The sequence below is a fragment of the Thalia democratica genome, chromosome 2, assembly GCF_965202585.1.
Source record: "Thalia democratica chromosome 2, ktThaDemo2.hap1.1, whole genome shotgun sequence".
Taxonomy (NCBI): domain Eukaryota; kingdom Metazoa; phylum Chordata; class Thaliacea; order Salpida; family Salpidae; genus Thalia; species Thalia democratica.
The window spans coordinates 78,797,502-78,869,590 of record NC_139166.1 but is presented as its reverse complement, the minus strand read 5'-3'; the positions used below and the strand labels follow the sequence as shown (position 1 = coordinate 78,869,590).

Sequence of the window (72,089 nt, the reverse complement as noted above, 5' to 3'; positions counted from 1 at the left end):
GTGGCTAAGAATTTTCCATAGTGAAACTGTAATACATACACAAAAGTTTTCTTGCATTTCTTTATTTATTTGATATCTCTCATGCAGCCTTTTTCGCCAGTGTACTCAGCCTGTTGTTGCCTTTATGCTTGAGGAAATTTCGTGCTTGGTAATTAAATTGATGTCCATCATTGTGAAAGGCGTGATAGCTACGAACCTTAGCCTAAACCAGTTATTCAAGATTAAATTGAATGATAAAGTTTCCCTAAAACTTGATCTTGGTTGTGCTACAACTAATTTGCTTGCAAATTTGAGGAAAAAAACCTAGTTAGGGAACAAAAGGTCTTAAGTTTCAACAAAGAATGTAGAGTTATAGAAGAATGTTATAAAAGCGGTTGAAAATCTCCCAATCAAAACGGTCATTGAAAGTACACTCGTAAAAAATTATGTCATGCCTAAATTCGTACAGCCTTGTAAAATTAGGAGTCACAATTGTTGTTAAGCGGTTTAATAACATTGTGCATTCCTTAACAAAATAAAAAATGTACTACAACTCTTAAAGGTGATACTAGCATTGAACAATGTAGAACTTTGATAAGTTGTCCAATGAATGCATTATTGTTCAAGAGCTTCAAGCAAAAGGAAGATTGTTTGGACCAGTTCTATTTTAAAACATTTAAATTTTTTGCCAAATATTCTCTCGGAAAGTTGTTTAAACCATTAATTGTGTTGCACAATGACCAGGTTAAAGTCGAACTAGATTAAGTATTAACAAATCTCTGCTTGAAAACAGTATGATTGGAGAAACTATTACATTTAAAAGAAGAGTTTAAGATTATATGTATGCATACAAACTAGAACTGTATCAAGTTAAAAATATAAATACTTTGCTATTAGAACTGTTTTTTTCAAAAACATCAATAATACAAAGATGGTTCAAGTGATGAAATGGAAGCTAGATGATTGAATTCATCATAAAAAACTGTTGTTTTGATATGTATTACAATAAGATTGAACGCTTTATATGGTTTCAAGTGTTTGATTATGGTTTTTAGAATAAGTTTCCATTAAGAACTTAAATTTAGAATAGTAAAGAAAATTTTTAGTAAAAAGTCTGAAAGTTTTTCTCAACTATAGTTTTAACACGTTTTTGAGTATGTTAAGAGTTCTGTCACATTTTTTTCAATTTTAACTGAAGTATAAGAACTCGACTGAAAAAAAGGAAAAAAATATAAAAAAAATTTTTAAATATTAGGAAAATTAATGTGAGGATTTCTTTAAATCTGCTTTATAGTATTTCAAAACCAATTCAAACTTTATTCTTAATCTAGTCTCGACTTTGAGAATTCACATTCAAACATGTTTATTTTAAGAATTCAAGCAGTAATCAGACGTAAACTAATTTCAAACAATGTTTTTTGTCCATCTTACGAATATACTTGTTTCTTTCTTGTATTAAATATTCTAAAGATATTTTTACTAATGCATTCATTAACTATAAAACTAACTACTTTAAATAACTAAATTTAGTTTGTAACAGGAGCTAGTTTTTAAACCTTCTAAAATACTTGTCGTGAAAGTTACAAACTAGCTACTAATATCAGTTTTATACTTGTTTAAAATGTAATACTCTGGCTTCAACAGTAAAAATATTTTTGATATGTTGTTTTATAAACGAAATAAAAGTTTTTACTTACTTTACAAGCAGTAATAGCTTGAAAGCGAAGGCTGAAAAAGCCACAGCGTTGCAATATTATGAACATTAATAAGAATTAACTGATAAACTATCTAATCGCTACTAATTAAAAAACAATAATGGCAGTTTTTAAAAGCTTACACTTGTTTAACTTACGGAGAAGAATTTAACTTTTGTGTTTTTAAGTCTATGGTGATGGAATAAACACGTTCGGAGAAAAAAATTAATATTAAATTTATCAATAACATTTACGATAAAACTACCAAGTAATAATAAACTAAATGCTCAAAACTATAAAAAAAAATTTTTGGCTTCGAGAAGTGATGACTATCCGAAACTTTAATAATAAATTCCTAACTCACAATTATTAAAGTAAACAAAAAAAATATCATATTAAGTGAGTAAGTTAACTTCGACCCTCACTAGTTTTCGGTGTGTAGCTCAATAACCAAAACTCAACGTAATATGTACTCTAACAAATTTATTTCCTGTTGAATTGTTTACTTTAATTAAGCTGGTATGAAGCTCAAGCAAAGCCACATACTTTCCTAAAAGATAGTTTGAAAGGGAGCGGGTCAGAATGACACAGCGACAAAATGACACGGTCGTAAAACAGACACGGTGCGTCACTTTGGCACAGCGACAAAATGACACGGTGCGTCAGTTTGGCACAGAGGGTCACTTTGGCACGGCGACAAAATGACACGGTGCGTCTATTTGACACAGCGACAAAATGACACGTTGGGTCACTCTGGCACGGTGCGTCACTTTGGCATAGAGGGTCACTTTGGCACGGCGACAAAATGACACGGTGCGTCACTTTGGCACAGAGGGTCACTTTGGCACAGCGACAAAATGACACGGTCCGTCACTTTGACACGGAGGGTCACTTTGGCACAGCGACAAAACGACACGGTGCGTCACTTTGGCACGGAGGGTCACTTAGGCACAGCGACATAATGACACGGTGCGTCACTTTGGCACGGAGGGTCACTTTGACACAGCGACAAAACGACACGGTCCGTCACTTTGGCACGGAGGGTCACTTTAGCACAGCGACAAAATGACACGGTGGTTAATAAGGTAGGGAACGATTTGTTGTGAAACTGTAATCTTCATTAGTTTGGACAACGATTTTATTTTTCTAGGAAACTTTTCGGTTTCCTGTCTTCTAACCGGTTTTGTAGAATCAGCAACAATCACATTGAATAACTTTAAAAGCAAAGACCGCAGGAATTTTTGATTGTTACTTCATAAAATAAAGTGAAACACGGAATGTTTATACCTTCTATTGTCCATCGTCGTACTTATAAACACATAGTCATTTTTAAGCAGTAGCAAGGTGTTAGGTGTGCTTAAAAGCTGTGCTTAAGAAGCGACAAATAATTATTTGTATCAAACAACGTTCACAAAGATGCAAAAGCAGCAACTTTTTTAACAAAATACGACTGCCAAAATTAAAGGGAATTTATTTTTGATTTCTTTCGAATGGAAAAACTTAAACACAGTTTTATACTAGAACTTGAAACGAGTAATAGAAATTAGAAAATGACTTGCCATTTCATGAATAGAAAGATAAAAACTCATATAAACATATTTCTTAAACTTTAGCAACATTCTAATTTAAAAAATACAATCTACATTTTAGATCAATCATTTAGCACATCAAAACAATAAAGTAGTAGATGTAAACAAAGAGGAAAACTTGTTATATAAACTAAACTCAGACGTTATCAAAAACAACTTTTCTGCTATTGTAATTCTAAATTCTAATGCGATTCTTATTTTACGTTTTTATGCTTAAAAAAAGTAATACTTGCGCTCTTTTGGCGACTTAATAGGTTGCAATTTTGAACTAAAATACTGCGTTCCCTGACGATTTATGTTAGTAGCCACATCTTCAAAAAATCATTGTGCATTGTGCACTTGACTTAAAAGATCGAAATTTTGCGCCTCTATGCGACTTATGTTAGTTGCAACATATATCGTGCACATAGAAGTAGGAATATAATGCTCTTTTGCAAAAAAAATTGTGCAACAAAGCACTTAAAATGCATAGATAAAAGTATAAGTACAAATAACTGCAAACAAATTAGTTTTTTTTAGCAAAACCTTCCCTACATCAAGAATCTCTATAAATAAAACTCAATAAACCACTACTACACACTTGTAATACAACTGTAGACTTGCTTTAACAAAATACAATTTTTTGGTTAATGCCAGACAAATGCTACTTGTCTGGCATTAACCCCTATGATATTCAGATTGTAATGAGCCCCAATGAATATTTTCTACAACAGTTCTACCCTCTAGCTCATATTAATTTCATAAAGTTTTTCCTAATTTTTTCTTAACATAACAACTAGACTTACCAGAAAGGATTAACAATAGAATACAAAAGTAAGTTATAAAACAGTGTATTTCTATTTTGTAATTTTTTTTTCAATATTAGTATAGGATTTTTTTTAATATAAGAAACTTAAATTGCTATTACAACTAATTTTCAATTTTGTTTTTATAAAACTATGGTGTTATATTCATAAAATAATCGTTTTTTGTTCAAAATTACCTAAATTAATAAACTTATTTTAAATAACCACTGGATTGTACTTAATGCTATATTATAGAAACTAGGCTTTATAATGAGTGAATGGTACATTTTAATTTACAAAATATTTTGAATGTTTTAAAACCCTTAAAACACAGTTTAATACTCAGAGAAAGCTATTTTAGAATATATATATTTAAAGGTGTTCTACTACTTAGAAATAAAATCAAAAGATACTTAAAAGTAGTAATGAGTGATTAAAAAAGACTTAGAATAAATCAATAAACAAGTACAATTTCAAAAACATGTTGATTCTAGGCTGCAGCAGCAATGTTGTATGTATAACCTCAAGTGCTTAATTTTCTTATAAGTGATAAATATATAAATGCGCATGGATGGTTGCATCAGACTCTTAATTTTCATTCAACTGTTCATAATACTATTTTAACTTTTTCATAAATTTAGGCTCCAGGACCGTTTATTTTAATTATTTGCTTTTAGACTAATTTATTATACAAATTTCAATACAGAGTTTTAAGTAAACATCCTAACTTATTAACTTTTTTTGAATATTTTTTTTGTATGTTTTTGAAAATTTAGGACTTTACATTAAAAAAATTTATTTTTAACTGCTCGTAATAGATTGTTAAAGCATGTGATTTACAACTCGATAACAGAAATGTTCTTTGGTATAACTTTTCGAGCGATAACCTTTTGTCGTTTAAAAAACAGTAATGAAAAAACTTTTATGTTTAAACAAACTACTAGGTTAATATATTAAACATATTTAATATAACTGGCTAGTTACTAAAAAAGCAGCTTAACTCTGTATTTTAAAAACTAGAGTTAAAACACGCATGACTTATTCTTACAACAAAATAACTCTGTATTTAATTAAATCTTAGTTATTTTTTATCACAATTCCTGATAATAATTAATAAAACATTTAACAAAAAGTACTCAATTTTATTCATTACATAAATATAAAAGTCATGAAACGTAAAAAAAAAACTTAAGATTATTTTTGTTTTTATACAATGACTTAAATTTTAAAGCATTGTATCATCTATAGTTTCAAATGTATCAAGCTACTATAGTTTGGAAAAAATATAATATATCCTTTGTTAAACTAATTACTATCAAAATTTTACAAGTAAAAGTTATACTAATCAAGAAGTTTAATTTTGCTTATAAGTTTGTTAATCCATGCTATAGTGACGCACCGTGTCGTTTTGTCGCTGTGTCAAAGTGACGTATCGTGTCATTTTGTCGCTGTGCTAAAGTGACCCTCCGTGGCAAGTTACGCACCGTGTCGTTTTGTCGCTGTGCCAAAGAGACCCTCCGTGCCAAAGTGACGCACCATGCCAAGGTGACGCACCGTGTCATTTTGTCGCTGTGCTAAAGTGACCCTCCGTGCCAAAGTGACGCATCGTGTCGTTTTGTCGCTGTGCAAAAGTGACGCACCGTGTCATTTTGTCGCTGTGCTAAAGTGACCCTCCGTGCCAAAGTGACGCATCGTGTCGTTTTGTCGCTGTGCTAAAGTGACGCACCGTGTCATTTTGTCGCTGTGCCAAAGTGACCCTCTGTGCCAAAGTGACGCACCGTGTCATTTTGTCGCTGTGCAAAAGAGACCCTCCGTGCCAAAGTGACGCACCATGCCAAGGTGACGCACCGTGTCATTTTGTCGCTGTGTCAAAGTGAAGCACCGTGCCATTTTGTCACCGTGCTAAAGTGACCCTCTGTGCCAAAGTGACGCACCGTGTCATTTTGTCGCCGTGCCAAAGTGACCCTCCGTGTCAAAGTGACCCTCCTTGCCAAAGTGACGCACCGTGTCATTTTGTCGCTGTGCAAAAGAGACCCTCCGTGCCAAAGTGACGCACCATGCCAAGGTGACGCACCGTGTCATTTTGTCGCTGTGTCAAAGTGAAGCACCGTGTCATTTTGTCACCGTGCTAAAGTGACCCTCTGTGCCAAAGTGACGCACCGTGTCATTTTGTCGCCGTGCCAAAGTGACCCTCCGTGTCAAAGTGACCCTCCTTGCCAAAGTGACGCACCGTGTCATTTTGTCGCTGTGTCATTCTGACACCCACCCAGTTTGAAACGCCATACTTGTAGTAAAAGCTGCACAACCAAAAAGTACTATTTGTTGGCCTTTATTAGCTATGATGTATAAGTTTATCTCGAACCAAACTAACCTGCAATTAAAAAATTTACAAATAAAAGATACAATACTAAAATTATGGTGAAACTTAGATTGTTAAAAGTATGTTAAATTAAATGATAAATGAGTCATTTGTGGTTGTTGTAACTATTTAACAGTTTACATTGAATAAAATTGTATTCAAAACTAAAATCTTAATATTTATCAGTATACTTTGCAACATTTTAGCTCTTACTAAATATAATTTTACATCAGACGTAATTTTATTTTAGCAAGTTTTATTACTAAGTTGTTATGTTAACTTATTTTGCATGATAGACTAGATTACAATGGTAACTAACAAAACTTTAGCTTTTTGTAATATTAGTTACCAAATTTGTATAAAACTATTAATGGGTAGTAACTTGCCAACTAAAAGCATGTAAAATGTATAGTAGTAATATTTTTATTTAGATAGAATCAAAATTTTAGAGAAGCTAAAATAACTTTTAGTGACATTTAGTGAGATTAAATTTTTTCCGAGATTCAAAACTTTTTCCTAACAATAATCTACCAATTAAGTCCTCCTTTTATGTGATAAGAAAAATACACTTTTAGTGCGAATTTGATTGATAGAGGATATTTTTAGTTTTTGTTTCGAAAAATCATGTGACGAGATAGGCAGAGCGTTGATGAGCTTCTTGTGAAAACAACAATTAATTTTAGATTTAACTTGTGTTAAGATTTGAAACATAGCTTTTTTTTTATTTTTTTCACTTAAACAGGGTTTGCAAGCTAGCAAGGGCTAATAAAGTTTTAGTCAAAGTTTTTTTTATGTTTTATTTGTGATGCTTTTAACTAGTAACTCATCTAAAAGTAAGTGTTAGTAACATTTTAAATTTTCTAGTAAAAACAAGATAGATAAACAGGTATTAAACTGTAAAAAGATATTAGAAAAATGTATTTGAAAAATTTGCTTTTAAGCATTTTATTTGGCTGAAGAAAGTTTGTAGTACAAAATTTTAAGGAAAAATAAAACGAGAGAATCACTTACTGTAGAAGTTGCTATAAACTTTTAGTGTTATTTTACTGCAAATTAGGCACAAATTATTGTTTGAAAGCTTTTTTAGTTTTGCAATACTTTAGTCTTATTTGAATTTTCTAACAAGTTTTGTTTAGTTTATTAGTCCGACTAGTTTTTTACAGCATAAAACTTTAAGGTGATTATTTAAATCTTAATCAAAATCTAGAAGATTTCATATAAGTTTAGTTATTTGATAAGTATTCTTAGCTATAAATTATAAAAAATAAAAAAAGTTTAAAGAATATTAAATAAGTGCCGTGATAGTTTAAAGAAGTTTTTTTTTGAGTAACAGTTATGTTGTTTACTTTAGGTAAAATCTTTTTAGTCAAATACAATTACATTGAACTTGTTGAGAAAAACTACATTTTATAAAACTGTTTATGTTTTAAATTTCATGTGTATGTAAAATTTAATGTCTAAAACTTTTAAATGTAACACTTATCTAAAATATCATTGCTAGATAGAATTTTTGTATTTAAAGCACTATGTAAAAAATAGCAAGCTTACTTGTTGTTAGTATTAACAAATTTGTAATTATAAAAAGTAATTTGATTTAATTTTCTGATTAAACATAGTATGAAGTACTTATTCGTCACTTTGTTGGTTTTCTCCATTGCAGCAGTAAGTGAATGTTAAATTTTTCAAGTGAATAAGCTGTTTTACTACGTAAACTGAAATTGAAAAATATTTTTTTTTGTTTTAAGCTTTTTATACTTTATAACCACACTTTTAGCATGATTCTCTGTTTACGTCTTTATTTTAGTACATAGTATTTTGTTTGCAATTACTGTTTTTAGATTTTATGATTTTAAAAAGTAGATTTATTTATGTTAAAGTACACTTTTTTTTGATCTTAAAGAGACTAAAACATATAAGACTTTTAAAACTTATTTTTGTTTAATCATTTTTGAATATGATTCAGTAGTACAATAAACAGTTTGATTTTAGGTTTAAAGACTTATCTTAGTAATACCAAGTTTTGACATAACTTTTTTAAAGTTTAAATATTAGATACGGTTGATTATAAAAAAAAATTCAGCACAAAAAACAATTCAATTAAAACAAACTCTCATCAAATAGCTAAATTAACTTTAAGTTTAATTTTAAAAGTAACAATTTATGTATCATAAAAACTATAAACAAGTTAATAAATATAATATATGACATGTTTAAAAATAAAAAGGTTGTTTTACAACATTTATATTATTATTTCTTTTAACTTTGCAAACAATTTATAGTTTTGAATTAATATTTAAAATGTAAAGCCATAAATCAATAGAGCTTTTGTTTTAATTTTATAAAGCGTCCTTCAGTATGAAGCTCTCTAGCAATTTATTGTTTAAACCTCAATATTAATGTTTAAAATGTGTAATTTTATTTCCTTGTTATCAAATTAAACATATAAAAAACTTGAAATGAAGCAAATTTGATTTGACGTAAAAACTCATTTATTTTTCAGACCTCAATAGCTGCAAGAGACCCAAGTAAGCTTTTTAATTTTTAGTTTGATTTTACTTTTATAAAACTAATCTTATTTTATATGTTGGACTTTTAGCTCATAAATTTTTCAGCTCTTTTTCAAATCTTTCTTAATTTGTTAAAACATAATGATTTTTATTGAATGATTAAACTTATTAGTATTTATAAGTCGTTAAATGCACTTCTATAAACGTTTACCAGCTATGCAGATTTAATCAGTCAAAATAAATTAAAGTAATTAAAACATCTTAAACTTTTCAAGTGCTAACTTTTTGTTGATAGCTTTTTTATTTTTATTTTCAAGCCTAGTCAAAATAGAATTGCAGTACATTTAAAATCAAATATTTTTAGGATGTCCAAAATTTGCGGATTTCTTTTATGATGATTACGCACGCAGATGCGTTGTGTATCTACAAATCGAGGATTCAAGTTAGTTATACGTCTGTTGTTTGTTATTTTACACTTTTTGAAAAAAAAACTTTAAACATCTATTCAAAAAACAAACTAAACAAAATTCTGAGAAGATTTTAAACTTTTTTTTTTTGTTTCAGTCAACTTTTGAAAACAAAAAAAAAAAAAGCTTGCCTTCTGTTAGTGTTTATATTTATAATTACTTATATACTAAACTTAAAAGCACAAAAATGTTTCGCCGTTTGTTTCTCTGAATACTTTTATAAATTCTTACTCTGAATAGAAAACCTCATTGATAGCTTACACAAAAAATAACATAACTTTACTTTTAAAACTTAATTCTATTTTAAACCTTTACTCATATTTTTACCTTTTACTCTTTATGACGTAATTATTTTCAGATAGATACTTAATAATACAATACATAACTAAAACATATGTTTTATATTTCATCAGTTTTTAGTAACTGTATTCTGACGATGTGCTAAACGAAACTAATTAACAAGCCCTCCGAACTTTTAAAATGAGTGATTAGTATATAAAAATTTTAATAAAAAATCACAAATAGTTCATTTTGATTGCAGATTGTACCGGATTGGGGAAGTCCCAAAAATGCTTCGCAACTATCTTGAGGAATGAAGAATCTCACCACAAGGTTGAGCCAAAGCATTGCGAGGAGACGAGTGAGTTTATTTTAACCAACAACGAACTACCATTGTTTGTACCAGGCTTGGCTTATAAACGCTGGCTTGTTTTTTTATATTTGTTAAAAAAACTAGGAGCTTTTATATTATTCGTTCTTTTTTTGGTAAGGCGTAGAACTGCCGTTCTAATATCTTTTTATAGTTTTAAGTTTAACTACAATCGAGATCATAACAACGATTACTTTTGACCCAATTGCAAGTAGAAATTGATAAAAAGTCAAGGTTTATACAAGCTCACTGTTCGTTATATGATTTAGACGAGCCATGCGAGTACGATGAACTGGGAGAGAAGACTTACCTGTGCTCAATTCGGTTAAACTTCAACAATAACTCCCACCTTCTAGCAGCGAAGATCTGTTACCCTTCGAATCATGTGTTTGCCGACCCTTGTCAAGGTTTTTATGTTTTTTTTAACTGTTTACTAAACTTTGCTAGTGTACTTTTCAGGTTTGATTCATTATTCTATTTTGAATATAACAGCCAACAAAAAAAAACATTTTTAATCCATTAAAAATTAAAAACTAAATTGTTTTTGAAAAGTTTTTTTAAAGAAGGGTTTGTCTAATGACAATTTTTTATCGTTTATGATCATAGCTTAAAATAATATTAGTATAAAACTACTGATTATTTATCCTAAATAAAATTTTATTAAATTTTAAACGGCTGCAAAATGAACCTCTTAAGTACAAAATATTTTAAAAATACCCTTAAAATACACTAAAATATATTTTAAGAAAGAAGTTTAAAACTTTTCAGTTTTTAATTCATAGAAGTATTTAAGTTAAGTTCGAAAACATACTTCTAACATAACTTATTTTGTTGATTATTACATAAACATTATATACATACTAATAGAAAAATAAAGAAATATGTAGATTTATGTAATTAATACTAAGTTTGAAAATAATTTATAAAGTACACAAACGTTTTTACAAGTTTTTTTTTATTTTCGACACGGTTTTTTAAGCATTTATTTCACATTTATAAGCTTTATTTAAACAAAATTAAATGTGTACACCATATGTAAAGGTAGTTTTTTTAAGTATACATAAAAGTTTAAACACTTTAAAGAAATAAACTCTTCATTTTATAACTCTATTTTAACTACAATTGGAATCTAAAAAACCTTGATATACTTAGTCACGTGAGAAGTGATTTATAAACTTATATATTAAAACATTTAAACAAATGCACAGATTATTAAATTGTCGATAATTTAAATATTTATTCTATTTAGTAGTAGAGAGGTTTGTTTTTTATATTCTGTAAGAAATCATTCTAAAACGAAACTTGTTTTTGATGTTTGCCACTTACAAACAAAAACATTTCTATAATAACATTAGTAAAATTTCGTAGTTGAAATTTCGATTTTAATTTTATCTTTTAAAAAACTAAAACTTAGTTCAAGTCAGAAAAGTACTTAATATTCTAACTGATTTCATTTCAGCAACAACTGACTAATAATTTTTAGTGTATAGGTAGGTGTGTTAAACACATTTACCTCTATTAGTGTGATTCATATTAAACATAAATAGTTTAACTACTTTAACAAACTTAAATCGATTTAGATCTAGTTGTTCGAATAATATTGTAAAGAAAAGCTCTCGTAAAAACGTTACTTAAATTAAAAAGGTTGTTTGCTTCTTTTAATTTATTTCTAGTAAAGTTTTATACATATGTTTTGTATATTTTGCTTTTTAACTAGATTTTATAATCATAGAAATTAAAACTAAATACTAATATTGTAGAATTTTACTTTTAATTAAAAGTATAAAATATAGTTAAGTTAAAACTGTTATACTAGAAGTATGTTTTAGTAGAACTAATTGTATTAAACTTAATTTCATTAGAACATTTTTAACAACAAATCATTTTTCAAAATAGATCAAAACAAAATACTACTTAATAAGACCAATAAATTCTATATTTCGGTTCATATTATCCTAAACATCATATGATATAGGTTACAATGAGGACATTGGATGCGTATTTATTGTTTAATTGCTTTTGTATTAATTGCTTTTATTTTATAATAACATTGAAAAGTCATAGGTTTTTTTTAATGTTTATAAGCCATTGAAGTATTTTTAAAAAAAAGTTGTGATAAAATCGTTGGACACTAGAAAAAACATACAAATTATTATAAAATGCATGACTTTTTATATAAAAAAATAAATGAAAAACATTCTAAATAAAATAGTTTGAAAAACTAAGAAAAACTTTGTTGAAAACTTTTTATACACTCTTTTAATAACATATTCTAAAAGATATCTAAGTATTTTGTTTAATAATCCTTGATTTAGTACTAAAATAAATAAACTGGTAAATGTTGCTTAAATATAAATTTTAAAAACAGATTGCAGAGTTTTGTTTCCATTAGTTGCTGTACACCTATTTATTTATGTTAATTTTAGTTTGTTTTGTACTTATTTAAAGTATATTTAAAACATATTTACAAACAATTTGATATTTTAAGTTTCTTTGAAAGTTTTACAAAAAAATTATTAGAATATTTTGTATAACTTAAGATTGTTAAAGTAAACAATACTTGTTCTTTTTAATAAGCTTTTACATTTTTGGTGTAAAGTATACTTATAATTAGATTGTAATTTTTTCAGTTTTACTAACTAAAATTATTTTTTTATTTACCCTAAAGTATGGCACATTTTTGTCTTTAAAATGCGACAAGTAACATTAGATGTTTATTTAATTTTTATATAAGTATTTCCATCAATGTCTGATGTTTTATGTACTAATTAATTACAGTAACCTCTCGCATCTTTACGCACTCGTGCCGTTACGCACTCTCGTTTAGTTACGCATTTTAGAATTCTAAAAAATTAAAAAAAACTAAAGTTCTATTTTTTTTTAATATTGCCCAACTAGGTTTATTGTATGTTTTTAAATGCTAACTCACCTCTCTATATCTTTAGACTTTGTAAACTTATATACCTTTACTAATTGATAAACATTTAGTTATACCTCAGTATATCAGAAATATTGTTAACAATAAAAGATTAAATTAAAACTCTGAAAGATTTATGATTGTGTTAAATAATTAAAGTATAATAAAATAATGAGGGTTTAAAACACAAACAAATGATACAGCACTCTTGCCCTATATATAATAAACACCATTTTATAATTGTAAAAAAATGCTTAATTATAAATCTAATTTGCTAAGTAAAATAGAATATGAGTTGTTAAGTATCAAGTAAGTCACATATAAACAAAGATAAAATATACTTATTATTAAAATTAGTAAAATTTTTCTACTCGTATCATAATTTTATATAAATTAATTTTTTTTTTTAATACATGTATAGTTTTATTTTTTGTTTTCATGTTTATAAATAAAGTAAACAAATTGTTAAAAGTGGGAAAGTCCTTAGTCTGCTTTAACTAGAAGTAATATTAAAAAACAGCCATTATAGTTAGTATATTTGGTACCTCTCGTATCTTTACGATATCTCGTATCTTTACGCATTTTTTCTGTGGACACAATGTTTGTAAATAAGCGAAAGGTTACTGTACAACAATTAAAATTTATATTAATAATTTTTTGGAAAAAATAGCTTAAATTTAAGATTGTATGTTAATAATCATTAAAGTAGTTTTAAAACTATGTAAGTTACAATGTTTATTTGTAGTGCGAACAAACTTAGATCTATATTAAAAAATTTTATCGTAAAATTTTTACGTTGTGACGTAACAAATATGCTCACAAGCGACGCGTTAAACTAAATTTCCGATTCGAAAACATTGATTTGTGTGAAGTTATAAGAAAAAAATTTATAGGTTTATCGTTTAGAAATCGTGTTTATTTCAACAGCTTCAAATTTGGAATAAAAATGTTAGAAAATTGTAGCAGAAATAAAAATAAAAAAATTTAATTGGCCAATTTGAAATATTGTAGAGTTTGGTATCGTTTAAAATATAATATAAATTATGTTATTCTACATTTTTTTGTATTATACATTTGGAACATAAATGTTACATTTCAATGTATTTTCTTTGGAAAAATTATTAACATGATGAGCCAAAAAAAAAACTTTTTAATTGTTCATGTTTTTGTTTTTTATACGTGTAAAATAAAATTGAATATCATATGACTTTTTCTTATGTTCTGTAAGCATTTAACTTTTTTTGACATTTTCGTATTTAGTTTCAAAAATGTACACAATGTTTTGTTGTATGTGTAAACTAAAAACATAGAAAACTTTATTTAAACATATGTTGTTATGTTTATATGAAATTAAGTTGATACATGCATTAGACTTCTACTTTTATTAGTGTTTATGTCATTTCTAACTTTAGACTTAAATTAAGAAATTTTACAGTGCACTTACTCAGGTTTTACAAGTTTTACTACTTTATTGCTTAGAAACAGATTGAGCTTAATTTACAAAGACAACAAAAATAAATAAACCTGAAAGACAAGTTATGTTAAACTTTACAAAGTTTTACGATTTCTGACCTTTAAACAGAAACGACAGCACCAGCAAACAATAACAAGGTGACTAAGGAGGAAGCAATCAAGCATGTCATCAACCTTATGACATATTATAGCGGTGAGTTGGAGTTTGAGCAGTCCAAGTTCGACGTGTTAAGCAGCATACTACAGGAAATAATAATGCAATCAAACAACTAGCTGGTGATTTATCGATTGTGCCTACCTAGAATTTCTGTTTCTTGTAAATAAATCTAAATAAAAATTACTTGCTGCCCTCTTTTATGATGAAAATCTTAAGTAAAAAGTATTTGAACATAACTAACTTTAAGTGATATAAAGTTAAATAATTAAATAGTAACATACTTTTGAATTACAAACATACTTATGTAGTTCAGTCATTGATTTCGTTTTTAAGTTAATGAATTGTAATAACTTTAAATTTAACCAGAGCTGCATATATATTTTGTATAAAATAACATTTGTATAAAATGTAAAGTTTACTTTGATTAAAGACACTGGACTAATATGAGTTTTTGACATAATTGGAATAAGCCAAGACTGAATGATGTCTTCTGGGTTGTTTATAAAAAAAATTGCTGAATAAAATATTATGTTTTGAAATTAAAAATTTTAAAATGTCTTTGTTATACACGAAAAATGTTCCAAGGTGTTATCAGAAACTTTTTAATATGCTAATAAAATAAAAAAATATTCAAACCAATAACTCTTTAAGTTCAAAGTAATATAAAGTGCCTCTTATAAATAATTATATGAGCTTATTTAAAAAATTAACGCTTTACCGCGTGTATACTGCATTTTTAGAACTCAGTAAAACAAAATTTTGTGAACTTATTCTGATGTTAATCTAGGTCATATGCTTATAGCACCACATGATGTTTTTAAAATACAGTAAAATAATTTTATAAAGTTAACTGTTAGTCACGTTTAGTTACATTATACAAAAAAAAACTTACTCATCAACTCTAAATTATCAGATGCTTTTTTTCACTTATTTTTTAGAAGTTGAGTTCAATTAATACCTGTTTTTATATTGAAACCAGACGACTACAAGTTATAGTGGAAACATTATTAGATTCAGTTACAAGCTTAAATTAAAGGATTTTTTTTTGATACAAATAAATAAAATACTGTTAATGTCAACTATTTTAAAAAGATCGGCTACAAAATATAATATTATTTTCTAAAAAAAAGTAGTAATTAAACAAAACTTTTTTGAAATTCTTAGATACTAGCTTTGCTTTTAAAAGTATATACAGTATATTAGAGACAAATTGTTCTTATATATGTAACACAATAATAGTTAAATTTTTCAGAATCTTTTTGATAAAAAAGATTCTGTCAAAAAGGATCTATTGTGTTTTGCAGTTACATTGCTAAATTTATTAACTTTATTTTAAATAACAAATGTCTAATAATATATAAAGAGGTCTATTTTTTGTGTATACGAAAAAAAGCTAAGGACTTTTTATAATTTATATCAACTTTAAAAAACTAATGCGTTCTATACTACGAAAGCTTTTAACTTAGACTTATTTTCTATAAGAACCAGCATTTCCAATAATAAAATAACTGCAAAAACATTGGATTGCTTTGTTTTTCAGTTACTTAGAAATATTTTTTCTCTCTTAAGAACTTACGTCTGTGTTCAAACCTAAAACAATTTTCGTTTGTATTATTATTTACTTTTTGTAATTTTCTAGTGACTATAGAAGCTAAGTAGCGTTAAATTTGAAACTAAACGTTGCTTTACAGTTAAAGTCATTTGAAAACAATAAATTATATTGCTCTTTATTTCATGTTTACATAAAGAACTTTAGATAGGTAAGTATTATTTTTTCTTTAAACTAAGTACATATATTTATCAACCAAGTTATAAAATGGTAGTATTTTTTAATAAATTAAAATCAGTTACTATTTATCTGATCTGTATGTTGTATAAAAGTGTTTCTAATAACTTTAACTTTAATTTTTTACAAATAGGGATTGCATCTCAGGGACGTGTTTAGACTTTTTTCAGTGGGTTTTCATATTTTTTTGTTAAATAAAAGAGTGTTTTGTGTGAAGCTTTTAATAATAATCTCTAGGAAAAGAGACAATTGTCTACTACATAACTGTGTTAAATTTTTCAGGTAAATTAAAAGATTCAACTTTAAAATTTTTAAACTTCAGTAAAACAGAATGCATAATTCCAATAAGTATACCTGTTCTTTAACTTTTAGTAAAATAGTTTAAACTTAAACTTAAGTCCTTAGACTTTATTAAAAAAGTGAAAATTTGATATACTTTCAATTATCACTCGCACAACTCCCACCCACGAACATTTTCCGCCTTTTTTATTTATTTAATTTGTTTCTATTTTTTGCTATCTCTGTTACCCCTAACCCTTACCCTTGCTCGGTAGGCAGTTCTCAAATTTGATTGTATGGGAACTGTGGGAGGGTTGCAATTGTTGGCGGGTAGGAAAAAAGCGGTTATTAAAATGTTTTTCTTATATCGTGAACCTAGCATAATTAACGAAGTACTTTATACATTAGAAACTAAAAACGAAGTACTAATAAAAACTTGTAATTAACTTGTTATAAAAATAGAAATACATATTCGATGAAATGTAAACAAGTTATTTAATTAAACAGTTTAAATTAAAAGTTGTTAGCTAAACTTAAATTTATAGTTTATTTTACGACAAAAGCGCTCAAATTATTTGGTCCTAGGAAATAGTGCACAAAAAACCTTACGGTTATTGAGTCGCACACCACGGGTACCTTTTAACGTGTTTTCAAGGACAATTTAAACTATAAAAATTTCTAAATTCTCATTATTAAAAAAAATCCAAGACAACTAAGTTCAAATTTTAATCAAATACAAAACGTAGTTTTAAAGATCTAATAGCAAACGTGAACATTTATTTTAAAACTTGACTAAAAAAAGAAATTGTAAATTTATGGTTTCTCTAATGTCGTAAAGTAAAAACAATACGTGATTTGGTAATAAGTTTGCAAATTAAATAAAAACTATTTGACTTGTAAAACCATTTAAATTAGTTTTTTAAACCACTTTAGATTGTGTACTTTTAACTTTATATATTACAATAAAAGTGCTCGACTTAATGATAAGGAGAATAATCAATTCAAGTTTTAAATTTTTGTTAATAAAACACTGTTTTACAGGTTTGATCTCAATCAAACGAGATCATCAATTAAATAAAACATGTAAAAAAATTTATATAAACATGCAAAAAGACATTAGGCTTAGCATAAAATAAAACTAAAACTGGCATTTATGTGTAAAAAAAATTAATAGTTTAATGCTATCAATTTAAGAAATCATAATATTACCAGGTTAGTTTATGTTTAAGTTAGAAAAACTTAAGCTACTTAACAGCATTATAAATTTTTAAACTTAAACAAACTAACATACTTTATATTTTATTCTATGAACTAAACAATCCTTAAAATCGGAAATTTAGTTTATTAAGCTATGTTTAAATAAAACTATATTTAATTTCTTATTTTATTACGTTTATTAAAGTTTTTTAGAGGTTGCACAGAATACAGGAAACCGCTCAAAGCACGCAACTGTTGAATCTTAAATACTGTTGTATAAAATAAATTTAATTCTTATGTAGTTACCTGTCAAGTAGAAAAAAAAGTTTTTGATAACAGTCATAAACTACAGGTTAAGTTATGTATAAAACACTTAAATTAAATTTACTTAGTTTGTGAAAAAAATAAAAACTTCTTGCGCATTTGTGGATGAACAATGTTCAAGATTTTCATCAATGGTATCCTCTTTTCTTTGTTTATTTACTTCTTTTAGTGATACGTATATCTACTGGTAGTATGACCTTTATTTAAAGTAAAGCAATTTGAAAAACTAAAACATTAAAACAAAATAGTTTTGTACACATTCTTTAAGAAAGTCTTGTTTTGGTTCAAAACAGCATGTATGTACATTTTTATAATTTTTATCCTGTTTACAAAGTTTTGCCCAACAAACATTAGGGCTAAATATTTGGTCAACTATATAAAAAACACAGTTTTTTACATAAGTTACATATATGAAATATTTCTTTGACATATAATCCTTAACTAAATCTTTTGTTTATTTGAAAGTTTTTAGAACTTTAGAACTTTACAAATATTATATTTCATGATTTAGATTTACATCATAAAGTTAACTCTTTAACACTGAGCTAAGACTAAATATACACTAATTTTCGTTTATTTATTATATTGTAGAACTTATGCATTTTAAAAAGCTTTTTTCTAGTAATTGCTATAAAAAATTTGTAAAATAAGAAAAGGGAAAAAATATTTGTAAAATGTGTTAAACTTTTTGTGTGCGCGGCTTAATTTTACTTTAATTTAGTTAATTAGGTTTACTTTTGCTAAAACATAATTTTTGATAATGGGTGTTGATAATTATTGATAATGCGTTTTGCCTTGAAATTTTCTTGCTTAGAGATTTAGTCTTATCTGTTTTATTTGTTCGGATTTGTTCTAAGTTACGAAGTATATATCTAAATTTGGAAATAAGTTTTGATTTTGTTCCGTTAATATTTCTAATTTTTTTCTAAATTCTATAGTTTTGTGTTTTGAATTCAAAATATAGCTGGCCGGTTCTGATGTATGACTTTTGTTATTTTTGTTAAATGAAGATTTATTGTTTCTTTATCTTTGTTTAACTCGTTTCTTTGGATCCTACAAACTGCTTGGTTGATTTATTTGATGATACTGAAACCAATTTTCTTGCTCTTCAGGTCACAAACCTACTTTGAAAGCTTAGTTTAGTTTTTAAAAACATTACCTGCAAAAGATTTTATATAATTAGTATATCTGAATCTTAACTGAGTTGAGCATAAACCGATGTAGAAATTGAAAAACAAACAAACTTGTAATCTAAAGCGCAAAAACATTAGTTTTAGAATAACTTGAAAGGTAATTAAAGGACCACAGTCTATAGCCAATGGTAAAAATTCGATGTGTAGACTGAGGTAAGAAAAATTAAGTGCCATTATGTACATGTTGAAACAAGAAGGTTGCTTAAACAAGAAAAGAGAATTGATAGTTTCTTGCTGGCATATAAAAAAACTTTTTTTAAATTAAATACGGTTTTAAGTATTTAAATTTATTGTCGCTTATTTGTAGCATTGTAAGTTTTAGTTGTTTTTTTAAAAGAAAGTTTTATTTTTTCTTTAAAATTTGTATTTTACGAAGTTTCAAAGTTTTGTCATAGTGTTTTTTTACCATTTTGTTTGCGAGTTTTTGTAGTTATACTAATTATTTCTAATCTAAAAAGCTGAATGTTATAGCAATCACCTATATGTAACAATCGATAGCTTTTAACGTTATATTTTGTAACCAACTATTAAAGCCCTTTAAGTGGGATCAGTGAAAATTGACTGAGCTAATTTTTTTTCTATTACAAATATATACTTATATAAATACTTTTTTATAAAACGTAACGTTCAAAATAAACAGTACAATTTTTTTATATAGCTTTTTGTTATAATCTTAAGATGTTTAAATTGAACTTAGTCATGAATATATATTTAATTGTATATTACTATATATATCTATATAATTAAATATTACTATATATATCAACATTTCAAACCCTACCAACTAAAGATTAAAAAAATCAGGTTTATGAAAAATAAGTTTTGTTTTTTATTTTATCTAGTTTTGTTAATAAATTATTTAAAGGCTCTTCAAATGGGCTATGTGGAAAGTGTTAAAGTTTATTTAATCACATTGTTTTCTATGTATACATATATTTTTTTATTTATAAAACACAACATTATATTCCCGAAACAATTGTTTTATTGTTCTCTCGGACAGAAAAAGTACGCTCTCAGTTTATTAATAATACATTGAATTTGTTTTTTTAATTAAGTTTTTTTTATGTATAAACTGACTGATAAATTGTTTTGTTTAACTTGTTTATTTATAGAACGAAATTTAACTAATAAAGCATTTCACTATTTCACTGAGCCTACTTAATAAAAAAAATTGTTTTAAAGTTTAAATTAACAAATTTTAGTTATGTTTCATGCAAACCAATGAAAATATATGCTGTTTTTTTTACATTCAAGTTTAAAAAACTAATTGTTATCTATGAGTATGTGCGTAAAACATTTTTTCTTCCTATTTTTAATTTTATAAATGTTGTAAACCGCTTTATCTCTACTAGAAGTTACACAATTTAAAAAAATATATACCAAACAATATAACTAGCAAAGCACATTTAAGATTTAAAAGACAATTTTGTTACTTAAAGAAAAATTTTGAAACAAAGAAAGTTCAACACTAAATTTTGTTGCAGACTTTGTAACTTAAAACAATTCCAAATAAATAGAACAGATAAGACTAAATCACTCAACAAGAAAAGCTAAAAGCAAAATACGGGTATCCACTATAATTTTTTTTTTAATAAATTTAACCCAAAAAACTAAAACGAAAGATTAAAATGCGTACATGAATATTTTAATATACATTATTTTCACATTTTACTTAACACTTTTTACATTTTTTACTAAAACTAAATTTTTCAAAATAAAAAAAGTATTAAACTAACAATGTAATTTAAATACGGAACATACTTAAACTGAACTGACTAGACAAATTTTTAAACACCAGAACTATTATTACTTCGTAATATCTAAAACATATCTAAAGTTTAAAATTCAATTTTTTGCTGTTTTTATTATAAAAAAAGCTTTCTAATAATAAACTCAAGGTAAAAAACTAAAAATATTAAAAATATTAAATAATTGTGTTTATTATTTAAATAAGAACAAGTATATATAAGCTGTTTTTATATGGATATGACATTGTAAATTTGAAAAAAAGGCGTTCGAAATCACATAGTTTTAATATTTCATAACCAACAAAAATAGAATAAATGAATAAGTTTGATAAATTGCAATAAAGTAACTGTAGAACTTTTTGTTAAAAACACAATTTTAAACAAAACATAAGATGACAAAAAAAGTATTTTATTTTCAAATTACGTAACTTCAAGCAAACTATTTTGAACGAATTTTTAATAAATACATTTCGTAGCGTTGAAATCAGTTTATTATTTTTGTCATAAAACTACTATTAGTTTGAAAACAAACTTTTTTGTTTTGCTTAGACTAGTTTTTAACTATTTTATAAATAAAGCTTGAATATTTAGCTAAAGCGAGTTTTAAACTCGCCTAAGCTTTACAAAAAACTTTAGTCAATAGAATAAACAAAGTCATGAACAAACAAAAAGGATTCACAGTAAAATTTCCAAAATTATTTATATAAATACTTCTTTGCTGAAATATAAGATGATCGCCAATTTGTAAGTTATTGCCTATTTTGCCTGTTTGTAACCCATTTAATTTTTGTACCGCCTAATTGAATAATTCCCCCTGATAGCTAAAAGTACCCAACAGTGACGATATCGCCCATTTATGACAACCCTAATTAGATTAACTAATTTAAAATATTTATGAAACAAGACATCGAGCTCTGTATTGCAACAACTAACTAGTTCATAAAGGTAAACCGACTAAAGCTAAAAAAAAATTCACTGATAGGTATCAGTACTGAGTTTGCAACAAACAGCTTCGTTTGTCTCTTGATCGTATAACTTTAAAAGGTTAAAAAAATTGAACTTTAACTTTTGAACTGTATTTATTCGCCGGGAATGTTAGTATGTAATTCAAATAAGTCGTTTAAAAAACTATGGCACACGCAAAACTATTAAAATGGTTGTTTATATATACTTTTTTTAATATCTATTTTAATGCTTGAGGAAATTTAACTGTATCAACTATGTTTTACAACTATGGTTGGACGTATGTGATGATTTACAAAAGTAGGATTAAGGTGTTTAAGTTTAATAAAGATATAGAACCTAGAATTCATCTTGTATTTATGAAATTTAAAAACAACCCTTATAAATTAACTTAGATTTTCTTAAAAACTTAAATAAAAAAATAATTTATGTTTTAAAGTCTGAATCATAGAGCTCTAAGCAATACAATTTACTTAATGAAACTAACGTTTAATTAAAATCGTTTTGTGCGAAAAAAAAAGAGTTTCAAAGTCTAGTATACATAAAAATCTTTAACATGCATACATAAATATACCTAAAATCTACAATGATACTAAGCTATTATTGACAGCTTTTTAACCTTTGTGCACTATTATTGAAAACTAAGATTAAACTTCTAGCATATTTGAAATTTTTCTAATAAACACATAACTTAGATTTTTACAGAACTGGTTTTTAATCTAAAAACACGTCTCTTAAAAACATTTGTTAACAGATCCCGCTTCAATCCTACATATTTATTCCACCTCGATAATTAGATTGAATTGGAAAAACTTTTAAATATTCACGATTTTGTAGTTTCATGATTATAAGTTCAATATATTAAACTATAGAACAGAAGTGGTTGCGGTTAGAATCGAGCCACATTAAAACTGTTAACATAAAAAACTTTACTAAACAAAGAAAAAAAAGCTTAAAGTTTAATAAAACTTAGTTGAGAGAAAACTGTAATTAAAATGTTTAAGTTATATTGCTATAATTTGCTTCAAAACCTAAAAAAAGCGAAGCGGTTCGCAAAATTCTATGCTAAATAAATAAAACTAATAACGTATTAAAGGCTGGCAAATCTGAATAATCCACCAAAGAAAATGCCTAACTTTATTATAAAATAAAAAGAAATATACTAAGACAAACAGATCTAGGAATAAAAAAACATAATTAACTATTATAGTAGCGTCATATAAAGACAAAGAAGCGAAATCAAAACAAATATTTAGATTTTTGCAATATCAATACAATGTTTTTAAAAGTAAAACTAAGTGATTGGCTTTCCATTAAACGTTTTTGTGATTTATAAAAAAAAACCTATAAATATTTGTCAACTTATATTTAATATTAAAGGGGATTTAAAATATCCTTATAATTTTTTCTCCTGAAAAAACTAACATTTTGATTAAAAAAGTATTTTTCAGGTTACATGTTTTTGCTTTGTCAACCCATGGTTTAGATTTTAGTATACTTTTAAGTAGTGGCGGGTAACGTTTTATTGTGAGAAACAATAATCTTTGGCAAGCAGCATTATTTAAATTTCATTTATTTCATTTAAAAAAGTTAACTTCTCAGTTAACTATTTTTTTACAAAATAATTATTGTATTTGATCTATTTTTGTAACAGTCGAATTAAGTTTTAAAATTTCACCTCAATTTAACCTAACAGCTTGTTTTATTTTGCTTTCATTTTAAAACCGAGAGAATCGGGTTTAATTTTAAATTTGGTTTAGTGTACATACTCACGGGTTACACATTAAAACTTGCGGGCCTATTTCCTAAAAAGTTTTGTAAAAATTTGCAGTCCGGTAATTTTAACAACGCGTACCTCATCCGCGGCCGTATGTTGTCCATCCCTACTTAAACGTAATATTTTTGTTGCTAAAAGATATACAGGGATTTTTTATCCGTTTTTTTGAAAAAAAGAAATAACAGTTAAATTGAAATGTCTACTGAATTGTTAAATTATAGAAAAGTTTTTAATAGAAAATTAACTCTGATAAAAAGTTTTTGTTTACAGATTTTAGATAAGGTACAAAAATTCAGGTACTTTCCCATGGTACTGTAATTGGTGGTATTGTTTACTTGAAGGATTTTCAGAAACATAATAAAACTACTGATCTAACCTTATTAAGGGCATAGGGGAAGTCTGACATTTTTTTTTACTAAAAATAACATTGGATCTTATATGCAAGCTTAAGGTACAAACTGCAAGCCAGTTTGAATAGTATTAAAAAATATTATTTAATTTTTGAGATAATGTGCTTTTTATAAAAAGTTTCCCATACAAATGTATGGAATGCAAGTTTTTTGAGGTCAATTTTCTCGTAAATTTAAAAAATTGCTAAAAACTTATCATCTCCTTCATTTTTTGAGGTAGAGACCTCAAATTTTCAGGAAACTTTCCTTTTATAGTTTAAAATACTTTGAATGCTGAAATTTTAAAAATATTAAAAAATAAAAATATTAGATAAAAAAACAAAAAAAATAGGTGGTTTTATTTTAATAAAAATTATATTTTATAAAATTAAAAAAATCCCTGCATTCAATCTTTTTAAAATTTAATAATACTCTTTCTGTGAAAACTTGAAGAAGATTGCTTATAAAATGAAGGAGTAGATAGATTTTTAGTGAAATGGTTTTTTTTTTCATTTTTAGTTTGCGCCTTCCATAAAGAACCTATTGAAGTCACCAACTTTGATTGCTAATATGTCAAAAAATACTTCGAATTTTTTCAAGAGGTTATAAATGTCTGATAGCTCAGATAAAACTCTATAAAATAAGATCAACTTGTAAAAATCAAGGTGGACCCCCCTCCCCTATGCCCTTAATGGGAACTGCTCAAAAACTGCATCCTTTAGCACAGAATTTGTTTTGCATTTTTTTTCTATGCTTAAATAACATTTGTACTATTATGTTTAATAATCTTAAAACTAACACACCACATGTAAGCTAAAATTTAATAAACTTTAAATGATTTACAATTTTAAGCTTACTCAAATTTAAAGCAAAAGTAACTTTACAAACTTTATTAACTAATTTTACTATAATAATTTAAATGATAATAGTTAGATATTTTTTACTTTAAATGATTTTATGTACCAATTTATTGCTAACAATAAAATATTTTTCATTAAATAGTTTATTGAGCAATGCTTTCAAAATTTAACTAATTTCTTTTTCAAAACAAAATAAATTCACAAAAATTAATTAAGGGCATAGGGAAGGGGGGTCCACCTTGATTTTTACAAGTTGATCTTATTTTATAGAGTTTTATCTGAGCTATCAGACATTTATAACCTCTTGAAAAAATTCGAAGTATTTTTTGACATATTAGCGATCAAAGTTGGTGACTAGTCAAATAAAGCCTCAAGTCACCTTCTTTACAAATATCTAGATTAGATATTTTGCTCAAGATGTTCATAACTAAACTAAAAGCTTTCTCAACAACATAGCTAGAAGGATTAACTATACACAACAATCTAAATTCCTCCCAAATGATTGGATACTTTTGCCTTAGTTTTTGTTGAGTCCAAAAGCTTTCATATCGTTCTTTGGAAAAAATTACTTTAAGTTCAAGGCCAGTTTGTAAGTCTGAGAAGGTTTTCTGTGAGTCGTTTACTTCAAAAAGATCTGCCACGAAAAGGAACTATATTTTTATCTACATGATAGCTTTTTTGTGTCAAATCGAAATTTTACTACTTAATATGTTGAAATTCTTAAAAATTCCAGATTTTTAGATTTTTTTTTGCTTAAATTGTCAAATTCCAGGTTTCTAGGTAAATTGGCAACCCTGTATATTTTTATTTCTTAGTCTAACTTAATGACTTTTCAAAAAACAATTGGAAGTATCATGAGGTTTAGTTTATATAGAAAACATAGATTTTTACAAACCATTTATGATCCTAAATAACATATATTTTAGGTTAAAAAATAGGGAGAGGAATTCCAATCGTCTATGATCTATGTAATTGTTGAATAAGAAAATATATGTAATTAACATGAAAGTAGGAGCCACAAGTACTTGATTTTTTTCTCTATATTTTACATAAACACAATAAACTTTTTTGTTTAATTTTAACCTCAGGGTCAAGTATTTAATAGCAAGTTAAAATTAGTTAAATAGCAAGATATAAAATAAAAATTTTTTTGACAACCCAAAATTTTAAAATCGCCCCCTTTTCGCCCCCTTACTAGTTATTGCCCACCCTTTCGCCCCCTTATAATAATCGCCCCCCGAATTACTAAAATCGCCCCCAGGGGGCGATATCGCCCACTTTGGGAAACCCTGAACTAAACCCTTCTCACTCAATTGAAACTTTGTAATTTCTGAGTTAAAAAGTTATGATTTTGAACCGTAGAGGTTTATGACATTATATAATAAAATAATAAATTTACAGGGTTTATGCGCAATCAAGCTAAATCAGTTTTTTGGAAAAATTTGAAAAACATCAGGCTAAATCAGATTTTTATTTAAAAATTTGAGAATCTCAGCTTTTCTCAGTTCAAATGCTTGAAATTTTTTATTTAAAAAAATTATAAATTATAAGATCAAATTAATATGTAAATTTATTTCTAAATATAAGTTTAGTTTTAAGGGTGGGGGTAAACACCTTTTTACTAAGCTACAAGATGCTTTTTACAGATTTTAAAAATTCAAAATAATTTTTGAGATATAGCCAGTCAAAGTTGGAGGCACCAATAGGATCATAATGGGAGATGCAAATTAAAACGGCAAAAATAGACTTTTTCACTAAAAATCTATTTCATTCTACGTTTTTTGGCAATAACTACATAAATTTTCTGGAAATGTTCATTGCATTATTTAGAAAACTCTGTGGAAGAAAATTGAAAAAAAATTAAAAGTATAAGTTTTATAACAAAAAAAAAACAAGAAAAAACTGTTTTTAAATAATTTATCACTTTGTTTTTGTGAAGCTTCTGACACCATTAAAATGTCAAGATTTCAGAAAAAAAGGTTTGTAAAATATTTTGTTAGGTATTTTTATTTTAGCAAAAAGCAGTTCAAAATTTCATGCAATAACTTTATTTTTAATACACTTGACAAAGATAACTTAAATTAAACATAGGGGGGGGTAAAACACTTCATTAAATTAACTTTGGCTTTTATATGAAAGCTTAAAGTACAAACTACAAGCCAGTTTTTTTAGAATTAAAAAATATCATTTAACTTTTGAGATATTTTGTTTTTTGTAAAAACTTTCCAAAACCAAATTGCAAATTTTTTAACGTCAATTTTCTTGGAAATTTTAAAATTCACTAAAATTCCATGTTGTCCTTTAATTTTCAAGCAATCTTCTTCAAATTTTCAAGGAAATGTTCCTTATATAAAAAGAAAGAAATTACTAATAGAATTTAATAATTAAAAAAATAAAAATTTTATCACAGAATTTAAAAAAGTCTTTTTTTTTTCAAAAAAATATATTTAAAAAACACTTATAAAAGTCCAAAGTAATGTTTTTTGTTTATGTATAAAAGTTATTCTGTAAAAGTTTGAAGAAGATTGCTTGAAAAATGTAGGAGGAGAAAAATAAAATAGTATTTTTTTTTGCTGTTTTAGTTTTCCCTTTCCATAGGGAACCTGTTATGCGGGCCCAACTTTAACTGGTCATATCTCAAAAAATTATTCAAATTTTTTAAAACGATAAAAGTCACCTTTAAGCTTAAAAAAAACTCTACTAAATAAGATCAATCTGTAAAAACATCTCAAATCCCCTATAGCAGGGGTCGGCGCCCGTGGGCCAAATGCAGCCCCTTAAGTCAAAATCTGCAGCTCGTGAACTCCTTATTAGCCAGAAATATACATTTTAAAAAAAATAAATATCGAATATTTTGTAATAAAAGCTTGCAGATAGGCTCAAATTCAATAAATACTCTTCATTAGTGCTCTAATATTGCTTAATTTGTCATATGATTGATCTTAAATAATACTTTTTTACTAACTACTTGAACTTTTTTAAATAATTGTTGCCCTCAAAGGTTTTATTAGTGTGGCCTGCAAGCAATTTTTCTAAGAAGAGTTTGCCCGCGAGCTACATAAGGCTGCCGACCCCTGCCTTATAGCTTTGATTCATATAATATGTTTGCAACAAGTAAATAAATAAAATAAGTATTAAGTTCAACTTAATTATTAAAAATTGAAGCATAAATTCTAAAATTGACTTGCTGTAATTATTGCCCTTATATTTTTCAAAGCTCAAATTTTAATCATCAAATATATTCAAACCTAATAACATTTATTTAGTTTAAAGATAAATATAAAATTATTATTTTTTAAGTATTCCACGAGACCAGCAACGCTTGATCTTTGGTTGGAAACTATTGGAATATGGAAGAACCTTATCTCACTACAACAACCAGAAAGAGTCCACTCTTCATTTGTTGTTGAAACTAAGTGGTGGAATGAAAATATTTATAAAACCCTCAATGTCAAAGCATGGGTCCAAGACAAATTTAGGTTTGTGAATATTTTCATTTGTACAACAAAAACGACATAATTAATACAAAGATCCTGTTTTATATTTTTTATATCAAAAAGTACTAAGTTTTAAGATATTGTATTATTTAGACTTATATAAATTCTAGTTGAATATATTGTTCAGACTTTAGTCATAAATGTAAAAGTTTGTAGATGGATTTAACTACTTAAGTTATTTATCTGTTACAAAAAGCAGGATTTCCACGTAAAAAATATACTAAACCTATAGAAATGTTTGTGAATAATTAGTCAATGTCTTATTCATAACTACTTTAAATAAGAAAAAACTTATTTGATATTAGCAATAGATGTTGACATACTAACTTGTTTTTAATGTTAAATATTTTATAAAGATATAACTATAAAGATATGTATTTTTATAAAGATACTTGTGATGGAAAAACAAAAGTACTTGGAAACATGAAGTAACCTGGAATTTGACAGTTTAGGCACAAAAAACCTGGAAAAACTGAAATTTGCAAATAAAAAAAATCAGATAAAATTGAACAAAGATCTTTAAAAAATCTTGAATTTTAAACAGTTTTTACATAAAAAATAATTAACATTTAAAACAAAGTATCTTTTATATACAGTAATTTATTTGTGCTATTTAAAATTTTAGTTATTATAAAACACATTTAATGTAACTTTACAGATGTTTTTAATATTTTTATCCTTTTTAGGGCGATAGGAGGAAAACCCATGTTTTTACAAGTTTATCTTATTTTAAAGAGTTTTTACTATACTTCAAGTTTCTTTTAACCGTTTAAAAAATTCTAATTACTTTTTGAGATATGATTGGTCAAAGTCGGGCCACGTAATAGGTTCCTCATGGGAAAAGAAACTAAAACAGCAAAAAAAAAGACAATTTTGTTTAAAATCTATCTTCTTGTACATTTTTCAAGTAATCTTCTTAAAACTTTCACAGTCTAATCTTTATACAATAACAAAAAAAAGTTATTTTGGAATTTTAAATTTTAAGTAAAAATACATTTAAAGATTAACACTTATTTTCAAACTTTGTCATTTTTTTTTAAATTACTAAAATTCCTAAGTAACATTTTTTTTATAGTGTAAGAAACACTTACTTGAAAATTTGAAGAAGATTGCTTTAAAAATGAAGGAGATAGATATTAAACTATTTTTAAAATTTCTGAGATAATTGACCCCAAAAAATTTGCGGTTTATGTGTTTGTATCAAAAACTTTTCACAAAAAATAAAATATCTTAAAAGTTAAATGATAATTTTGAATTCTATAAAAATTGGCTTGTAGTTTGTACTTAAAGCTTTCATATAAATACCTTAGTCATTTCTTGTAAAAAAAAAGTGTTGGAACCTCTCTATGCCGTCATATTTATATACATTAGATTTAATTTAATACTAAAAATAAATCAAAAACTTTGTAATTTTAAAAACGTGAATAAAATTTTCAAAAAACTTTTAGTAGTGCTATTGGCTTGATTTAAACTTTTGTCTAATTTTAGTTTTATTACTGTCGATTTTAAATATTTTTAAGTTAAATAAAGGTCAGAAAGTTTAAGTATTTTTATATAGTTAAAATATTTGTGTATTAACAATTAAATGTTTTAAGTATAAAGTATGTTTATTGATATAAGATATATATCATATAAAAACACTTGTAATATTTTTAGTTTTGTGTCTATTGTCGTACTGCCTATTTTATTTTAATTTTTGATTGACTAACTAAACAATTTTTTAATACGTCTTAGTGTGCATATTTGTAAAGTTTTTAAGATCTCACTCATTAAACTATACTTTTTTTTTGTTTTGATAGTATACAGTCATGTAGCACCTAAACAATTGTAAGTAGTTTTGAAAACTGATCTTATTTAATTTTAAATGTAGTATTTGTGGTTTTTATTAATAAAAAATTCTTTGAAATGAAATACTACCACCAAAGCACATAGTGTTATAATATTACTAAGAGTAATATAAAAGTTTCAATACTTGTTTAATAAGAAAACAAAATTTTTTTAAAGTTATTGTTTATTTTGTAGCTATAGTTTTAAAACAAATTTAATTTTGTTGCGTTATAAATTTTTCCATCTTTCTGAATAATTTAAATTAATTCCTACCGGTCTTTCTAAAAACTGAACTTTGTGTGCATCTTTTATTTTTGCTGAGACATCTTCTTTATAGAATTTTTTATAATAGAAATTTAAAGCATTTTAGTCTCTTAAGTTAACAAATTAAGGCAGGGTTGCCACTCGGTCAGGAAAAGTCAGGAAATCAGGAAAAGTCAGGAAAAATTTAAAAAAATGACAAAAGTCAGGAAAAGTCAGGAAAAAATGGGGGGTTTTAAAAAAAGTCAGGAAATTTGATAATATTTAAATAAAGTCAGATTTTGTCAGTTTAAATTTACAAAATTTCTTGTTTTTCAAACCCTTCAAATGGTAAAAATTAATTAAAAGTCCTTTAAAGTCGGAAAAAAATTGCAAAATTTTCCTATAAATTTACAAAAATATTTAATTGTATTTCCAATACCTTCATCTGGTATGAATTAGTAAAGTACCCTTTACAAAACTGCAAAAATTTTCTATTAACATATTGAACAAGTAGCCTTCTTGAACAAGCAGATTTTGTAAGCTTTTTAGTATTGATGATATGTAGCAAGGACACTTCCATTGTGAAACTGTGATATATACACAAAAGTTTATCTAGCATAATTTTAGAATCAAAGTGTTTTTTGTTTAAGTAAATAATCGGGTTCTTTATAATTAAGCAGTTAGTTTAGTATTTTATGTAACAAGTTAATGTGTATACTTTACCTCTTTATAATTTTTCAAAGTTGGTTAAATTTATAAAATAAGTAATAAGAGAGGTACATGCTAAGATTAAGTTTACTTATTATTTGTATTATTTGTAGAGTAACTTAAGTTTTTAAAGTAAATAAGAGTATATTTATTTGTTACAAATTTTATACTAAATGACAAGAGGAAGTATTTTATAAATGAAAGTAAAAATAAATGAGTGCCAAAAGAAAAGAAATGAAGCCAACAAGTTGTGGCTTGATTTAGAGAAAAGATTCTCTCAACAAGTGTAGGAGCAGCAGATGAGAGCGATTTAAATAAAATGAGGCAAATGATTTTAACTGCAAATAAAATGAAGCGGAATGCAGTTCAGATGAAGGAAACCATTTAATTTTGATAGATGAAGAGGCTGAAGTGCTAATAAAAAAACAGAGAAAAATTATTTTAGTACATCATTTAAAAAAACAGTATTTGATTAAGTTCTTTATTGTTTTAAGGCCATAGGGTCGTCCAACATTTTTTTTTACAAAAAATAACTTTGGCTTTTATATGAAAGCTTTAAATACAAACTACAAGCCTGTTTTTATAGAATTTAAAAATATCATTTAACTTTTGAGATATTTTATTTTTTGTAAAAAGTTTCCAATACAAACGTATGGACCGCAAATTTTTTGGGGTCAATTTTCTTGGAAATTTTATTTATTCACTAAAAATCTATCTCCTCCTTCATTTTTCAAGCAATCTTCTTCAAATTTTCAGGAAATGTTCCTTATATTGAAAGGAAAAAATGTTACTTTAAAATTTTAGTAATGTAAAAAAATAAAAATTTTATCACAAAAATAAAAAAAAATTGTTTTTTTTTTCAAAACAATAAAATTTTTATAATTTTTTTTAAAAATTCCAAAGTAACGTATTTTGTTATTGTATAAAGATTAGACTGTGAAAGTTTGAAGAAGATTGATTGAAAAATGTAGGAGGAGATAGATTTTAAATAAAATAGTCTTTTTTTGCTGTTTTAGTTTTCCCTTTCCATAGGGAACTTATTATGCGGCCCGACTTTGACTAGTTATATCTCAAAAAATAATTTGAATTTTTTAAAACGATAAAAAGCATATTCAAGCTTAGAAAAAACTCTTTAAAATAAGATCAACTTGTGAAAAACGTGTCTTACTCCTCCTATGGCCTTAATGTACTAACTGTAAAATTTTGTTATTGTTTTAAGGTTTGAGTTGTGAAAGTTCCTATTAATTTAAGGTTTTAGTTGTAAAAGTTCTTTATATGTCGCTTTGTTTATTTAGATACATTTATGCTAGGAAATTCTTAAAAAATTGTGTTCTTTATTGTTTTAAGGTTTTAACTGTAAAAAGTTGTTATTGTTTTAAGGTTTGTAGTTGTGAAAGTTCTTTATTGATTTAAGGTCTTAATTGTAAAAGTTCCTTAAATGTCGTTTGTTTATCTAGATACATTTATGCTAGGAAATGCTAAAAAATTGTGTCTTTTTCCAGACAAGCTGTGTTTATAAGGTAATAATACATGTATTTTGCTGATAGAGCCGTTTATTACAAACATCAATCATACACAGATGGTTTAAGTGATGTACTGGAAGTTTGATGATGGAATTCAGCAAAAAAAATTGTTGTTTTCAACCTGTTTTAAAATGAGATTGAAAGCTTTATATAGTTTTAAGTGTTAGAATATGTATTTTAGAATAAGTTTAATTTAAGAGTTTGATTTAGAAAAGTCAGGAAAAAGTCAGGAAAAGTCAGGAAATTTTTCTCAGCTTGATCAGTGGCAACCATGATTGAGTAAACATTTATAAACTGTTCAGTTTCAAATAAAGATTAGGAAGAAAATTTGAAATTTATTTAATAGTTGAAATTAAAACCACCTTTTATTATATAATTATATAATATCTCTGGGCATAATTTTTTTTAAAGTAAAAGTTGTATTATTAAAAAAAAGTTTCAACTTTGACTAACACTTGTTGTAAGTTTTTAAGTTATACCTTTTTGAGTTTTCAAACACTACTCAAGTTATCTTTGAGTTTTTATTGTTTATGTTAAACTTTATTAAGAAATAAAATTTGTGTTTTGAACAATCATTAAATTGCTAATTGTTACTGCTATGTCAGCAGTTTAATTGTTTGTGTGATAGCTTACTTAGTTGGTTTTGAGTTTTGTTAGTTCAGATAAAATTTTAGCATATTTTATGTTTTGAATATTTTATTCATTGATTATTGAAATTATTGACTACTTTTCAAATAATTTTAGTTTACAGATATTTATAAATTAAAATGTTTTTTTTTTTACAAAATGATACAGTTAAAAGAAAATAAATAAAACTAGACGTTTTAAAATTTACTTGATTTTGTGGATAAATCAAATTTTAACTAGATCTTAGAATAAAGAAATTAATTTTTTTTTGTATTACTTATTGTTCAAAACGTTAGTATTTTGCTTATACGACCTTACTGTTTTTGTAAGTCATTTATATTATATGTGCTGTATCACAAGCAACAAAATATAAAAATATACTCGATCCTAGGATAGTTGTAAAAATAAATAAATAAAATAAAATAAATGTTTCATAGGAATTTACTCTGTTGAAACGAAATTGGCGGATTCTCTGGTGGAGCAAGGAATGACTTTACAGCCTGCAAATATCAAGGTAAATTTTCTTTAAAACAATTTCTCAAAAGTTTAATACTTAATGTTTTAGATGCAAAGTTATATAAGTATACAATTACAAAAACAGTTTATAAAATGTAAAAACATTATTGTAAACACCCTAAGTTTTTTTTTTTACTTATTTTTTTATGTATTTTTTTAAAGAAATAGTATACTTAAATTTTAAATTTACTGAATGGTGATAAACTAAAGAATAGTGTAAAAAATATTAACAAAGTATTCTAAAATTTCAATACTGAGCTTTACAGATTTTTGTAGAAATTTTATCAATGTCCTTAGTTTTTTAACAAGAGTGTTCTAGTTAAAACATCATTAATAGTTTATACATGTGTGATTTAAGTTTAAATGTTATGTTTTCAAAATCAATTTAATCTTCTAATACAAATTTAAATACTGATTGATTAATACTATAAAGTAAAGTTTTAAGTATGGATTGTAATACTATTGAAAGTTATAAATAAAGTTTATAAAATAAAATCTTTCATATTAACTGTTTTAAAAGTTATTTAAGAGTGTTTTATGAATATTAAAATACTTTTTTTGTTGTTACAAGTTCTCCCACATTAAGTCTAATAATATATAGTCTGAGTAACCATACATTTTCAAAACTACAAATAAACTGTATAATTAAAAAAATATTTACAAGAATAAATTTTTGAATGGAAAAAAAGAATTATAAACATTAGGTCTTATATTATTACCTTATGCGTAGCTTGAGCAGGGTTGCCACTCGGTCAGGAAAAGTCACGAAAAATTTTAAGAAATGACAAAAGTCAGGAAAAAATGGGGGGTTTTGAAAAAAAGTCAGGAAAAGTCAGGAAATTTTATAAAATTAAAATAAAGTCAGATTTTGTCAGTTTAAATATACAAAATTCCTTGTTTTCCAAAGCCTTCAAATGGTAAACGTTAATTAAAAGTCCTTTAAAGTCAGAAAAAAATTCCAAAATTTCACTAGAAATTAACAAAAATATTTAAATTTATTTCAAATGCCTTCATCTGGTATAAATTAGTAAAATATCCTTTATAAAACTGCAAAAAATTTCTGTTAACATGTTGAACAAGTACCCTAATTGAACAAGCAGATTTTGTAAGCTTTTTAGTATTGATGATCTGTAGCAAGGACACTTCCATAGTGAAACTGTGTTATATACACAAAAGTTTATCTAGCATAATTTTAGAATCAAAGTGTTTATTGTTTAAGTAAATAATTGAGTTCTTTATAACTAAGCAGTTAGTTTAGTATTTTATGTAACAAGTTAATGTGTATACCCTACCTCTTTATAATTTTTTCAAAGTTGTTTAAATTTATAAATTAAGTTATAAGAGAGGTATATGCCAAGATTAAGTTTACTTATTGTTTGTATTTTTTGTAGAGTAACTTGAGTTTTTAAAGTAAATAAGAGTATATTTATTTGTTACAAATTTTATACTAAATGATAAGAGAAAATAATTTATACAACAGATATATAGTTTACTTTTTTATGTCTTTTTTTATAGTTACTTAAGTATATTATTTTATAATTGATTTTTAATTAAGGATTTTATATTAAATAGTTTAGGTAGTATTTTATTAAACTAAGTGAACAATTTATATAAGTAAAACTGATTAAGAAAAGTCAAGAAAATTTTGGTAAAAAGTCAGAAAGTCAGGAAATTTTTCTCAGCTTGATCAGTGGCAACCATGCCTGAGTCATTTTTTAGAACTAAAATACTTTCAAACTAAAAAAACTTTCAAAACTTTCAACTAAAAAACTTTAAAGATGTTGCTTATGTTTCAAAAAGTTTTCAGTACAATTTTTTCTCACTAAAAATACTTTTTCTTTTGTTATTTAAAGTACCAATCTAAAAAAAACATGAAGATTTTTGAGTGTTAAAAATAAAATGACACTTTTCTGTAAATTATTTAACTCTGAATAAAAACTGATTTCTAAAAAAACACAACTTTATCATTAAAAAAAACCTAGCATAAAATTATTTGAAAAACTGGTTAAGAATAAACTTCGCATTTAAAGGGGTGCTTCAAAACGGGTAGGAGCAAATATAATTTCATTAATTCAGCTTTTTTGTCGTTTTGGATTGCACCTCTTGTCAAATACTCATTAACTATTATTTCTTATATTTCAAAAGATTTTTTTGTATTTTTTAACGTTTGAAAATTTTCTGATACCCAAGATAAAAATCACAAAACGCCACCAACTTGAAAACGTTTACAAATAGTAAAATACTGACCTAAAATATTACTAACGTTTAATTGATAAGTTTACGACAAGGTTTCCCAAACTCATTATTTTAATGACCCACTTGGTAGAAATTAAAAAGCTCCCCTATCATTATATATCGCCCATTTACTAATTTATTTACCCTTTTACTTTCTCACCCCCTTACTAATCATTGCTTCGCGATGCTAAAGTTTACCCATTTTTTTTAGTTTATCATAATATCACTATCTATTAAGTTTTATTCACAAATTTTTCAGGTCGAAGTGGTCGACGGACCGGTGTTTGGGGTTGACTTCAGCCAGTACCGCGCAAACGTCAGAGTAAACGTCACGTGCATCGACGGTTGCCAGGGAGCAGTGGTTGCCATGACGACATCGGGTAACAACAAGATGACCCACACCCTTGAAAAAGATGAAACTTTTGCAACGGTCCAGTTAGTTTTTGTCAACAAAAAAAGCTTTAATTAATTAATAGTTTAACATCACAGCTACCTTTTTTTAAACTTAATTTTTATGTAAATATTTACTAATATTTTAAATAATATGTATGTATATACTAGTTTTTAACTAAAATTTATATACAGAAACGTGCTTCCCGGCGATCACGTGATCACGATACAGCATTCCGATTGGTGCTGGAAGGAAGAGGGGAATCCCTGAAAGTTTTTCCCGAGCCTGTAAAAGACGAAAACTCATTGGTCGTTGATTTCGAGCAGAGCGGCTTCCTACTGGCTTGCTCGCTTATCCATGACGCCGATGTGGTGAGATATATGAGTGTTATTAAAACAAATTAATATCAATACACTAACGTTGCGATTTTAATCTTAACAGTTTTACAGCACTTTTTTATTAGTTATTTCATGTAAACTTCATAATGATTTCTAACAATACAGTAACCTCTCGGATCTTTACGCACTTGTGACGTTACGCACTCTCGTTTAGTTACGCACTTCAGAATTCTATGAAATTCAGAAAATAAAAGTTTTAATTTTTTTTAATATTGCACAAACTAGGTTTAATGTATTTTTTTAAATTAAAATATGTTTTTGAATGCTAGCACACCTCTCTATATCTTTAGACTTTGTAAATTTATGTTCCTTGACTAATTGATAAACATTTAGTTATTCTCAGTATATCAGAAATTTTGTAAACAATAAGAGATTAAATCAAAATTCTGAAATAAACATGACTGTTTTTAATAATGAAAGTATAATGAAATAATGAGAGTTTAAAACACAAAGAAATGTTACAGCAGTCTTGCATTATATATTAATAAACACCATTTTATAATTGTAAAGAAATGCTTGATTATAAATTAAAATTGCTAGGTAGAATAGAATATAAATGTCACATATAAATAAAGATAATTTCTACTTATTATTAAAATAGTAAAATTATTTCTACCCGTATTATTATTTTATAGAAATTAAAATCCTTTTTTTTAATATATGTATAGTTTTATCTGTTGTTTCCATATTTATAAATAAAGTAAACAAATTGTTAAAAGTGGGAAAGTGCCTAGTCTGCTTTTAACTAGAAGCAATATTAAAAAACAGCCATTTTATTGAGTATATTTGGTACCTCTTGTTTCTTTACGATCTCTCATATCTTTACGCACTTTTTCTGTGGACACAATGTGCGTAAATAAGCGAGAGGTTACTGTTATATATTTTTTTAGTTAAAAGCAAGTTTTAATTTTTACAATATATAGTTTACTAATAATTCTTACTGTGGTTTAGGACATTGAATTGGACGGGAAAGTAGCTCAGACAGTCGCAATGAAGAAAAAAGAATCAAAGTTGTGCCTTTCCCGTCTTGCCACAATTTCGATGATTCAAACGACAAGTTTGTTAAATAAGTACTGATTGTTTTGACCATACAGCAATAAAGGGCTAATTTTTAATCCTTGATAAATTTATATACTAGTTATTTTATTTTAAATACTATGTATATTTTTTTAGGATTTCAAATTGATTGTTTTTTACTCTTAAACTATCTGTCATGAATCGTAAATAGTTTTCTAAAAAACCAAATGCTACATATTTTTTAAGAAACTTTAACAATGTGCTCGTTTGATGATGATTTTTCAACTGTGTACGTTAGTTGTGATAAGCTTAACAAGTGTAAAATGTAGCCAAATTTACAGCTTAATATTAAGTGTTATGCTAAAAATGTGATACAGCTTGTGATAAATAAACTTATAATAATTTTTAACAAATAATCATGAAATGTATGTTTTGTTTTGTTACTCTTTTCGTTAAAAGTAGCTTTTTCATTACATACATATTGTGTACTGGATATACTATGTAGCTCAACTTTTTATGAAATCCCACAACAGGTTGCTTCGACACGAGCGCGCCAAAAAAGATCGTTATGACGTCACAATCTCACACGGCCGTCTTTGAAATACAAACTTCCAGAAACGGGAAGTTCCCGCAAGAGATACTCGCTAACGTCAAACTGAACGATGACCAGTCTGGTGAGTTGGTCGGATAAGTATATTTTAATTCTCGCTATATTTTAATATAATTTGTGGGTTATAAAAAAATTTTAAATATATTTTTTGTTGTCTAGAGAAAAACGACTAAAAGTAGAATTGTAATTAAATCAGTTGATTTCCTTTCCGTTGATTGCAAAGTGTTTTTTTTACTTGTTTAACATGACTAATTTACTCAAAGTTAATAAAAGTTAAATACATTTAAACTTTGGTATGACACGTTTTAGGAGTTGAAAAAATATTCAGTCTGGATGAAGAAAAGTCTACGGTGAGTTTATTATTTGTAATGTTAATAAGTTAAACTGGTAACAACTTGATCAGATCAGGGTTGCCACAAAGTCAGGAAAGACAGGAAAAAAAAGACAAAGTTCAGGAAAAGCTGGGGCTTTTCAAAAAAAAAAGTCAGGAAATTTGATATAAACATGCTGTTAATAAGAATGTTTATCATCACATAAAACTGCTTTTTGTTAATGTTATTTTCTAAAACTTTTGCTTTCACAATTATTTTTTTTCATGTACTTATTGAACTTTTGAATAAATTAACATAATTGTAGTATTACGTTTGGTATTTTTTAAATCGGTTTCAATTGAATGAAAAAATGATTTAGAAAAGTCAAGAAACTTTTTACAGCTCGATCTGTGGCAACCCTGTTGTTATATACTTTGCTCTAAGTAAATAAATGGTTGAAAAACTAATATTACTTTAAAGCTTGTTATTTACATATTGTTTAAATAGTGAAATATATTTGATGTAGGAGGAAACTTTGGTGTACACGCTGGTTTATTTAGTAGAATCGGATAAACAGCAACAAATTGAAGTCACACCAGTTTCAAGCGTGCTTCTGTTCACACCTAAATCTTGCAAAGTTTCATCTTTACAAGGTTATTGATGTTTTATTTGTTAAAAATGAACCTTACATATGATTTAAAAAATTCTTGTTATTAATTGTGGTCATTTAAAATACTTTTTGTTTTATAAAAAACTTAAGTAATTTTTATGTCAATTTTATAAGAGCGGTAACTTTTTAGAATTGATTTCAAGAAAAAACTAATATAATTTGAATGAGCAAAAAATCGTTTATAAAACAATTGTATTTTTTGTAAATTTATAATTAACGTAAAACGTTATTTCTTGTAACTTATGCATACGGTTTTTACATTTTTATAAACAGTTATACAAACAAATTTCAATTGAATCAAAAGTTGTTTAGATTTAAATTTACAAATAACTTACAAATAATTTAAACTATATAGTTTAAAAATACAGTTACAAACATTTTAGAGATGTATAAAGATAAATTTAAACCTATCTCATACTGATGGCTCAATAGATTAAAACTTATTGTTTAAAGACCAGTTGACTAAAGTGATTTCAGTAAGATTTTTAGATTAAAACGTTTAAACGTTTTTCAACAGCCTACCATAAATTAGAATCACGTAATTTAAAAACAGTTGAAATTTTATTTTGCTGATGTATAAAAAAAAAAAAACTTACTACATCCTAATAGCCACGATAAAAACTATTTATTCAAAACTCTTATGATCAAGATTGTTGCAAGGATTTGTGTGTTATTAGAGATATAAAAATAGATCAAAGTTTTCAAAATACTGAAAGCTACAACGGAACAAAACTTTATCTATTTGATACAGATTCGTGAGCTCAATTCAATTAAAATAATTCAAAAATTTGTAACTAAAAAATCAAGCACTTAAAATATCATCACAGATTTATAAAAGCAAATTTTTTAGCACAATTAAAGCCGCCACAATTAATTAAAACTGATTTATTAACTTTCTTTAAAACTCAAGATTCGTGCGATCAAGTGCTGCAAACGTTCGAGGGTCGCGTCGGAAAGTTCATCAGTGGAAATGTTCAACCGCCAGTCGAAGGAGTGGAAATAAGCGTACGTCGCAATGGTGACGTCATAGTGCAAGTCGCCACCGGTCAGGACGGAACTTACAAGTTTGTTTGAAACTATTTTCAGGGTTGGCAAAAAACCTGGAAACTTGAATTTTGACAATTTAGGTTAAAAAATCTGGTTAAACCTGGAATCTGAACAAGAATCCCTAAAAATCTGGAATTTTAAACAATTTTTTCATGATAAGTAGAACAATTTTGATTTGATACAAAAAATATACCATGTAGATAAAATAATTTTTTCATTATCAAAAACTTTTCTATTTAAAGCACATTTGAAGTAGCTTTACAGTATCTTTTCAATGTTTTTATACTATTTAATACAGTTTTTTACCTTAAACTTAACTTTTAAAAAAGTAGACCTAAAAATGTATACTTTTAACAACCTGGATGAAATCTTGTATACCTTGAGAAAATTTGCCAAAAATATTTGACAACCCTGTATTTTGTATATGTATATATATACTTAAAATTTTCTTACAAGTTTGTTTGAAGTTTTATTGTTTTAATCCATCATTACCATGGCATTATTGTCTCGTAGTTTTAACGATGTGCATGATTTTTCAGCCTCATTCTTATCTGTTTCAATTTTGTTTTGAACTTTTAGATTGCAATAATCCGGATTAGTATCATACTTTTTTGCTAAAAAGGTTATTTAAACCCTAAGAAATTGTTATTCAGTGACTTGAAATTTTTATAATTTAAAAATAAAACTTTATCAGGGAACCATGTATAAATATAAGTACAATGTTTTAATTAGAAAAAATATATATAGTTTTAGACAAGAAATGTGAAAATTTATGTTTTTTTGTGCAAAACTTTAGAAAAACAACTTAAAAAATAGAACAGTTTGAATAAAACCAAGTTTTTTAGTTTGAAGTTTATAACTTTGAAAACTTGTTTTAATATATTCAATTATTCGTAACTTTCCAGTTACGGTCCATTAGATCCATCAAACGAGTATGAGGTCACAGCCTCGCTGAAAGATCACTCTCTGATGCCGATCGAAGGACAACCCGGTTCATTCGCCGTTAAAAAGTTCAGCAAGATTGTGTTCCAAGTCAGTTTTTTTGCTTACATTTTAAAAAAAGTAAGAATAGTATACTTTAAATATAAAAATGATTAGTTTGTTTAGGAAACTGTAAGTTCAAGTTTAAATTGTTCTGTACAAACATCTATAACAGACATGGTATATCAAATAAAAAAGATTTTATACTTACTAATCGTAGACAAAGATAAAAAAAGAGTTATTATTGTAATTTTTGTGATAGTAAGAAAAACATATTAAAAAAAAGTGAAAAAAACTACTTCAAGAATAAAGTATTATTTGAACCTTTACTGGTAATGTATGATGATCTTTTTAGTAAATTACAAAATACATTGTTTTAGTGGTATTATTTTACTTAAATCATTATTGTTAAAGTAATAATGATAAATTTGCGTTATTTTAAAAACATCTAAAAAGCAACTTAAATACAGTGACTGCTTTTATTTTACTTATCTAGCTTATAACTAGTGATCTACCGGATCTGGATCTATTTTTTAGATTTAAGATTTGACCGGAACCGGATCCTAAGTGAACCGGACTAATTTTATATAATAATTATATATAGTAATATAAAATGTTTTGGATATACTTAAATATTCGAAACACAATTAAGTATATAAAACTGAAAGAAGCTGATCTCGGATAACAAAGTTTTTTTAAGTAACTGGATCTGGATCCGTCCAAATCTCAGCTAGGATCCGCCCGGATCTGGATATTTTTTAAGTTAAGGCTCCGACCGGATCCGGATCTTATTTAAAAGTTAAGATCCGGATTTTGGATCTGGTAAATCACTACTTATAACAATTAAAAAAATTGATTTAAACCTGATTGTTTCATTAGAACTTATTGATTAAATCACATAACTATACAACGTTTTTCAAAGCATTGAATAAGAGTTTCAAATTTTTTGTAAACTAAATGCATCCAATTAGACTTTGCCAAACCCAGTAGCAATGACATGGTTTTAAGTTATATCAAATAGAAGTATAAACTAAAATATTAATGATAAAGTTACATACGAAAAATAAATTAAAAGTGTGTACGAAGGTTCAATTGGAAGGGGGCGCACCACTGGGTGGCGTGTTGTTGGCGGTGAGCGGGGAAAACTACCAGGGAAGGAGTTTGAGCGACGGCGAGGGAAAACTGACCATTTCCAAATTGGTTAGTTATCAAAAGTGTTTTAATTTATTTCTAGCATACTTTTTTAATGGTTATATCTGTTTTGTTGTGTAAAATCTCAAATTTTGCATTAAATTATTAGTTGACTTGTTGTTACACATTATTTTGTCGTTTAATAACTCAAGTTTTAGATTTGATGAAGTATATTACTTGCAGGGTTGCCACTCGGTCAGCAAAAGTCAGGAAATCAGGAAAAGTCAGGAAAAATTAAAAAAAAATACAAAAGTCAGGAAAAAATAGGGGGGTTTGAAAAAAAGTCAGGATAAGTCAGGAAATTTGATGAAATTTTAAAAAAAGTCAGATTTTGTCAGTTTAAATTTATAAAATTCCTTGTTTTCCAAAGCCTTCAAAATGTGAAAATTAATTAAAAATCTATTAAAGTCAGAAAAATAATTCCAAAACATTCCTAGAAATTTACAAAAATACTTAATTTTATTTCCAATGCCTTCTTTATCTGGTATAAATTAGTAAAATATCTTTTATACAACTGCTAAAATTTTCTATTAACAAGTACCCTACTTGAACAAGCAGATTTTGTAAGCTTTTTAGTATTGATGATCTGTAGCAAGGACACTTCCATAGTGAATCTGTGTTATATACACAAAAGTTTATCTAGCATAATTTTAGAATCAAAGTGTTTTTGTTTAAATAAATAATTGAGTTCTTTATAATTAAGCATTTAGTTTAGTATTTTATGTAACAAGTTAATGTGTATATTGAGGCGGAATGCAGACCAGATGAAGGAAACTATATCTTCATTTGATTAAGAGGTTGAAGTGCTAATAAAAAAACGGAGAAAATAAATATTAGTACATACATAAAAAAAAAACAGTATTTGATTAAGTTCTTTATTGTTTTAATGTTTTAACTGTAAAAATTTGTTATTGTTTTAAGATTTTAGTTGTAAAAGTTAATTCAAGGTTTTAATTGTAAGTGTTCCTTATATGTCGTTTGTTTATCTAGATTCTAGACACATTTATGCTAGGAAATGCTAAAAAATTGTGTCTTTTTTCAGACAAGCTCTGTTTATAAGGTTATAATACAAGTATTTTGCTGATAGAGCTGTTTGTTACAAACATAAATCATACACAGATGGTTTAAGTGATGTAATTGAAGTTTGATGATAGAATTCAGCAAAAAACTGTTGTTTTTAACCTGTATTAAAATTAGATTGAAAGCTTTATATAGTTTCAAGTGTTAGAATATGTATTTTAGAATAAGTTTAATTTAAGAGTTTTATTTAAAAAAGTCAGGAAAATTTTGATAAAAAGTCAGGAAAAGTCAGGAAATTTTTCTCAGCTTGATCAGTGGCAACCATGTTAAGGGCATAGGTTGGTCGAACATTTTTTTATTACAAAAGATGACATTGGCTCTTATTTAAAAGGTTAAAGTATATACTGTAAGATAGTTTTTACAAAATAAAAAAATTAATCTGAATTTTGATATATAACAAGTTTTGTAAAAAAAAATCTGATACAACCATATATAATTGAAAACTTTCAAAGGTAATTTTTTTGTATTTTTAAAAGTTCACTAAAAATCTATCTTCTCCTTCATTTTAATATTACAAACAACTTTTAGGAAGATGGTTAAAAAAGAACATTATGACCAAATTTTTAAAAATAAAAATTTTTAACATACTTTTTTTATTGAAAAATCAGTTTTCTACAAGTTGTTTGAAATATATGAAATATTAATCTGAAAAAGTGTTTAAAACAGAAATTTGAAGGAGGAGATAGAATTTTAGTAATTGAGTCTATTTTGCCCTTTTAGTTTGGGCCTCCTGTAAGGAACCGATTGAAAGCTCTAACATTGATCGATTATATCTTAATAAGTACTTTGAATTTTAACAAGTAGTAAAAAGTAACAAGGAGCTTATCTAATTTATAAAAGATTAAATTTGAAAAAAAAGTGTTTTGCAGTCCCCTCTATGCCCATAATACATATTAGGTATTATTTTTAAAAACCTTTTTAAGTTTTTTATTTTTTCTACTATCAATTTCTTTATAAAGTGATTTTTTACAATGTTAATAGTTGTTGTTGTTTTTGTTGTTGTTAATAGTTACTCTTAGTTACAGTATATCATAACACAGTATGTTTTTGGTGATGGTATTTTTCATAAAACTAATATTTTTTAAAGTACAAAATTTTTAAATAAATTAGGTTTTAATTACAGTATTTGAATAATATAAAAATTTATGTATAGATTTTTATTACCTTTTTATGTTTTATTAAAGTTTTTGTTTAATGTATCTAAAGTACGAAAACATTATTTACATGACTCTGTTAGTATGTAAGGTTTTTTCACCCAGTTTTAACACTATAAAAATAAACTAAAGGTTTTTTTCAAAGTATTTTGTGTAAAATTTGGAAAGCTTTATAATGGTTTTTACCATGAATGAAATTTAAAATTTTTAAATTAGTGTAAGCTGTCAAACTTTTTTATTAAAACGGCAGATTACCCACTATTATAAAACATACTGTAGTTTTAAAATACAATAAAACTAAATTCTCCCCTTTTAACTCTTGTATATTTTCTAGGTCAAACCGCCAGACAATCTGATTTTAGCTGGAAGATTGAAAGACTTGTACTACACCCAGAAAAAGTCCACTCTTCATTTGGTGTTGAAACATCGTGGTGGATTGCAAATATTTGTGAAAACATTGACTAGTAAAATCATCACATTAGAAGTTGAAGCTTGAAACACTATTGAAAATTTTAAGCTGAAACTCAATATAAAGAAGGTTCGTTAAAGTTTAAGTAAAGGCATACATTTTAAAACAAAAACGTTGTTGAAATATTAAACATTTCTTTCATATAACTTAACATTCTTTGTAGTATGTATAAAAAATATAATATGTTTAACCTTACAATTAGATTTAGAAAATAGTTAGTTTCTTGTTTGACAATGATGTTTTTTAACATTATGAGGCTTTTAAAACTGTTAATTGATTATCAGTATAATGTATGTTAAACTTTTTAAAGTGAATGAAATTTATTTGAGTTCAATTTTTATTTACTAAAGTTAAAATTTTAGCTGTTGAGTTTTACTGTTCTATGCTTAACTTTTAAAATTTTGTTGTAAAATTAAAATCTAATGGTTTAACCTGAATTTAAATTAAACTGTAAAACAATTACATTTATAGGTTAAGCATATCAATTAATTGAATTTAAAGCTTGTTTCAAGAAATCTAAAAAAGCCTATCAAATAATTTTTTGTATTTTGATCTTTGAAATAAGTATTGAAATTAAATAATTAGTATGAAATGCAAGTTAAACTAGCTCACACTTTATAAATAATAATAAAATGCTGATTTTTTTATATTCATAAATTTAATCAAACAAATAAGTTTAGTTAGTTGAAGTTTGTACGTAATACTTCGAGTTTATAGTAAAGAAGTATTTTAATTTTAAGCATTATTTTAATCCTAGTTAATATTTTGTTTCAGTATAATCTCTTAAATACTTTTATAATGTTTTAACTAAATGTTTTGTTTCTGATAACCTTTATTTTCTTTGTAAAAATGTTTAGTTTGTAATTTACATTGCTTTCAAAACTGTTAGTAAGTTATGAATATAAAGTTTGTAAATCATGTTAAAGTCAATAAAAATTTACTAACTTGAAGTCTATTTTTAAAGATCAATCTTAAGTTGTAGAATGTTATTGTGTTATCCTTCAATTTTTTAATTTTATTTTAAGACTAAAATCAACCAATAAAACTTGAAGTTATTTTAAAGTAATTACATTTTAAATTTAAGATATAATTCACTAAAGTCTTTTATTTAAGTTGATTTGTTGTTGTGAAAATTATCAGAAAATGACTCACTCATACATATTGGTTATTATTAGATATTTTGATTTGTAAAATAAAGTATGATATTATTAAAGTCAATTTTTGTCAAAATATTAAGGCGTTTAGAACTTATTTGGAATAATACTTGAACAAAATAAGTTGTGATGAATGATGAAGTTTTCATTAATAATTTTATTAACTGATATTAAACAACAGTTTGTTGGAATTTTTTGTACCCATAGTGTACTTTGTTTATGAACTTGTTTCTATAGTTTTGTTTTATGTTGTCCATTATTTACAACTTATAATTATTTACTCACAAAACTAAATTGATTATAATTTTATATTTTTAGTTAAGTAATTTAAAATGTATTTTGCATAGATTTTTTAAAGTTTAATGTCTGTGGTAATTTAAAGCTTTAGAATTTTGTTTATAATCAAGATCTCTTTTCAAAGTACGGCTGGTATGCACATTAGTCTATAATTTTTATGACTAAAGTTTTAATTAGTCAAACAACTTAATTTTTAAATATAATGAATAATATACAATACCCTACTAGTTAGTTTCCTCTAATTTTTAAGTGTGTTTTTAAATGAATTAAAGTAAGAAAAACTCTAATTTGACTCAAAACAAATGTTAGAAAAGTTTTATATGTTTAAGTTAAAAAACACAAGCTTTGTATCTATAATACGTAGTTTTCAAAAAGATAAAAAGAAGTTTAGAACTACTACTTTAAAACTAAAATGTTTGCTAATATAAGCTTTTTTTTTTTTAATTTTCTAACTAACATTTTTAGATCTTATATAATATTTTAGGTATCAGAAAACAATTTGAAAATGGAAGGACTTTGTCTGACTACAAAATCCAAAAAAAATTGGTGTTGATCCTGCAACAACATACTTTTCATTGAATTTTATATTTTCGCAGTTATTTAAACATGTACTATATCACATAAAAAATCTTGTTTGTTATATAATGTTTTTAAGCAAAAATTTATGTTAATAAATTAAGTGAAATTTGCGGCCAGTTTAAAACATAATTGTTTTTAAATTCATAAGATATAAATTTTATATAAAATTTCGAGTTTGTACATTATACGCATAACATAATATTTCAGCATATTCCTTCGAAAGTCGACAAGACATTTGAATTAAAACTTACTTTATTTTGAGTAAAATAATTTCCATGTAGTCATACTTATAATTATTGACTCTGCTTTAACTTCAATTTATTTTTTCATATCCAAAGTTAGTTTCACCTCAAATATGAATTCCGGTAAGCATTATGGAACATAAAGCTTTATTTAAAAAGTATCTGTCCAACTTGAGAGTTTTTTTCAATTGACTTGTTTTTTGTAAATTTTTACAATAAATCCTAATACTGAGCGTATACTAATAAACTTATTATTTTTTATATGATACAAATCTAGTATTTGGACCGCCTTATAGTTTTTACTTTTCATTAAATCAGGGTTACTACAAAGTCAGGAAAAACTAAAAATAATTACAAAAGTTAGAAACAATTAGGGTTTTTGAAAAAAAAAAATCTGGATAAGTCAGGAGACTTGACAAAATTCAAAAAAAAGTCATATTTTCTCAATTTAAATTTACAGAATTCCTTATTTTTCTAAGCCTTCAAATGGTAAAAATTAATTAGAAATCCTTTGAAGTCAGACTAAAATTGCGAAATTTTCCTTGAAATTTCTAAAAAAATTTCTGTAAACATAATCAACAACTACCCTGCTTGAACAAGCAGTTTTTGTACGCTGTTTAGTGTTGATGATGTGTTACAAGGAGTGAAACTGTGATATGTACACAAAAGTTTGTCTTGCAGAGTTTTAGAATCAAAGAGTCTTTTGTTTAAGTAAAAACTAAGTTTTTAATAATTAATCACTGATTTTAAATTTTTATCTAACAAGTTTCTGTGTATACTATACCTCTTTATAATTTTTTAAATTGTTTAAACTTGAATAATAAGTTATAAGAGTTATAATATTTCATGGTAAGTTAACTCATTTGTAATTTTTAGTAGAAAAACTTAAGTTTTAAAAATAAATAAGAGTATATTTATTTGTTACAAACTTTATACTTAATGATAAGAGAAAATATTCTATATAACAGGTATGTAGTTAACTTTTAATGTATTTTTTACAGTTACCTGAGTATTTATTTTCTAATTGATTTTTAATTTAAGAATTTTATATAAATGGTTTAGGTAGTATTTTATTAACCTAAGTAACGATTTATAAAGTTTACATGTTTTAAATAAATACTTTTGTTTTTGAATGTTATTAATATCAAATTTATTTAAAGGCAACGACGTTTCACCCCTAAGGGATCTTCAGGCCTGCAAAATAAAATATGAAGATAGATAACTAAAAATATATAATGATGCAAGACATTGTAATCAAATTAAAAGTCATAATATCAATACAGTATTATTATTAAAAAATTAATATAAAAAAATTAAAAAATCAATAATAAGGAAAAAATAATATATTATAAATAGCATTTAAACTTACAATAACTAATATATTTTATACAGATTTAGGTTTAGCTTATAATAACATAAAACAAAATTGCTTTTAACAAATAAGGGTGCAAGCAAAAACTAAATAAGTAATAAAAGTTTTAAATACGTTAAGTTTTAAAATAAAATTTCCTAAAGTGCAGGCAGGTGTAAAAGAGCTCTTGTCTTTTGTTTAAAATTCGTTTCTTGTTAGCAAGTGCTATTTAATTTTTTTTTCCAGGTTGCAAGTTTTGCAGATTTTACCTATGTTTTTTATTTCTCTAATCTTATGCATGGTGTTCCACCTTAAATCGTAGCAAGTGTTATTGTTTTTTAATCTCCAAATATACTTGGAAAGTTCTGTTCCTTTGTTATTTTCATTCCTAACATCACTAATGTGTGCATACCATCTCTTTTTGAATTGACCTCTCGTGGATCCTATATATTCCTTTGTTTCGATCTGACTAGTGATTGTCGCCTTATATACAACATTCTCCTGCAAGCATTTGCTACTTAAGGGGCAGGAGTCTTTGTCGCGGCAGTTGCACATCTTATTTTCTTGGTCGTTCTTATGATTGGTTTTACTTAGTATCTTCTTGTTGTGGCCACTTGTTAATGATTCAACATTTTTTTACAACAGTACGATATTTTGCAATTGCATCTGTTGAAGATATTTTTCTTGCTCTCTGTTTTGAAGTGTTTGTCAATTAGATTTAAGAATTTCTTGCAATGTTAGTTTTAACTGATTGGAAGTATGGGGAATTGAAAAACATAACATTATTAATTAATTATTACCTTCTAGGTTATTTTACAACTTGTTTAGCCTGACTATACTTTGCTGATAAAGCAGTTTATTAAGCATACACCAATCATAAACAGATGGTTCAAGTGATGTAATAGAAGTTAGATGATTGAATTCGGCAAAAAAAAAAACTGTTGTTATAACTTGAATAAAAATAAGATTAAAAGCTATAGATAGTTTCAATAGTTTGATTAAGTGTATTAGAATAAGTTTAAATTAATAGTTTGATTTAGAAAAGTCAGGAAATTTTTATCAGTTTGATCTGTGGCAACCCTGTTAAATAGTTCGTGTTAATGAAGATAACTATAAGCGTTTTTTTTTTTACTCAACACCAAATACTTAACGTATTCTATGATAAAATGTCCTGGTAACTTTTAAAGTTTTGCACAACAAACTAAAATTTGTAGTTTATCAAAAGGCTAACAACAACTTTTAAATTGATACTTATAAGCTAGTAAGTATTTTTTTTATAAAAAATATCTTCACGATATTAATTAAATCATAATTTACTTCAAAACAGTTTTAATGTCAAAAATTAAGTTCCTGTAAGTTTACAGATGCTTTTTTAAACTTAACTTGTGTGGTGAATATTAACTGTTTATAACCTTCATCAATATACAAAATTTTAAACTAGATAATAAAGGCTTAGTTAAAAAGTAATAGCAATAAAAAAAAACTTAGGCTCATAGTTAAAAAAATAAGTATTTTTTTTTGCTTAGAAAACAAAAGGTTATCAAAAATATAACAACATACCCCTAAAATAGTTGTACATTTATGTATCAACTAAAAAAAAAAGAAAAATATTATTAAGCTATAACTAACAATATAAGTAAACATTAGTTTTGAGCAAAACGATTTTGATGTACAAGTAAAACCAAATACCTAGAAAAACTTTTTTGTTTGGATAGATGTTACGTGAAAAATTTCTGATTCATGTAAATATTAAAGCACTTAACTAAAATTCTTAGTCAAAACTATAACATATTTCAAACAATTTAAACGAAAATCAAGGTTTATGTTTTTATTAGAATGATATTCAAAATATTTATAAAGTTTTTATAACAAGTACTTGTATATATTGGTTTTCAACTGTTTTGCCTAACAGAAAGATTTTCCAAAAATTAGTGATAAAACTATTTTCATAAAAACTTTACCAAAATTTGACTATTTAGAATCAATAAAAGCGAAGAGTATAGCCTCAAAAAATTTCAGTAGTCAGCCATCAATTAAATACACATGAATAACTTAACCTAATAACAATTTTCTACGTAAGAACAACAAAAATTGAGATTAAGTTGTCATACTCTGTACCAAGCAGTTTTCCTCTTGCTTTATTCATATCTCGATAATACTTAATAAGATAAAATCCTGCTATTGTCACAAAAAGTTTTTAGTGCGAAATTGACTGATAAGCAACAATCAGCTCAAACGCGAGCTCACACATAATCACGTGCTTTTGAGCATACTGCAATTTCATCAGAATAAATTTGATTTTTTAGAGTTTTTTTTGCTTTTTTTGTTTAAATATTTGTAGAATTTAGTTTACCAAGCTTTGTATGCTGTGAATAGACAAGTTTTTATTAACTTTAAATAGTTTTATTTAATACTTTAGCAGTATCAAGCCTAAGGAATGACGTTTTTGTGAACTTTTAAGAAAAGGTTTTGTAAAGATAAATAAGTATAATTCTAAGTTAAACTAAGTTAAATAAATGTTATGAAATATAGAGTAACTATTTTGGTAAAGGAGTACTAATATTAAGTGTTTTTTTTTACTTTTTGTTCTTCCTATAGTTTTAAGTTAGTTTTATTTTTCAAAAAAACCGTGAGAAAGCTGTTTTCTTAAATATGTGTAAAATTTTACCAAACATTTAGTGCTTGATAAGCATTTTTTTCAAAGTTTAAAAGAATATATGTTCAATTGTTATATTTTTTTGTTAAGTTTACTTTTTGTAATAAAATAAAGTTATAATTATCTTTAGTTGTTTTAGACAAACAGTTATTTTAAAAGGTTAAATATTTTAAAACATTTCCTTGTTGATTGTATTTTGCATATATTAACATTAATAAATTTTATAGCAAAAAATTCTTTCTAAATTTGATTATTGTTTCTAAATAAAAAATAAGTTTCCATGTTGATTAAATACATCGAAATATGTTTTAAAAAGAATAAAGATATAAAAAACTTAAGAACTTGAACAAAAAATAAGCTTCGAATAGAGTAAATTCTTTGTGAAACTTTTACGAGTGTTTTGTTTTGTAAACTCAAACTTAAAACTTGACTCTAATTAGTTTTTAATTACACTAGATATCTCAAAGTTCTTATTTGAGTTTTTGTCAGTTTAATTTACTTCAAATTTGAACAAATAAAGTTTTAGATTAGAATGAAATGTTTTGTTAAGCTTTGTTTACTGCATTTTAAAATTTCTAATTATACAATAAAGAAGTAGTTTATAGTTATTACTTCACATTTTATCATATTAATTTAAAGATCAATTAAGCTAAAGAAACTGTTTAATATGTTTTTAAGTTCATTTTTGAAAGTAATAAACATTTAATTTTGAAGAACTTATAAAATCAAAATTGTCCAATTTAATGTAAAACACCTAAAATTACATACCTTGTTGTGAGTTAAAAAAAGTAACAAGTTACTATTAGAAACTTAAAAAATTGCAACTTAATTACTTTACCTATATTTAAAAAACTTACACAAAATCATTATGATACACATTTTACTTAACACAATTTATAAGCATTGTAAGCTAACTCCTTTTTTAAATAAATCAACTATCATTGATAAAGATAGCAGTTTTAAAATAATGTTCATAGCTATAGATTATACATATAACATATAAACCGTTAAACTTTTTTGTAGTTTTTAAATAAAAAAAATAAAAATAGTAGGTTTTGATTATTTTTTGTACTTAGTGTTTTCGTTTTTATAGCGAACATAAACTGATTAATAAGGTTTAACAATAGTTTATTTAAATGTGCAAGAAAAAAAGCTTTATTAAGGTTATTAACCTTTTGAAATCAACTTTTGCTTTTAGAAATATTCAAAGTAGCGAAATAATCAAGAAATAAAATACTTGCTGTTGTAAAGAAAAAATGAAATTTATCGCCGTTGTGATGATTGTTGGAATTAGTGTTAGTTAAATTTAAAAATTGAATACATTTTGCTTTAATAATAAGCTAAATTTATAATTAAAATTAAGATACTGTATATTTAGTATTTATCAACAAGTTTTTACTATACTTGATCAATTTTTATCGTATTACAACTTATTTTAAATCTTACGAAAATAAAAGTATATTGTATTATTAATTTTTTGTACCCTTGTGTGAAAAAAATGAAAAAATAACGATTTTAGAATTAGAAACTTGTGTACATAATGTATGTAAATATTTCAGAAAAAAAAAAACATTTATAAAATTTATAAAGTTATTTTGTGCTAGAGTACTCTTTAAAATTTCTAATAAAGCTAGTAGCAACTTGTGTTAGTTTCTTAAATTTAAAAGAACATATTTCATAAATCGACAACTAAACCGAGGTAAACCTTAGAATAAAAAAAATATGTGTAGAAAACTATTGTGTTAATGATGTCAAAGCTTTTAAAAGTCATTTAAATGATTGATTGAAAGTATTACCTTTTTTTTTAATATGAAGCAATGCGTTGTTTTACATCATTGCTAAACATGCGTAGTCCATAAGTATTTTTTAACTTTTGTTAGATAAAATGTGGCTGGTGTTATTAAGTGTTATTTATTTTTCAGCTGATGATTCAACCATCAGTGATAGTCGACGGAGGTGGTAAGTTAATTAGTTGTTACTAACTTTTGCTTTTTTGTTGCAATAAAACTTGCGTCTAACAATCTCAATCTCACATTTTCGTTTATAGCTCTTTTTTACATGGCAAAAGTATCTAGTATTAAAACAAGTATTGTTTTATTCGTTAAAACTGTAAGCACAAAATATATCACAACATAAGAATTTACATTACAATATTTATTTTGCTTTGTTTTTGTTAAGGTAAACTTTATTACTTTGTTAGAAATACAAATTAAAGAAACCTTAAATTAAATATATTTAAAAAGTAAATAATGTTTATCTATCATCAATACATGAATGAAAGAATTTTATTTTTATTTAGAATTTTGAGTGTTTAAAAATTTATTATCTCTAAACTTCGAGTTATTTTTAAATTTATTATAACAAAAGAAAAAATACGAGTTAGAACACTTTAAATTGTTACGCTCATTTAACAATTAAAGTTTAAGCTTTTGGGTAACATTTGGAGTACATTTATAAGGTTTTATTAAAAACTAAGCTACGTTTTTGATCAAAAGTTTAAAGATAAGCTTTATAAAATAGTTTTTAATTAACTTGCTTTTCAGAATGTTACGGAGAACGTGTCATAAAAGTCGACGACTATTGTTTGTTCTACTATCAAATTCTCGGTGAAGGTGAGGAGATAGTTGAAAAAAAAATATCTTTTTAACCTTTTTGTTGTACATTTGTATTATACTGTATAAGAAGACCTTTGATACAGTTTTAAAGAAACCTAGCATAGATAGAAATAAGATGTTTTTTCAAGAAAAGTTATAAGTGTTTAAGCTTTTACGTTAAATACTTAGTTTCACTGATTTTAAAAAAACAATTAAAAGTTAAAAAAAGTTGATATTTTTTTCAAAAATCTAAGTTGTTAAAAGATGTAAACCGAAGGCAATGTCTAAACTTATGTTTGCTGTCAATAGTGCACTTTGCTTGCGCACATTTAATGACAGTTTAAAATCTCGCTCTCTTCAAACAAAATTTTAAAGGTTAAAAAAAGACATGACTCAAAGTAAATATCATTACAGGTGTCTGCAACGGGCTGGATGCGTACAGCACAGATATATGCTTGAATTTGCAACGGGCAGGGGAAGCTGATCCACAAATTCGCGTTCCTACTGCACTGTGTGTTCCCACGGGTAATTTTGCTTTGGTACTTGAAACAACTAAATAAAAAACCAAAGTGTAAAAACTTGAGAACAGTCTACTGAAAGTTTGATTAAAGCAGTAATTTTTTTGTTGAAAAAAAAATAATTGATTAAATTAGATAAAATAAAATTGATGTCACTTAATATAAAACTTACAAACTTAAGAAAATTAAATTTCATATAACTCAAGTAAGATCTCTGCTATTAAATTTGTTTTGTTTAATACAATAGAAAATCAAAAAAGCCGATCTTAAGTGTTTAACTCTTTGTAAGGAGATGTAATGAAAAAATAAATCGAAACACCATAATAAAACACCTACCACACTTTTAAAGTCTAATAACCTTATATGGTCTAATAACTTTTTTTAAGGAGATGTTAGAGAAAAACTTTTTTATTTTTATTTAAACTTATAACATTTATAAACAAATTTTTTGCTATTAATTTTTGTTTAACTAGTTCTTACAGGAAAAAGTTATATTTATTTTCCAATGTTTTAAATACTTAATAAGTACTTCAAAGTTTTTGTTGAAAAGTAAAACAATCACAACTATTTTTTTACAATATTATGATAACAACTTTTAAAGCAAAAAAAAATCATATTAGTATCATAGTAAAGTAGATCTGTCAGTAAATAGTTTTTATTTATTTATTATAAGCTTAAATCAGTGTAAAAACAACAACTTATATGCTGTTAGATGTTTATATTTGTTTTATTAGCAAAGACTAAGTTTACACTTATTTTTAATTAAACTTTCTACATATTTGTAATAAAAAACATGAAAATAGAAATGACTTGGTAAAAATTATTTTAGCTTATTGCTTTAAACTTGATCAGTAATATTTCACGAATGGGACACAAAAATAATTTGCACTACTGCTGTGTTTCTACTTAAGTAACTAAAACACATTCAACTCGTGTTCTAAACACAAACTAATGTCACTTAAATGCATAGTTTCTTAAACAGTATAGCTAAATAGTTTTTTATCAATGTAAACTTAAACATTGTAGATTTCCAATGTTGTTTCAATCTTATGGAAGATACAGACGGCCACTACTGTGAATCTTGCGCCATCAGAATAAATTACGCTAACTCAAGCGTAATCAAGGAGTTAGGTGTTTGTCGCAAGATGGCACCTCCAATAGCTGTTCCAACAGGTTTTTACATTGCAATATAAACATTTTGAGAATAAAATTCTTGTTTTTCTGTTTACGTTTTAATGATTTGCTATTATTAATGTGTTCGTGGTCTTGAAACAAGGTCAATAAAGTGTTTTTCTATTTTTAGAAGTCAATAACCTCTTTGAAAATATAGTATTAGAAAAATAAATAGAAACACCATAATAATACACCTACTACACATTTAAAGTCTAATAACCTTATATGTTCTGTTAAATGTTCAATATTTTTGTAATAAGATGTTTTCCAATAATGGTACTTTACTATGTTAACAGTTTTAGTTTTTTTTTATTTATTAGTTTGTTTTCATAAGTGCTTATCATTATTTAGTTTCATAATTAAAATAAAAACTGAAAGTTAGAAATCACATACAACTTTGTACATTTTGAAAGCAAATTAAAAAAACACGTGTCATTATGGAACTTAAATTATTTTTATTTTGTAGTAAGTTTAATTTTTTGTTTGCTATAAAACTATCGTATTTCAGCAAGCACTTTCAACAACGCAACACCGTCAACATCGCAAAAATCTACTACACCGTCATCAAGCAGCAGCCTATTGGAGCTTCAAGTATTTTACATAGCTTTCATGCTTCTGCTTAGTTTGGTTTATTAAGTTTGATAATAAGCATGAAACAGTTTACTCAAAGATAATTTTTTTAATGACTTAAAAGTCTTCAAAAACTTTTAAACAATTAAAGATTTTTTATTCTTTGTAAAAGTTATAGTGTTTAAATAATGAAACTTTATTTATTTGAACTATGAAAACAATGTTTGTGTGGTTTTAAAGTTTTTAAAACTTGTAAATAAACAACTAAACAAAGTTTTTTTATATACTTTTATATATGACTGCTTTTATAAATGTTATGCTGCAAATAATTAAACTATGAAAATATCAAACTTGATCTTTATAACCTACCAATAAAGAAACAATTTTTAATTTGCTTTGTTAATTTAAAAGTTTTTTAAAAATTTGAATGAAAGTTTTATGTTTGTTTTTTTACATTTTGCATTAAGGTAGTTAAGTTGCAAAGTTTGCTTTAATATATTTTGTTATTTTTTAACTGTAAAAATCACTTTTTTCAGTTTAGAATGATGATTAACTATATAATTCTCAAATGTAGACTTTGAATAAATGAAACATTTTTAAAAAAACTTTTTTTTTTGTTAAATAGTTTTAATAATTTTATTACTGAACTTTTACATTTGTTTAGATTTTAAAGAGTATTTAAACCTTATATTTGTATCTTAAACAAAGTAAACGATAACTTTTACTTAAATGTATGTTAATTAATTTAACATAAACTGCTGTAAACATAAACTTGAAAAATTTTACGCATATTTATGACGCACTGCTCTTGAAACGATCAACTTTTAACTATTTCATTTAAAAAATTTTTTGCTCTATGCTTTTATAAGCATTAATTTTAGTTACAAAAAGTATTTCATATTGTAACCTTGTTTAGAAAATTAGTTAATTTTATTTGTTCTAAACACTTTTTGTTAACAATCAAGCGTTAGCGATAGTTTTTTAGCGTCTTACAGCGGATAAAATTGAAACTTAAGCGTATATAATACTATATCTAGTTTACACATTTAAAACTCCAGCAGATAGTGCTTTTGTTTATGAAGCACTTTATAAACGATACTTATTTTAATGTTTTAAATTACTATTTATATCCTATTTTAACTAGGTTTCCTAAAATAGGCAATATAGCCTCTTTAGATACGGGGATTTAAACTACCAGAGGCGGTAAACAGTACTTAGAACTTAGTTTTTCAGTGTTAAAGACTTGACAGTGCAAAACAGGGTTGGCAATACTTGCAATAACCAAAGTTTTAACATTTATAGCGTTTGTAGTTGTTATGATAACATACAGCTAGACTATTGTTCATTTATTTTTAATATTTTTAGTTCAAAAAGTGCAAGTTTTACAACCGTTTAATTTAAAACAGTATTTTCAAATTCTCTGCTTTAAAATTTTATAACTTTTTGGTCACATGCTCATTTCTGTTTTAGCAAGTAAAGTTTCACTGGATTTTAGCATATTTAAGAAAGCAATAATGTTATTTCAAATTTTAAAAAACTCTAAGTAAAATTATGAACAAAAAAATATATATATAGTTTTCTATTAGTTTTATTTTCTCATTAACTGTCTATATCTGATAAGTGCTTGATTAAGTTGAATAAAGTAAACATTGTTCTAAAACTTATATTTCCTCTTAATTTTTTAGAATAATAATAAAAAATGGGGATTTTTTATACTTTCTGTGCTTTATCAATGACAGTCATGTTTATTAAACATAATCGAGAACAAGTTCAATTGTTTTAAAAGAAAGATGGTAAAATATTTACATAGTTAGTCGTTGTAGTTTTTGATTTAGATTAAAAAAAATGTTTTTTATGGTTTATTATTTTTTTAAAACTCAAACATATAGATTTCATTAACAATTTATATATGGCTACAATCACTTTATTAAAAAAAAATTAACATTTTAATATATCAAAAAAACTCTTTATAATCAAAATCTGACTATATCAAAATAACAACATAACTTAAACGACGGTGTACTTTAGGAAATTTAAGTATTTAATTTTCGTTAAATAAAAATAAAAACGTGAGATCAACGGCTCATATAGTGTTCATCTGTGCACTTTGCACATTAATGTTTTTTTCATAGATATATTTTGACTGTTCACAGAAAATTTAGTATGTAGAAAATAAGTTTTAATAACGTTAATTTTGTCTTTTATTGACAGTAATACTAAGTAAAACGAAAATTTACTGATTATATCTATGTTAAGTATGGATACAATATAAAATAAAAGTATTATTTAGATACTGTTTTCTTTTACTTTATGACCTAGCTCTCGTGTAGTTATGATTTTTTGACTGTATTTTTTTTACAAAGCTTTAAACATAGTTTAAAACTACTTCCATTGACTAGTTTAGTATTTTTATTTACACATAACAATAAAATGTTAACATTTTACTACAAATAATTTTATTAATAAATCAATTTACTTTTCTTTTTATTATACGTTCAAACTTTAGTTTAAGTTAAACGAATAGATAAACATATTTATAAGTTTTCTGATCAATTTACCCTCAAGAACTTTGACTAATAACGAAGAGTACGAACTTCGAACAAATGTTTTGTAAAAATACCACGTAGCTTGTTATTTATGTGCTAAAAACTTTTTAATGTTTTCAACTATCATAATTTTTAGAGTGTTTTCAGTCTATTTATATTTTAAGGTTAAATAGTTTGAAATTTCAAAGATAGTAGTTACTAAGAGATAATAAAATGTAAATATACATATATATATATATATTAAGTTTTACTTACTGTGTGTAGTCAGGATAACCAAAAATTACAACCTTAATAAAATTAAATTTTACATGGTTTTATTCATTTTAGTTTTAGTATGTTGTTTTAAGTAAGCTCACTAACCAACCTCAGTAAACCTTTATTTAAAAAGGAATATTTAAGTAATTTGGTGTTTTTAATATACACAAACTCTTTATTAAGTTTAAAAAAGACACTCATAAGTTGATCTTGAATTTAGGAACTATAAAACTAGGTGCAAAACTTATGATTTAGTTCTTTTACAATTACAAAGGTTAACAAAATATATAAAATGCAAAAAGCCTTATACAATAAGAATAAAACCAATAGTACTAAAAAACCTTTATGTATTTTAACACCATTTATAGAATAAAAAATGAATTAAAGACTGACCTTTTAATAAAAAATTTGAAATCAACTATATTATTAGCCACCGCTGCCAGAACTAAGTCTAGAACTTTAGCTGAGTTTTCCTAGTAAAAAATTAAACTTTTTTTAGTTTAAACAGAAACTTTAAATACAATCCTTGCCAAGTTCATTAAATTTACTTGGTAAACCTTCTTTTTAAAAACACTTTTTAGAAACTTACTAAATGTTTTTCATAAAAGTTCCACATAAATGTTCTGCTCCTACTCCTTTTATTGATTTAAAAATGATGTCTAAGCTTGTAAATGCCTATTGAAGGACAAGATACAGAAATGTTCCTAAAAGTTGTACTTAGCTTATATTAATTTAAACTTGTAGAAAAACTTTTTAAATTTTAGTTTGCCACTATAAAATCTTTTCTAACATTTTTCAAGCAACAAAGTTTTTGGAATTAATTTTATTGAATGCGCTTTCTCAATTGTCATAACTCTAATAAACTATCTGGTTTTTAACTGGTAATTTAGCTTATAGTGGAACTGCAACTAGAACACGAAACGTAGTTTTTCTATGAAAATGTTGTGTCAATAAGCCAGGTTTCTACCGCATCTTCAGATTCAAACCAAACTAAATCAGTTAGTAAAAAATTTATTTATTCAGTGCAAGGAGAATTGAAACATGCATGTATAGATTAAGTTTTGATATATTTGAAAACTCAATACCTATAATCAAACAAGCCAGACAAATTAACCATTTAAAATCTACTTTGATATAATTGTATATTTATTCTTTTAAAAGGTTTGAAAAAAGTAACTCATAGTTTTGTTTAAAAAGTTTAAGTATTTTAGTGTTTTAAAATTTATCAGGCTTTTTGCAAAAAAAAAAGAATAAATTTTTTCCTACACTTTTTACGTTTGCTAATTTTTACGTTTTGCGTTTTTATGCTATGATAAACCTATTCTTAGCATTTTTTTGGTGGGTGTTTATTGGTTTTTTTTTATAATTTCTAAAACTTTGTTAAACTTTTTTGAATAATTTAAAAATTGTTAAACTCTTCTTAACTTATTAGAAATAATAAAGTCTGATTAAAACAACACTCAGGAAATTAATTCTGTAAAAGTAGTATATTAAAACGTTTTGAAAAAAAAATCTGTTTACTCTATATTCACAGGGCGAGAAGCTGTTATTTAGAGCAAATATAGAAACAGTATATGTCAATATCAAAACTAAAATTAAGTATTGTTTCAACCTAGTTTAATTTTTGCCATTGTTTACTATTTTTGCTTGTTTAAAATGATATTTATTTTGTTTTAATTTTAATTTTTGTTAATTGAAAAAGTTTGGAAAACACGTTGTGATTTCTGAATACAGAAGACAACTCTCTTTAAAACAAAATATTTAACAAAAAAAAATCTTACGTTAGTACGTTTTCAGCTAGATCCGTTGCTCAGAATTAGTTTTTATTTCGTGAAACTTTAGATCAGATTTACCCAAAATTTCTTTTCAACAAGACATGGTTGAAGAAAACTTAAAAGCATTCTCTTCAAAACATTAAGGTTTTTAAATGTTCTTAGTTGCGCACTATTTTTGTATTTAGCTGTAAATTCAGATACAAAAACAAGTATATAAAAATAGGACATGTACATGTTATAAATAAGAATTTAAAAACTGAAACACAACACTCAATCTTACCTGAGTAATTTTTTTAATTTCAAACAATTTCACACGAACGTTACCTTGGCTCAATTAGCTTTTTTTTTGCAATTTTTGAAAAATTTCGGGACTTTAGATCCAATTATTTTTCTTATCTTTAAAGCTAATTAAGATTTTTTTATTCTAGAGATCAACCCTTTGCCTTTAATTCAAAAACAAAAATCATTGGATTGGGGTTTAAATTATTGAGTTTGCCGCTTAAAAAAAATGTTTTTTTTGGAATTTTTCTTTTAACGTATGTTTAAGCCAACAAAATTTATTTTTATATTCTTACTTTGCTGTGTTCTTAAGGGTCGTTGTTTTTTTTTTCCAAATTTATAACGTTTTAGTAATATATACAGGTATGCACGATTGTAAATTTCAAAAACCTTTATTTTTCTAATGGTCACTGTAAAAAAAAAAATAAACTTATTAAACTAACTTAATTATAACTATTTTAAATGATGCACGTTTTATTTTTATATCTTAATTGTTTTTAAGTAAGACATGACACATGCATGTTTTACTAAAATTATCGCGATTCAAACATGAAATCCCTCAAAAAAGAAACTTTTTAGACATATAGTATAAGGATTTCATGTTAAACTATTGATAATTCTAGTAAAACGAGCATTGGTTATATCTTACATAAAAACAGTTTAGATAAAAAAAAACAGAGTACCATTTAAGATAGTCATAAAAAGACCATTTAAGGTAGTCATAATTTAGTGTACTATAATAAGTTTAATAAAATTCTTTTTTTTTTGCTGCAGTGACCTTAAGAAAATTAAAAATTTCAGAAATTTACAATCCGGCATATTTGTATATATTGTTAAATTATTAGAAATTTGGAAAAAAAAACAACGACCCTTGAGAACACAGCAAGGTAAGAGTATTAAAAATAAGTTTTTTGGCCAAAATATTTGTTTAATTAAAATTCCAAAAAAAAAAGTTTTTTTTCTAAGGGGCCCTCTCAAAAATTCAAACAAACCCCATGGACTTTTTTAATTAAAGGCAAAGGAGAGTTCTCTAAAATAGAAAAAAAAAATTAGTAAACTTTAAAGATAAGAAAAATAATTGGATTTAACGTTTGGACATGTTTCAAAAATTGCAAAAAAATGCTAATCCAGCTAAGTTAACGCTTGTCTCAATTTTACGTTGTCTTAATGTTAGTTTGGCAAGCATGCTTAATAAACAAAATTTGAATTAAAGTTGTAAAAATAAATCTTATTTGTCAAAATTTCAAATTTTGTAGCGTTGTTTATCAAAAATTTCATAAACTATCACGTTAAAAATTTACGTAAATTGTGTATAGTAATCTTTTTGCTCTTAAATGCAAGCCGCAAAATATCTAATGTAAGTATAAAATATATTGTAAACTGTGCGTAAGAATTATTTTGTACTCTTCAATACAAACCAAAGCACATAACATTTATGTTTTTTTATTTTATACGGCCAACCACTTTTTACTGTTAGACTGTTAGCAGCTAACTTGACAAGGAGGGGGGCATGCATACTATTTTGGGAAACGCTTGCATTGATAGATGAAATTTGACAAAAATTAAAACATTTTTTTGCAAAGGGATCTGATGCAGAAAACTGTTTCAAAGCAATACAAGTAGAAAAAAACAAATTTTGAACAATTTTTGTGTTAGAGTATGAAATGACTAATAAGTAAAACATCATTTTGATTAGTACAAAACTAATCAATCAGTTCTAAATTTAAAATGTTAGAGTATATACTTTATTAAGCAGCTATCTTAATTAAAATTCGAGCTAAAACAATACTTCAAAATTTTCGTAAAAATGTCTAAAAGTAAATATATAGTTTGAATGTTTGATCTTTTAACAGTTGCTCTAAAACTTACAAATATGAAAAGTATAGTTCTTCTAGTTTGTATGCTAATCATTTCAGGAAAACCTTCTACAGCAGGTGAAGTTTTATAACAAAAAAGTTTATAAAATTTTATTTAAGAAGGTTAAATAAGATATAACATCCAATACTTTAGTAAAATTTTTTAATATCTATGATAATACTGTAACTAGTGATCTACAAGTTTTATAAAAATTTAAGTTTTTACTAATTTAATACCCGGACGGATCCAAATCCTTTTTTATTTTTCAATACAAGCTCTAGCCAGAGTAGTAGTTTTTAATTAAAAAAACAAATGTTATATTTAATAATTTTTTTAATCATCACTTATATAAAGGATAAGTTCTTTTGTAGTCAGTTGATACATTTAACAGATAAAATTTTTTTGCAGCAGCCAAATCTTCAACATTATACAAGTTTTTTGAACATTAAAGCAAAAAGTTTTATTGAAATACTCATCTGTCACAATTACTGTGTAAAAAAAGTTGTATTAATAGCACATTTGTAGAATACATTTATTGTTAAGAAGTTAATATTATTTTTTTTTTTTTAATTACATTTGAGTTTCATGCTAAATTAATAAAGTTTTCTAATTTTGTAAGTGCTTTGGGTCCCTTGAAACTCTTAGGTAAACAAATTTAAACCTTTTTGTACAAAATGTTGTCACATCTCGTTACAAAATAAGTTGTCCAACCTTCTTATAGACTTATAGAACATAAAAAAGTGTACAGAGACCAAATTGTTAAGATAAAAGTAGTTTTTTTTAAAATTAAAGAATCACAAAAAAATAAAACAAACATTTAGCTATTATCAATGAAATTAAGGTAAATAGAAAAAATTATTAATTTTTGATTTAAAGTAAATGTTTTTGTCATCTCTACAGCATTAATAAAAAAAATTATAAATGTTTATAATCTTACAACATGCACAATTTACAGTTTGAACAAATACAAAAACTTTAATATTATTATGATCAATAACTTGTTTTTTTTTCGAAATAAATTTAGTGTGATTATTTTTTAATAGATAGAATTTTAGTTTTTACACAAAAACGACTATTATTATTTTGAGTTACAAACAATCAAACGTTGGTTTATAAAATCTACAAGTTTATTGCATACTTTAGTTTATAACGCTTTCAGACAACAGTCCGTCCTCAGTGAACTTATAATAAAACAAAAAGAACTGAAACTCATTCATGCAACTAAGTAGTTAAATTCCTAATTTTTAAAAATTAAGTTTGTCTTTATTTCTGGTTATATTTTAACTAGGATCCGGCCGGAATTAGTAGATTCTGTTATAAGTATCATGGTAAATAACTGTCTTCAAACAGTTATAATTTAAGCATTTGTATTTATCGTAACTTTGTATAAATTGAAAGCATAAACTTACCAGATTCTAGTTGTAGTGAATCACAAGTTGGTCAACCTTGCGGGGACTCGGGAAGGATTTGCAGGCTTTCTACAGTATATTCAAAATATACGTGTTACAAAAAACTGCCTTTAAGTAAGTAATTGTGTCTGTTAATTTTCAATCAAGCTTAATATTTTGTTTTGCAGCAATTGTATGTTAGTTTTAAAGTTTCCATAGAAAATTTTCAGTTTAAGGTTAAAGTTGCCATGTTTCCGCACTAGTTAGTTCTAGTGGCTCCAAAAGTTGTACTACGAAACTAGATGCATGGCAACTTAGATTTAAACTATAAAAAGTTTCACGGAACTTTTATTTGAATTTTGTTGTCATTTAATTGCAACAAAGCTCATCATTAAAAATCTTTTTGTAGACTTTTAAAGTTAAATTTTTTTTTTAAATAAAATTATCTTGAAATACAAACAACTTTTGTAAAACTGATACTTTAGATTGAAAACTTAAACAGAAGAAAATACTGTAATCTAACTTCTTGTTAGTTTTTGAATATTTTGTTGAAAAATAGTTTAAGAACAACCTTCCTTTTTTAACGCATACATAACGGCTGTTGATTCTTTTAAGCACAGCCTACAAACAGGGTTGTTACCATCTGCTATTGGCTGTGCTCTTTTTATCACCTCCCAAGTTAATTTAAAATCAATGTTTTTGCGCTTAAGGCCGCAAACATACTTCGAAAGCTCAGTTTCATTTTCGTATACACCACCTTTAAAGGATTTTTTATGGTTGGCATACCGAAATCTGAATTGAGTGGAGCATAGGCCGATGTAGAACTTCTTTTCAAGGTCAGAGTTAACTGTTGCCTTGTAAATAATGTTCTCTGACCGGCAATTGCCCCCCTTCAAATTGTATTTACAGCCACCGGCGCAATTACACTGATTTTTGATTGAATTACTTTTGTTTAAAATCCTTTGATTATGTGACTTGATTAATCTCTCCAAATTCGCCATACATGAATAATTGTTTAAATAAGTGAAGCGAATTTATATCGTCTTGTCAACATATCAAAAAGCTTCTTTTAAAACACAACAAATTTTGAAGCATTTTATAGTCAATTAACTGTTGTTTTCGTTAATGTTAGTTGTTTAATTAGTTAGAAGGTAGATCGATTTTTGTACTGAACATTTGTAATGTACAATATTATGTCATACTGTTTTTTGTTTTTTTGCATAACTTTTGTATCTTTGTTTAGTACAGTGCTTTGTATTTTGAATTTAACTGGCTGATGATCAAAGCTTTATGAAAAATTAAAGCTTTGTGAAACATATGTTCCAGAATTTTTAAAATCGCCATTTGAATAAATTATTTAAAAGCCCTTCAAGTGGGCTCAGTTGAAAGTGTTTACGTTTAAACATTAACCTTATTTTATATTTATATATATATATATATATCATAAATATAAGCTGTGATTAAAATATTTTTTATTAAAGAAGTTTTTTTATGTAAAAAGGTTTAAACATTTATTAGTACATATTTTTTATTAAATTAATTTTATATTGAAAATAAGTTTATCTAAATAACATAACTAAAAAAACTAAATAATATTGTCAAAAATCCTAAAAAGAATTTTTTAGAAATAGTTTTTGTTGAAAAAACATTTTGTTCGTAGTTTGTTTTTAATATCAGTTATCATCTATCAACTACTATTTAAAGGTATTTTGAATGATTTCTAGTATTGTCAAGTTTAGAGTAAAAAATCAACTACTTACCACTTGCTATTTTTAACTTCAAATTTTTTTTGTTAGGTTTAACTTGTATTGTTTGAATTAACAAAAGTTAACATGTTTTACTAGTTTTTTACAGGTTTATACAGTTCTGATATTTATTTTCAAAACTTTTTAACTTATTTATATTTAGATCCCAATCAATGTTTTACTGGAAGCAAAAACTATTGTGCTGATAATGAGGTGTGTGTTTTTTACGAATCCTCAAATGGGAACATAGAAAATGACTGCAAAACACTTACCCCTGAATACGTTGAAGCTAATAGTAAGTTAATTTGTTTGAAAACTGCAAGTCTGCTGTATAGTTTGTTTTTTAAAAAAAGTAGTTTTTTATTAAAAAGGTAGGTTAGTTTTTGTGAACAAAAAATAAAGACTTATATTTAAAATTCATAATTAAATTTTGAATTTTTAAATTATTTAATGAAATATTAGCTTTTTTTTGTCAAATTCAATAAACAAAAAATGGTAAGAATAATATACTAATATTTAAAACATTATTGTTTCTATTTGCTTTGAGAAGCTCACATATAAATATGAAAGTTCTAATGTTTTTTTATTCAAAATAATGTTATAATATTTTAGAAGGTGAGACAAGGTATACTTAAGTATGATAACAATTTAATAAAAAAAGTATGATTTTTTGAATTAAAAATAATGAAAAAAAAAAAGTTTGCTAAACTTTGTTTAAAATAAAAAATTTAATATTAGCTAATTTTAAATTAGCTTGATTTGTTGATATTAATGATTAACATTAAATTTGAACTTTAATGAATTTTTGTACCCTTTTAGTTTTTAGACTTTTATTAAACAAAAAGTTACACCATAATTATAATTAAAAAATTATTTGTCAAAGCTACTAAAAACTCATGTAAGAAAAGACTTGTAATTTTCAGCAACTCGATCTGAGTGATAAATGATTTACTGTTACGATATACTAACATACGTAATTCAAATGCTGTGTTAGTCATTAAACCTATTAAAGTTTTAAATTTGGTTTCTGCCACTGCCGTTCTTATAGTTAAGTTACTAAAATCGGATGGCGGTCAACAAAAACATCGTTGCAGAACAAGAATGCTCGAAGAATAAAAACAACGTCAAAAAATCCAAACACACTTGCTCCGAGGATGAAGCGAACTCGGTCTGCGTCAAGCACAGCGTCGAAGGCGAAGAAGGGTTCGTGCACAAGTGCGTTGACAAGAACGACGCCAAGTACAAAGATTTCTTTGCTAAGAGCGGAGGTGGTGAGTTTTAGTTGTTAGCAAAAGTTTGAAAATAAAGCTGTGTTTATTGGCGACGCGTGATGGCGTTAAATACGAAGTTTTGTCAAATTTTCAGGTAAAATTTATTCCTTTTAACTGTTTTTTAAAACCTGCTGAAAAGTTAAACAAAAGTATTTAGATAACTATACTCAAAATATTTTGCGTCAATTCTCTCCCTTATGACGTAATCACGCGTAGCGGCAGGATGTGAGAAATTAACCTTAGTTGAAAAGAGTTCAAGTATACTTTTGATTGAAGAGCTTTTAAAATGTCGCGTTTTATTCAAAACCTAGGCCTAAAAATATTATATTATTAAAAAAGTGCTTTGCATATTGCACCTACCATAAGTAGTAAAATACGATTATAATTTTATTGTTTAATCTAAAAAGCTTAAAAATAACAGCTACTACTGAATCGCCACCAGTAACTACAGATCCACCAAAAGGAGATGACAAAGGACCAGACAACACAACGTCTTACATTTGGTTTTCATTTTCTGGATTTTGCTTAAGTGTTTCAATTGGGTTGTATATTTACCTCAAACGCTTGTAATTTCTTTTTCAAAAGGCAACTTTCAAGCATATTCTAATAAAATAAATTCTAAATTAATAGGTTCATATTTTTTTGATTTCATGTTTTTACAAGCTTGGACAATTTTACTTCTATATATTAGCTTGCTACATTTGTTTCTTACTTTCTGAAAATTTCTTGATTTTTTTAATTTCATTGTTGCCTTCATAAAAACCTTCTAGTCCTAAACAGTAACTTTCTAATATGTTCTAATAAAATGTATTTAAATGAAAATAATGATTTTATGGCTTTATTTATACACAAGCCTAGATAACTTAATTTAAATTTTTTATTTTGTTTTTGGGTTGTCTTACTTAAAACTCTTAGTCATTTTATATTATTAAACGTTAGCAAAGGAGGATTCAGTTTTGTTGACATTTTGACAGTAGTTTTGATAATGTTTTGTGATTTATATTAATAGAAAAACTATAGTGATTAGAATGTTAACTTAACGTTAAAATATTTAATTAAACTTAAGTTTTCAGTCTTGTGGTAAAAGTTTTATTAAAAACAATTAACTATTTTATAAATGTAATCTACATTACTATAAATTTTGTGTATTAGCTTATACTAAGTCGTACTTATAGACTGCTCCTCATAAAAAATAAAATTAAAATTTTATTAATCCTTACTTAAAAATTTGGCGACTTTTTAAGTACTTCTTATAACTAAATCAATATAAACTAAAAAAATTGTTGTAAGAAACCATAGAATGTTTAAAAGAGAGTTGCTTTGAGCATGTCATTTAGTTAGGAAACACAAAACTTTTTTAAAGATTTAAAAAATCTGTTCAGAAGTTTTTTTTACAGTTACTATTTTATTAATTCATTTAAATATCAAGGCTGGTGATTAAAAGCTGGTTTTGGATATTATTTGGAAACTCTGTAGTAGGAAGTGCGAAGCAATAGAAACTAGCTCAAATGTAGTTTTCTTTCACACCCATAATATGTTTTTCGGTTAATTGTGAAAACATTTAAAAATAAAGTTAAATTAAAAAACAAATTAAAAAAATCAAAAAAAGCTTATAACTAAGGTTTTTTTATGATTTTTTTTAAGTACTAGACTATATTAAAGTGCCATTATAGATGTAATTAATACTAGTAAGAACCTAACAATGAGAAATTATTTTATAATAATAACTGTTTATAGTAATAACTAAACTATAGAAACTAACTAAAACTTACTGCTTTAAGTAAAACAGCTTAATTATAAAGATTGAAAATAAAATTATAGGTAGAAGTTTGTAAATAGAAAAATTATCGCAATCGAAAAAGTTTTCACAATATTGTAAAAAAAAAACTTTAGCATACAATCTTTTTTAAGTTACACTCCTTGACTATAAATAATAAAATTATTAATAAAATATAAATATTATAGTTTTCTAATATAGTAATCAAAAACTTTAAAAATTGCAGTTAAATTAAAGGATGATCTGTATGTAAAACAAATAAAACTTTAAGTATAACAATAGTTAAAACAAGTGTTTTAAATCGAAATAAAACATCTTGTGTAAAACTTCTGCCTCGAAAAAGCTATTATAAAGTAACACTCCCATTTGTGCTAAACTTCGCTTTACTATAACCACGTGGTTTTTCAGTGCAAACTTTTTATGAGAAAAAATCTTTTAAAACAGCAACTCATACTAAATATGCCATTCAAGCATAAACTTGTTTTGCAAAACAACACAATTTTTTATTGTATGAGTAAAGATAATGAGATGCAAAAAATTTCGCTTGTCAGTTATGAGTTTAAAGTGTTCATTAGCGATAAAAACAAGCACTTTAAGTTATCTGGTTGCAAATACTTTGATAATTAGACGATTTGACAATAAGAGTATATTATAATGTGATGTATAGATGAGAATAAAAGTTTTTCCTCGTTTAGCTGGTAATGTTGGGCAAGTTTTATTTTGCAATTAAAGCCGGATAGAACAAATACCGATTTTTTTAAGATTCTATCTCTTTTATATTATGCAACACATATAATAAAACGTATACTAAATTTCCTGTTAAACTAAAAGATTTTGACGTTCTTCAACGAACCAAAGAATTAAAACAAACAAAAAGTAAATGAAACAAAACTTTGTAAAACTTTAAAGAGGTTATTTTCAATAAAAAAAAATAATTTGACGAAAACAAATTAAATCTTAAACGGTTTAACTAATATCGGAAATCTTTCTGTAAAAGAAAGAATGAAGGTTTGTTTGACATAACTTTATTGTGTTTTAACTTAAAACTCATAAAATCGGGTAAGTTCTGAAATACTTTCTTGTGTGGTTTCTTTTATTTTGTTTCATTCTACTGGTTCTGTACTAATGCTAAGGTATGTCTTGGCACGATTCTTAAATACAGCTTGGTTTCATTGCAACTAAAAATTTAAAGTTTGGAGTAATCTACAGCTAAATATATATATAAATACGTATAGTGAGAAAAACATGTTATGTAACATTAAGTATAAATTAAGAAATTTCACGTTACTATAAAAAACTTGCTTAGATATTGAAAACAAATTGGACATGGTTATAAAGTACAGCACTGATTTTAGCTGGCTTAAGTAAATTTACATCTCGACTAAAACCGAACGGATAAGTGAGGACAACCTAAAGAGGGAAGCACTATACTACAAAACTTATAATACTAATTAATTTTATTGTTTTATGATTTAAAACTAGGTTATTTAACACATAACAGTTAATTAAAACTTGGCTGGTAAGCGACCTAAGTTAAAACATTACTGTAAAAGTTATGCCATTTATTTCACTTTACGACAAACAAAGCTGTTTATCGTAAGCTCATTACTGACATCTAAAGGTCGAAATATATTTCAAGTTAGTTTCAGTTCGGATTATCATTACTCGACGCCTTTTTTCATAAACCTATTAAAGTAGTCAATTTACTTTGGGTTGTCGAAAATGGGCAATATCGCCACTATTGGGGACTTTTGGATATCGGGGGAGTTTCTTCGTACGGTGGTAAAGAAACTAAATAGTAAGTGTTTAGTAAAATAGCGTTACCTTACAAATGGGGGGATTATTTTATACTTTCAGCAAAGAAGTATTTATAAAAAATAACTTGGGACTCAGATGTCAACCCTTGTTCATGACTTTTTTTAAAATGTTGACTTAAGTTATTGTAAAGCTTACTAAATGATATGGAACTTTAGACTTTAAGGCAAGCAAAAAACTCCTTTTGGCTACACAATATAAGCTTTAATTTTTAAATAGTTGAAAACTAGTCTTAGCAACACAAAACTGTTTATTTTCAAATTTAAACTTTAAATTATAAGTGGTTTATAAAATATTTTTCGTCTGTTATACTAAAATAAAGTTTATTTTACTTTATTGAATTTTGATTTATCACATAGTTAATTTCATTTATTATAATTAACAACTATTTTAGAAAAATTAATTGAAATTAAAGTCAGTAATTTTTTCAAGTAACTTTTTTCAAGTAACTTTGAACCTTTTCATCAAATGTATTAAAAAGCTTGACGAGAAAGTGCAAAAATTACAAATTACATTAATATGCAGTCTGTTTGTTTAGGTAGCTGAAAATTTGGAAAAAAAAACTAAATAAGTAAAAAAAAAATCATAGCTACTTGAATAAGTAAATGCCTTTTTACACAGACTAAATTTTTAATCAAAATTTTAAGTGTACATTAAAAA

General features: G+C 25.6%; 1 protein-coding gene across 1 annotated transcript; it reads left to right on the top strand.

The window, feature by feature from the left end:
* The first annotated feature begins 27,048 nt into the window (after positions 1-27,048).
* Positions 27,049-55,020, top strand: LOC145828997 (BOS complex subunit NOMO3-like). Its single transcript, XM_082936740.1, has 16 exons — positions 27,049-27,071; positions 28,393-28,571; positions 33,955-34,031; positions 36,528-36,707; positions 36,854-37,030; positions 38,009-38,114; positions 38,608-38,748; positions 38,994-39,034; positions 39,522-39,648; positions 40,576-40,729; positions 41,618-41,744; positions 42,780-42,893; positions 45,453-45,566; positions 53,789-53,825; positions 54,410-54,478; positions 54,875-55,020. The coding sequence occupies exons 1-16, from the start codon at positions 27,049-27,051 to the stop codon at positions 55,018-55,020; spliced, it is 1,812 nt and encodes a 603-aa protein (XP_082792866.1).
* The last annotated feature ends 17,069 nt before the right edge of the window (positions 55,021-72,089 follow it).

Bases quoted from the DNA above. Each gene is read 5' to 3' on its own strand.
- LOC145828997 (XM_082936740.1), top strand. From the start codon at position 27,049: ATGTCAAGATTTCAGAAAAAAAG. The intron at 34,032-36,527 runs GTAAATTTTCTT...CAAATTTTTCAG, and splicing joins TACAGCCTGCAAATATCAAG to GTCGAAGTGGTCGACGGACC. The intron at 45,567-53,788 runs GTGAAAACATTG...TTTATTTTTCAG, and splicing joins GTGGTGGATTGCAAATATTT to CTGATGATTCAACCATCAGT.